The sequence below is a fragment of the Mus caroli genome, unplaced genomic scaffold, assembly GCF_978045245.1.
Source record: "Mus caroli unplaced genomic scaffold, Mus_caroli_1 scaffold_8, whole genome shotgun sequence".
NCBI classification, from domain to species: Eukaryota; Metazoa; Chordata; class Mammalia; order Rodentia; family Muridae; genus Mus; species Mus caroli.
In genome coordinates this window covers 43,344,669-43,416,163 of record NW_028227263.1, presented here as the reverse complement: position 1 = coordinate 43,416,163, position 71,495 = coordinate 43,344,669, and the positions used below count along the sequence as shown (strand labels likewise).

The window sequence follows — 71,495 nt, the reverse complement described above, 5'->3', positions numbered from 1 at the left end:
TGTGATTTTCTTAAAATAAACTCCGATTTTATTTAAAAAATAAATAAGTCTGATGCTACTTTGAGAAATTACATTCAGATCCAATACTCTCTGGTGTTCGAGTCTGTTTGTCACTCACCAACTCTTTGCTCACCTTACTACCGGGACCTTGATTTCTCCGGAGAGTTGAGGGACTTTGACTGAGCCAGCCCACAGCAATCTTTAATAATCTTAACCAGAATGAATGCAAAGAATGATTCATATTACAGACAAGCTTATTCTATCAGCTTTAAGTTTCCATGAAGCTTTTGTAAGAATGAAATAGGATACAATAAGGAGAAACTAGATAGAGTTCACCATCCCTGATGTACCAAGCTATAAGAAGAGAATCTTTTGAAGGCAAACTTGAATGTGGTCTATCTTATTAGATATATGTAGTATTGATTACAGTAATTGATATTATTGTTTAATTTCTAAATGGCTTATGTAATAATTGGAAAGGAAAAAAGCCCTTTCATGTTTGTAAAGGTTACCAAATAAAAATAATTTGAGAAAATTACAATTTATAAAAGATTGTTATTTGACTTTTATTAGTTGACTATATTAAAATTACAAGTATGTATTCTATTTAGTATTCAGGTTAATAACTTCCACTAAAAGACTGAAAAAATTGGAGTCATTCAACATAGGTCATGATGAAAATAAAAAATAGATTAATTAATTTGAGGAGTAAGAGTCTGCAGGTGCCATGCCAAGAGGTGCTTGCTGACAAGAGCTTAGTATTGCTGTTCCAGTACCTGACCAATACAGCTGCAGAGACTCATAGCCAACCATCAGACTGAACCTGGGGACCACATGGAAGAGATAGGGGAATAACTGAAGGAGCTGGTGGGGATTTCAAGCCCATACAAAGAACAATGTCAACTAAGTGGACCACCCAGAGCTCCCAGAGACTGAATCCTCAACCCAGAGTATACATGGAAGAATCCATGGCTCCAGATACATATATAGCAGCATATAGCCTTATCTGACATCAATGGGAGAGGAGGCCCTTGGATCTATGGAGGCTTGATGCATCAGCTAGGGGGATGCTTAGAGCAGTGAGGTAGGAGTGGGTAAGTGGGTGGAGGAACTCCCTCATTGAGGCAAAGGGGAGAGGGGAGAGGGGACAAGAGAATGGGGGCTTTGTGGAGTGGTAACCAGGAAGGGGAGTATCATTTGAAATGTAAACAAATAAAATGATTAATAATAGTAATAATAATAATAATAATAAATAAGTGTAGAAGGGTTAGATATAAAGACTGGTGCCAGAGGGCATGTATAGCATGCACATAGACCTGAGTTACATCTCCAGTATTATTAAAAAGGAGAAACAGAGAAATCAAAGTAAAGGTAGGAAACACATGTACATGAAGTCAGCTAATATGTACTGTCATGGAGAACACTGTGTAAGAACACAGGATGGGAGAATGAGGATGTTATTCTTACCAACATGCAGCCCAAATTACAGGGCCTTTACTGGAGCTGATAGTTGTTTCAGAGCTGGTTAAGTTCATGTGACATCAGTGTAGGCAGAGAGATGGTTGATTCCTTGCAAGAAAGGAATTACTTTAGATCAGGGAAGAACAACACAAGCTCCTGACTCAAAGCATTCCTATCTCTGGAATTCTGGCAACAATGAGCATGGTGCGTTTCTCAAGAGTTGTGAAGTGATCACTTGATGGTCTTAGGCTATTATGAGAATCAAAGAACCAGGCAACATAGATAAAGAAAAGCTGATTCATTGGTCATTTGCAGTAATATACCTGCTGATTCACCAGAACGCATTTTGGGTGGAGTCCATTAGGATGTGTGTTTATAGAAATCTATATATTTTAAGTGCTATATACCTTTGCTATATGTGCATATGTTTACCACCCAAGCATGATTACTTTCATGGTTTTCTCTCTTGTGGCATTCTTCATGTGGAGAGCCTATATCTAACAGGGGTCATGTTTTAAATGTTAAATGTTACATGTTAAATGTTAAATGTTACATTTAAACATTTAATGTCTCTTTTAAATGTTAAATGTTAACATTTAAACATTTAAGAGAGACAGAGAGAGAGAGACAGAGAGAGAGAGAGAGACAGAGAGAGAGAGAGACAGAGAGAGAGAGAGAGAGAGACAGAGAGAGAACAACAGTAGTGTGTGTGTGTGTGTGTGAGAGAGAGAGAGAGAGAGAGAGCGAGCGAGCGAGAGAGAGAGAGAGAGAGAGAGAGAGAGAGAGAGAGAGAGAGAAGATTTAGCTAAATGCAGAGGATAGAAATATCTTGCAAAGAACAAAAATATATTTGTCTTTCAACTTCTCATCTATGTTCTATACTATATCTACACTAGCTAAAGGAAGAGGTCAAGTCCCTTGAGTAACTACTCAGTTTGTAAGTAATAAGTTCCTGTTTCCAGGACCTCTTTTGAAGACTATTCATGAACAGATCTTATACTGGTTTAATGTGATATCTCTCCTCAAAATTCCAGAGCATTTGTTCTCTTGATTAGTTTGGTGTGTGTGTGTGTGTGTGTGTGTGTGTGTGTGTGTGCATGTGTGTATACCTGTGCCTGTTTATGTGCATGTATGTATAAGAAGTCTCCTCATGAAAAGTGATTACTCTGGGTATGGCTACAAATATCTACAAATGAACAAAAATTGTCATCATAGTAAGGCAATAAAATGCATCAAATGTAAGCTTGAAAAGAACCATCAATTAAACTTCATTGACTAGGGAGGATCAAAAGAATAAGCATATATTAATTTGGACTTTCTCAAATTATAAACATTGGTATGCATCAAGAATTACTGTCAGACACCGTGCTAGCTATTTGCATGAATTGTCCATTTGGTCTTTGCAACATTCCCATAGGACAGGAAGATATTATATATATATATTTACACATTCTTTCAGTTGTGAAAACTAAAGAGACAGAGAGGTAGCTAACTCTCTCAAGGTCACACAGACTGTCAATTGCACACCTATCATTTTTTATTGTGCTTAAAATAAGTGAGAGATCATGATATTTTCTACAACATAGTTGAAACAATTAAAAAAGATGGCATATATGGCTAAACTTTTTCTTCAAGTTAACCTAATTCTACTGAAAACACCTCTTTTACTTTATAAACTCAAACTTCTTGATGATACGCTGTCGTATTTGCTTGGTCTTGATGCTGTAGACAATGGGGTTCATGAGGGGTGGTACCAATAGATACACATATGACATCAGAAGATGTACAATGCGGGGAAGGTGCTCACCAAAGCGATGCACAAGGGATAAGCCAATCATGGGGATGTAGAAAAGCAGTACTGCACAGATATGAGAGATACAGGTGTTGAGAGCACGGAGGCGCTCCTGACGGGAGGCTTTGCCTAGTACAGCATGGAGGATGAGGGTGTATGAGAGGAATATGAGCAGGGAGTCTACACCCACAGTGCAGGCCACAACAAAGAGCCCATAGATATGATTGACAATGATGCTGGAGCAGGCTAGTTTCATGATCTCCAGATGCAGACAGTAGGCATGGGCTAACACGTGGGAGCGGCAATAATGGAAGCGTTTAAGGAGGAATGGTAATGGGAGAATGAGGAGTGCACTTCTGAGTACTGAGCTCAGCCCCATCTTCACAATCCTTCTGGGCGTCAGGATGGTAGAATAACGCAGTGGGTTGCAAATTGCTACATAGCGGTCGAAGGACATAGACAGTAGAACCGATGACTCCACTAAAGACAAGGTGTGGATGAAGAATAGCTGAGTAAAGCAGGCAGGAATACCGATCTCTCTGGCATCAAACCAGAAGATTCCCAGCACAGTGGGCAGTGTGGAGAGACAGAGTCCCAAGTCTGTGAGGGCCAGCATAGCCAAGAAATAGTACATAGGTTCATGGAGCGTGGCATCAGTCCGGATGACATGGAGAATGGTGAGATTTCCTAAAATGACTATTAAGTAGATGGAGCAGAAGGGAATGGAGATCCAGCCATGGAATTCTTCCAGACCTTGAAAGCCTGTCAGGAAGAAAGTGGCTTTTTGGAGGCTGCTGTTGTAAAGGATGACCATGGCTTTATAATCTTATAAACACCAACCTAAGGCAGAAAATATTTTCCATGTAAGTGAGTGATAGAACTGGATCCTCTGTCATCTAAAAATTCAGGACTAAGGAGTCAAGAAGAGTGACAGGGTGAATTATCATGACGGGTTGCTATACCTTTCTATTCTATAAAATTTAGCCTTATGGCACCATGTCCTCTAGAGTTGGCCTCTCTAAGACTCAATGGGGCAATCTTATAATCACTTTGTGGTCTGTTTATCTTTTAGAATGTTTTCTATTTAATAACGGAAACTTTCACAAGAATCTCATAAGCAGGAAGAACTCAAACTATAAGACACTGAAGAAATATCTACTAGGGTTAGCTGTACACTGTGTACCTTCAAACATATTAACTTGTCTGAGTGTTTTGTTTTATTACAAGTTTTCTATACTATAGAGGAGATCTAAAATAGTGTTTAATAGATATTTGTTGGCACCAATCCCTGAACTTGAAGCTTATAAACAGAGTGAAACTTTTCCTGAACCTATATAGCAACTTTTAGGGAGTATTGTATTAGTTTCCTGGGAAGATAGTGAACAACTATTTAGTAACCCCAGATAGGGCACCAAGGACCAAAGAGTTTCAACCAAGTTTAGCTTGGTTAACATTCAGATGTGTTGGTGAAGGGTTATTTCTGGAAGTGTAAATTGTTTTCAAATATACATACATTGAAAATTTCCCACACAACATAGATAACAACTCCCTAAACTCCATAGCTCTTCAGCTGATATTCAATTTACACCTTCTATGATTACATGCAATTGTACAGAATTACAGGCATCTAAGGTCAAATCATTAGGAAGGTTGAGAACCACAACTTTAGAGGCTGAGGCCCAAGAAAATTATTGTAGGAGAGAGAGAGGGAGAGGGAGAGAGGGAGAGAGGGAGAGAGAGAGAGAGAGAGAGAGAGAGAGAGAGAGAGAGAGAGAGAGAGAGAGAGAGAGAGAGAGAGAGAGAGAAGTCTGAGATGTACCAGGAGAGATTAACTCCAGAATTAGACTGGATAAACCAGGCCTTGATGTAGAAATAGTAGAGAAGAGATGAGGATCAATTTGGATGCAAAAAGAAAGGAAAGATAGCTGAAATGACCAAAGGGAGCCTCTAATCTATTGCCTGCAATAAAAAAAAAAACTCAGCTTAGAGTGAGCTTTGCCTCCTGGGCTTGGATTAATATGATATCTTGGCATAGTTGCCTATAATATCTGATCAGGACTATTTTTGCTCTTTCTTCAGAACAAATTACATTGCAAAACACTCAGTTGTCCCCCATGCAGACAAGTGTAGATTGACTAGTTATTATCCATCACAGGAATACAATATTTAATGAAGTGTTTGCCATATGTTATTTTACTAGATGCATGTCAGTCAACTATGACATTAATTCTGTAACAGAGGTTCTATTCTTAGGACCCAAATGTACATGGAGGAACACTGACAAAGACATAAAAATCTGGGTTAAGTTTATCAAGCAGGAAAGAGTTGAACATGAAATCCAAACCATGGTTAAATCCAGAGTGAGTGTTGTTTTTTCATGTTGATACTGCTGTTGCAAGAAAAGTAGTTGTTAAAAGAATGGAGCAATTCAAAATTAAATTTAGTGACTAGTAAATTCTTTACCTTGAATAAGTCTGTATATGTAAATATCCAATTTACATCATACAAATAACAGTAAATGAACCAAGGTGGAAAATAATAGTGAGGAAACACATATGTGAGGTGTGTGTGTGTGTGTTCAGTCTAAGTAAGAGTGTGCTACAAGGCAGCTGTCATTTCTATGAAAAAATTGCTAGGAGATAGACTGTGGAAAGCAGACTGTGGGGATTAGATCATAGCTCTAGTAATGTTGAAATGAAGATAAGCATAATGTTAGATGAATAATGATCAGAGAAGAGAGTCATAAGGGAAATGGTACAATATAAACAAGATCTAGCTACAACTTAATTGCATAAACGATAATGAAGGATCATTCAAAAATACTGTAGTGTGAAGTCCTACTGATTCATAGAAGGCTTTCATAAACTGATAATCACATAACTTATTCTTGTTGGGCAACAGAGAATAAGTGAGAACATTCTATATGATTTTTTCTTAAAAGAAAATTTGTAGGTCAGTGTGGCTATCAGAAACATTTAAAGAAAAGAAAAATATAGAGAGATAAGGATAGCCTTACACTCTCATAATATAAGAGGACATAAGAAAATAATTAAAAGCATACAATTCTCCCTCCAGTTTTGCCACACATATTGTAAATTAATATAAACATTAATGAAAAGTTAATTTGATATTAACCTTATTACTTCATGACTCCTAAAGGAAAACAAGAGACCACTATAAAGAAAGATAGTATAAATGGGATGAATGCAAGAGATAAGTGGAAGCTTGCAGAGGGAGGAGGAGAGGAACAGAGGCATGGATAGGGGATTTGGAGAGCATAGTGCCAGTGGCTGGGCAGTGGTGCAAGATCATCTCTGATCAAGGGAGAAAATGTCAAAAAGAAAATCACTTTGAGGGAGAATCATCAGCTTGAGGAAGATGCACTAAAAAGAGAAGTATTTGTGTGGCCAACAGAAATTCCTGGTGAAGCCTGTTTTTATCCATCCTACTCAGATTCATTTAAGAGTTTGAGAAAAAAAGAGACATTACTGGGTCATCTTTATCCTCCCTCTATCTTCAGATACAGAAGGATCATCCTGCCTTATGAACAAAATTCACTGTAGTAATTAACTTTCACAACAGAAGTTTAAGTGGGAAAGGTAGCAATTACAATTCCAAGAAAAGAAATGAGAGAGTAAGTAAAAGGTGAACATTACTTTTTATAAAAAGCATACACAGTAACTCAGAGAGGACTAAATTTCCTGTCCCATGTCTGCACATGTTCCATTCAGAACCTTCTTCACTAACATGATGTGGAGCTAGGAGAGAGAGCGAGAGCTCAGTATATGCTCTAGGTGTGCAGTCTTCTCTGCTCCTAGCTGCTCTCTCTGTGACTCTGTCTGTAACATACCTGAACAATGACAGCCGTAGAGAAAATGACTTGGATGGCATACTTCAACTAAAAACTCAAGTTCTGTGGCAGATTGGCTACAAGACAAATAAGCAGTTCCTGTTTGAAATGCCTGATCTTTTTAAAGTGTCTAAAGCTGCTCCTTGGGGATCTTAGCTGTGGCTGATAACTCCCCATACAGTTTGTAGGCTGTTAGTGGTGCACTGGGGAGGGGCTGAAATAAGTATCAAGGAAAAGAGGCCAGTGTTGAAGGGATACCTCTGTCTTGTCTCTGGGCAAAGATTAGGCTCACCATGTTAGTGTGATTTTAAGTTTTTAATACTGACTATGAAAGTCAGACCTACTGAGAGCAAGAGGGCCTATCTAGCCTGTTTTTGTTAGTGTATTTTGATCTTATAAAACATTTTTATTTGTTTCAGTGTCAAGTGGCACAATAGAGTGATTCTTGGCTGACGCCCACACTACAGAGGCCATACTCTTAAGAGACATATTTGCACCCCTCCTTTCTGATATGACACAATCAGATTATTGTTGCTTTCATTTATTTTTATTTTTTTTTGGGGGGGGGTTGAGTCAGGGTTTCTCTGTGTAGCCCTGACTGTCCTGAACTCACTCTGTAGACCAAGCTGGCCTCGAACTCAGAAATCCGCCTGCCTCTGCCTCCCGAGTGCTGGGATTAAAGGCGTGTGCCACCATGCCTGGCTTGCTTTCATTTTTAAAATTGAGTATTTAATAGGAAAACAGGAGTCTGGAGCTGAAGCTGATACATGAACAGAACCAAAACGATATACACTCTCTAGCTATCAAACAGAGTAACTATTAAAGAACTCTGTACAGCCTGGAATGTGTGGGAATTCTACATCCCACAAATTTATATTTTCTATTTTTAAGGTGTTAGTTCATTAAGACCCCACAATTTCTTCAAATCATACTCAGCAATATCCTCATCAGTAGCGAGCAGGAATAGTCTTTTTTAAAATGTCAATCATAAGAATTATATATTGGGTGATTAAATTGCTAGGCCCAAAATTAGATGTTTTAAAATAAACTAATTTAGCTCTCACAATAGCCCTGGTTATTGTTTATGATTATCTGCATCTTAAGAAACAGACCAAGCAAACTTAGTTAGGGTTGCAATTCTTTAAAGAGGTACAACTGCCATTGGAGAGTTGACCGACATGACTCAAACACATATGCTCATGTTCACAGTGATAGTTTACCTTTCTTTGTGATAGAGTCCCCTCTGGAAAATCATATAGTTGATTCAGCTCCATTCATGGAAACAGACTTTTTAAAAATTTGGTCATAGCACATGACATCTGTGGACAGTTTGAGTATTAATAATACAATATTAATGATAAAGGAACACTGCAATAAAAATGGGAATAAATTACTATCTAGTGGTCACTTGTATCCTTTTAATACATTCATTCATTTTCTGAGCCTGATGGACACAGGATGATAATAACCAGGTTATTATCTAGGAACTGATATATGCAAAGAATAGGGTAGTAAGCCGTTCCCTTAGTGTGTAAAACTTCTCTTCCCCTGTTCGAACAACACGGACAGAGCTGATTGATATTAACGAGGCCCTGAGTATAGACAGAAAGGGTGGGTACATGTGATGGGAAGATTTATGGAGATTAATGATGATGAAGATAAAAGCTGTTCTCTATGTGGCTTGTCCCTACTGAGTATATCACAGAGATTAAGTGTACCTGTCAATTGAAGTGTGTAAGAGGTGGGCACTAGCTAGGTGAGGAATGGAGCCAAGTGTATCACAAAGAGACCAAGTGAGATCTCCCTGGGAAGCTGGATGTATTGTTTCTCCAGTCTTGCTTTTGAACCCTAAGCACATCTTTGCAGAATGCTGGCTAATTTTTGAGTAATCTGTATTAACAGCTCTATTGAAATCTGAGTAACATCATATTCTTCTGACTAAGCTTCTTCTAAGCTAACGGGAAATTATCAAAAGATAGCTTGAATTACTGAATTTATCTTAAGGACAGTTAACTTCTTTCTTATTATACTTTTATTACTTAAACAATTTTTAAATTTAAATATATATTTATCATATTCTTCCCTTCTCCCAAATCCTTCCATACCTTCTATCCCTACTCATACAACTTTAGGTCTTTTTGAAAAAAAAAAAAAAAAACCCGAAAACCCAATAGAACAATAAAACCAAGGAAACAAAATAAAACTCCTCCCCCAAAGAGAAACAGAACACCAAACAAAACACATGTAGCATGTAATAATTAAAACAACTGCCAGCCGTGGTAGTCTCCCTGCTCCTGTGTCCCCATGCAGTGGTGTATTCAACTTCTAGTTATTCGCCTGCTGCTGAACAGATGTTTTTCCAGTCATTCACCCCCTATGGCTAGCTGTCACAAATCTGCATAACCAAGTATAATCAAAACTCTAGAGGCTTGTAATTTATCTGTCAGATTTATATCAGTATATTCTCAACCCACAAAAAGCTAATTCAAAGAACTCAAAGCTCAATTGATATCGATACAAGCTGCCCACCTAGATTGGACAAATTGCCCTATATTATTCTATGATCTTTTATGATATTTATAACTACCTGTGGCTATATTGGGTTCTTCATGCTCATCCTCCATCTTCTCTTGTCCTCCTCTGTCCTCTCCATCTAAAACTCTTAGCCCTGTCTTCCTTTTCCATTGCCCAATCACAGTCTTTAGCCTTATATTTCACCTGCCCTCACCTACATAGAGACAGACATCCACAAACATGCACACAAAATATAGTCCAGTATATGTTGGTCAACTACTTCCTTACATTAGGTCTGCCATAGAGTAGTTGACATACCCAGTATCACTCCATTGGAGAAAACTGATTTTTTTTTCTCTCTCTCAGCAGGTATAATTGTTAACCTTTATTCTAGTGGCTAGGTTTTCATTCATTCATTCATTCATTCATTCAAAAAAACTATAACAAAATAACATATAATGGGATAAAATACAACTATCACATTGAAACCAGACAAGATGAACAGAAGGAAAAGAGCCTAAGAATCAGAAATCCACTTGTTATAAACTATGTAAGTTCAGTGCACTCTGCTTTAGACTTTGTGGATTCATATGGACTTTGCTTATGTTAATTTAGAGGACCTTCTTTCTTTTCTTCTTCTTCTTTTTAAAGATTTATTTATTTATTTATTTATTTATTTATTTATTTATTTATTTATTTATTTAATGTGAGTTCACTCTTGCTGCCTTCAGATATACCAGAAGAGGGTATCTGATCCCATTACAGATGGTTGTGAGACACCATGTGGTAGCTAGGAATTGAACTCAGGACCTGGAAGAGCAGTCAGTTCTCTTAACTGCTGAGCCATCTCTCCAGCCCTTTTTTTGAAAAATTTTGTTTAATCTTTTTTCACAGTCCAGAATTAACCCCCTTCCCTGTCTACCCTCTGACTGTTCCACATCCCATACCACTCCCCCCATCTCTACAAGGATGTCCCCTAATCCCAACCCCTCAACCCACCAAACTTCCCCACTTCCTGGGGCCTCCAGCTCTTGAGGGTTAGGTGCATGTTCTCTGACTGAGTCCAGACCCAGCAGTCCGCTGTATATGTGTTGGTGGCCTCATATCAGCTGGTGTATGATGCCTGGTTGGTGGTCCAGTGTCTGAAAGATCTTGGGGGTCCAGGTTAGTTGAGACTGCTGGTCTTCCTACAGAGTCCTCCTCCTCCTCAACTTCTTCTAGCTTTTCCCTAATTCAACCATAGGAGTCAGCAGCTTCTGTCCAATGGTTGGCTGTAAATATCTGCATCTAACTCTTTCAGCTGCTTGTTGGGCCTTTTGGAGGGCAGTCATGATAGGCCCCTTTTAGTTAGCACACCATAGCCTCAGTAATAGGGTCAGGCCATGGGGCCTCTCCTTGAACTGGATCCCAATTTGGGCTTGTCACTGGACCTCCTTTCCCTCAGGCTCTTCTCCATTTTTGTCCCTGAAGTTCTCAGACAGGAGCAATTATGGGTCAGTTTTTGACCTTGGGTAGGCAACCTCATCCCTCATTTGATGCCCTGTCTTTCTGCTGGAGGTGGGCTCTACAAGTTCCCTCTCCCCACTATAGGGAATTTCATCTAAGGTCCCTCCCTTTGAGTCCTGAGAGTTTTCACATCCCAGGTCTCTGGTACATTCTGGAGGGTCCTGTCACCCCCTATCTTCCGAGGTTGCCTGTTTCCTCTCTTTTTGCTAGCCCTGAGGGCTTCAGTCTGGTTCCCCTTCCCAATACCTGATCATGTTCCCCTCTTTTGCTCCCTGTCCCCCTTTCCACCAGTTTCCTCCCTCTCTCCCCTCCCCCATCCTATGATTGCTTTCTCCCTCCACCCCCAAGTGGGATTGAGGCATCCTTGTTAATCTTTTTGAGTTCTGTGGATTGTATCCTGGGTATTCTTTACTTTTTTGACTAATATCTACTTATTAGTGAGTACATACCATCCATGTCCTTTTGGATCTGAGTTACCTCACTCAGGATATTTTCTAGTTCCATGCATTTGCCTACAAAACTCAGGATATCCTCGCCCTTAATAGCCAAGTAGTACTCCATTGAGTAAATGAACCACATTTTTTGTATCAATTCTTCTGTTGTGGGACATCTAGGTTGTTTCCAGCTTCTGGCTACCACAAACAAGCCCACTATGAAAATAGTGGAACATGTGCTTCTGTGGCATGGTGGGGCATCTTTTGGGTATATGCCCAAGAGTGGTATACCTGGATCTTCAGGTAGATCTATTTCCAATTTTCTGAGGAATCTCCAGATTGATTTCCAGAGTGGTTGTACCAGTTTGCAATTCCACCAGCAATGGAGGAGTGTTCCTCTTTCTCCACATCCTCACCAACATGTACTGTCACCTAAGTTTTTGACCTTAGCCATTCTGATTGGTGTAATGTGAAATTTCAGGGTCCTTTTGAGTTGCATTTCCCTGATCACTAAGGACGTTGAATATTTCTTTACGTGCTGCTTCTTAGCCATTCGAGATTACTCTGTCGTGAATTCTCTGGTTAGTTGTATACCACATTTTTGATTGGGTTGTTTGGTGTTTTGGTTGTTAGCATCTTGAATTCTTTATGTACTTTGGATATTAGCCCTCTATCAAATGTGGGGTTAGTGAACATTTTCCCCCAATCTGTAGGTTGCCAATTTGTCCTACTGACTATATCCTTTGCCTTACAGAAGCTTCCAGTTTCATGAGGTCCCATTTATCAATTATTGATCTTAGAGCATGAGCTATTAGAGTTGTTTTTAGGAAATCTCCCCTTTGCCAACGAGTTCAAGGCTCTTTCCCACATTCTCTTCCATTAGATTCAGTGTATCTGGTTTTATGTTGAGGTCCTTGATCCACTTGGAATTGAGCTCTGTGCAGGGTGACAATTATGGATATATTTTCATTTTTCTACCTGCAGATGGCCAGTTAGACCAGCACCATTTATTGAAGATGCTTTTTTTTTTCAGAGAATATGTTTGGTTTCTTTGTCAAAGATCAAGTGTTCATAAGTGTGTGGTTTTATTTCTGGGTCTCCAATTCTATTCCATTGTTCAACCTGTCTGTCTCTGTACCAATACCATGCAGTTTTTCCTACTACTTCTTTGTAGGAGAGCTTGAGGTCAGGAATGCTGATTCCTCCCAAAGTTCTTTTATTGTTAAGAATTATTTTCACTATTCTGGGTGTTTTGCTTTTCCCAGATGAATTTGAGAATTACTCTTTCCTTGTCTTTGAAGAATTGTTTTGGGATCTTGATAAGGATCACATTGAATTTGTGGATTGCTTTTCATAGGATGGCCATTTTTACTAAGTTAATTCTGTCAATCCATGAGCATGGGAAATTTCTCAATTTTCTGAGATCTTAGATTTCTTTCCTGAGAGACTTGAAGTTCTAGTCACACAGATCATTCACTTGTTTGGTTAGTGTTACTTCAAGATATTTTATATTATTTGTGGCTATTGTGAAGTGAGTTGTTTCCCTAATTTCTTTCTCAGCCCGTTTATCATTTGTATAAAGGAAGGCTACAGATTTATTTGAGTTAATTTTATATTCTGACATTTTGCTGAAGTTGTTTAGCAGCTATAGAAGTTCTCTGGTAGAATTTTTGGAGTTGCTTGTGTATACTATCATGTCATCTGCAAATAGTGATACCTTTACTTCTTGTTTGCCAATTTGTATCCCCTTGATCTCCTTTTGTTGTCTTATTGTTCTAGGTAGAACTTCAAGTACTATTTTGAATATATGTGGGGAGAGTGAGCATCCTTGTCTTGTCCCTGACTTTAGTGGAATTGCTTCAAGTATCTCTCCATTTAATTTGATATTGTATGTTGGTTTGCAGTAAATTTCTTTTATTATGTTTTTGTATGGGCTTTGAATTCCTGATCTCTCAAATACTTTCAACATGACGGGTCATTGTATTTTCTTTCTACCTCTTCTTATGGAATGTCAGTTTGATAGAGAGAAATCTGTAGTATTGGTAAGAGCATGTGTTATTTGGGGATTCCTGTTCAACCCCCTTGGCCAGGTGTTCTGGGCATCAACAGTTTTGGTCAGAGAGAAAAAGCAAAAGAAATGTCAGAGACACAGAAATAGGAGCAGTGGTGTGGACTACTGACTTTTGGGCCTGATAGTAGTATTGACCTGTGGTAGCATAAAGGCAGCTCCATAGGATTTATCACTGTTCTTAGAAATGGAAATCACTTCTCCAGTTTTGAAGAGCTTCATTATTACCACATGACAAATGAATGAAGAAGTGAGTGTATACATGTGAATACAGTACAGTCTCTTACAGAACTGGAAGTTTCCATACTGTTTCTTGGAATACAATACCTTGTGTTATTGTTCTGGAATCCAGCTACATTAGTATACTTAGAATCTCAGGGTATGTGGATAAATTGTATTTAGAGGTTAAATTATGGAAATAGACTTGATTACATTTAGCTATGGCACCAGTACTAAGCAGCAGCTACAGAAGTGAACTGCTTTGGATGTGTATCTTCTAGCCCCAGAGAATATGCCCAGTTATTTTCATGTAGACTATAGATGAGTATACCTGCTAAGCTGCACACAAATTACAAAACTTTGAGCAACTGGATGATTCTTCTTGTATGTTGCTAAGTTTTGAGTGTAGTGTTATGCAGCCTGGAACATGGATCTGTGTTTAAGTTAAATGTTATTTTCCTTGTCCTTGACTTATTCTTGGTCTGTTGAACAGAATTCATAGCTACTTTCTCAGCTTTTTGATGGCTTTGATTTATCTAGTATACACTTTCATGAAAATAAATATAAAAATGCAGCATGGCCATTTGTTATTCTTAAGATAACCATGAAGGTATTGATAATGGTGCACACTGTAAACTCTAGCATCAGGAGGGAAAGGCAAGAGATTCTGAGTCCTGATTGGCCTACATAGGGAAACAGTGAATAATAAAATAACTTTTGTTAATAGTAATAAACAATAGTTCTATTAGTTTAAAATTTATATCTAAATATGCTGACAATCTATAGTTGTTAAAATTGTGTACATGTTTTCATTTGATTTTGGATAACCAGTTGGTGTGCTCTTCCCTGGGGGAAGCCTTCTTTCCTGCTGTCTGTATAGATATTTACATATATTTGTAACAGCTATTAAAAAAAAAAGAGGTCAAGAATTTGAAAGAGAGTAAGGAGAGATACAACGGAGGATTGGGAAGAAGGAAAGAGAATTCAGTAGAAGCTAGGCTCAGAGCCCAGCATGACTACCCTATAAAAGGCCCAATAGGCAGCTGAAAGAGTCAAATGCAGATATTTATACCCAACCAATGGACAGAAGCTCCTTCTCCCTGTGGTTGAATTAGGGAAAAGGTGGAAGAAGCTGAGGAGGAGGTGACCCTATAGGAAGACCAGCAGTCTCAACTAACCTGGACCCCCAAGATTGCTCTGATGCTGAGTCACCAATCAGGCAGCATACATCAGCTGGTAGGTCCCCAACACATATACAGCAGTGGACTACCAGGTCTTGACTCAGTGAGAGAAGATGCATCTAACCCTCAAGTTAGGAGTGGGGAGGTCTAGTGGGGTGGGAGTGTATGGGTGAGGACATCTTCTTGGAGATGGGGGGCATGGGAAGGAATTATGGGATGTGGAACAGTCAGAGGGCAGACAGGAAGGGGGATAAAGACTGGGCTGTAAAAAAGGTTAAATAATAAAAAAGGATGAACTTATAATCTCAAAACATAAAAGAATAAAAGCATGTGTATATATACAGGCAGAGTATCCTGGAACAAACCAGAGTCACCCAGCAACACAAGCAACATTAAAAAATATAAATAAGAACCCCTAGCCCTTCTCTTGGATAGTGGCCTTTATTTTCTCCCAAAGAATGTAGAAGAATGATTTTAGAATGGGAACATATATAGATATTTTCACATTATTTATTGGTAAATATTTTTAAAAGGAGGGACCACAGTCTTCCAATATTCCTTTATGGTTCAGTTATCCATTGTACAATCTAGGAGTCTCGAGAGCAGTCTGGTGCTAAGGAAACTCAATGTATTGAACATCATGAGACATCTGCTCTGTGTAATATCTAACAGACACTAAGAATACCCACCATGCTGAACACCATGACTCATCTATCCTCTGGTCTCTGAATGAGGTAAAAATGATCCCAGGATCCTAAGCATCATCTGACTGAGATACTAGGGGAATTCATCTCATTCCTACTCAACATGGTTCTGTGTATCATGCTTCACCCCAGCTAAACATTCATTCTATTTGATTACTACATGTTTATTTGCTTTCTTCTTCCTTGAATCAGCTTCTTTTTGAACAAAGTTTCCTCAAAATCTTTTCTCCGATTTGACGGGTTTTTACACAATATACAATGGGATTCATCAGGGGTGGTACCAGGAGGAAAACATCAGCCATGAGGATGTGGGTTAGAGGAGACACATTTTTGGCAAAATGGTGGAGCATGGCTGCACTCAGCATGGGCACATAGAAGATGAGCACAGCACAAATGTGAGAAAAGCAGGTGTTGAGAGCCTTGAACTGCTCTCTAGGGGTTCCAATCCCCAAAACTGTCTTTAAGATCATTATGTAGGAGAAGATAATAAATACCAAATCCAACATAGTAGAAAGTGCATCACACAATCCATAGATAACATTGATTCTATTGTCAGAACAGGCAAGCTTCATGACATCTTGATGGAGACAGTAGGAGTGTGAGAGCAGGTTTCGGTGACAGTAATTCAGTCTTTGCAAGAGAAAGGGCAGTGGAAGGATCAAAAGAACGTTCTTGGAAGTCAGAGAGACCCCGATTCTGATAACTCTGGAGCTGGTTAGGATTGTGCTGTATTTCAAAGGGCTGTGAATGGCCACGTATCGATCAAATGCCATTACAGACAGCACAGAAGCTTCAGTGACTGTGAACAAGTGGATGAAAACCTCCTGGGCAAAGCATGCAGCTGCATGAATTTCATGAATTCCAAGCAAGAATAACCCCAAGGTGGTGGGTAAGGAAGAGAGGGACAGCCCCAGGTCTGAGATGGAGAGCATGGAAAGGAAGAAATACATGGGCTTGTGGAGGTTTTGTTCTGTCTTGATAAAAAAAGAGGACTATAACGATACCTAGGAAAGAGAGAAGGTACACAAAGGAGAAAGGAACGGACACTCAGATGTGACTCTTCTGTAGTCCAGGGATCCCGATAAGGAGGAATTTAAGAGTCTGTGTGTCATTGAGGGGTAACATGCTTCTGGAAGGATACTACCTAGGTTGATAACCTTGAAGCAGATAAGGAATTCTTAAATGATGTTAGGTAGAAGATATTCTGTCTCTGTTGCAATTCACACTTCTAAGACCAAGCATCTATTTCACATTGACAATTTATACTGTGAAAGCAAGACAAAAACAAACAGGTGGTGTCTTCATCTATTAGCTTGTTTTATTCTGCTACTGTCAACTACCTTGGACCTGGTTTCTATCAATTCTAGACAACCCATTGACCTCATGGAAAACTCCCTGGCAAGGCATACAACTGTATGGGTTTCACTGATCAAAAGGAAAATTGTCACTATTCTCATGCCTCATTTCTCACGAACGATTTTAAATCTCACAATTATATTTTACTTTAATAAAAATAGTAATGAAACTAAAATTTTGGTAGAAAACAAAAAAAAATGGTAGGTTAGATTACATATTCAAAAATAATTTTATATGTTCATATTCATGCTTGTGTATCTATCAGAATAACAGCTTAAATAGTGGTAGAAATGGAGCTGCAGAATAGCATACAGCCTTACAGACAACAAGGACTTTTAGGAATTGGAAACCTTTATCCTATGTATACACAGAATACTCTAAATTAGATAACATTTCATTTTTCTCAGTAATATCATATAGAATACTAATTAAAACAAATATTATTTTCTCCTTTGAAATGATTTAATATACATTTCCAAAAACTGCATCTTATTTCCTCTGCACATGTAAATTGGTTTCAGAAAATAACTTCTGTGTAGACTGTCTTCCTTTTTAGCTGATTAATATCTGTTCTTTCTCAGTACTAGGATATCAGCAGAGCAACATGACTGTACTGTTAATGGCCAGAAGAGTGGGTAAAGCCTACTTGTTGTTCCATATTTAATTATTTAATTAAATATAATGTTAATATAAAATGAAATTCATAATTAAATATGTTGCTATTTATGTCAAATTTCATCCATGGTGTAAAAAAAACCAAAAAACCCAAAACCAAACAAACTCAGATATGAGATCTGTGTTTCCTTCTAGATTGTTCTGCAGTCATCAAGCAGCAATAATATTAACTCCCTTTGACAAACTAGACTACAACTCTTACTGCTTCTTCAGAATGTGACAATATTTTTCAAAGTCACTCCTTCGTAGGCTTTTTGTTGTATTTTCATGGCGATCTATACCCCTTTATAAATTTATCTTTCTTCTGGTACTTCTTTTCTGAGCAATGTGACTTTCTTCTTAACACTCTATTAGTTATAAATAAAATAATCTTATATGGAAAGACTTTGGAACCTGATGTTCATCCTTGTCTTCAAAACTGCTTCGTTTTTCTATAAGGTAGTTTCCACTAAGGTTTGATTTGAGTGTACAAGACAAACATTGCGAACTATTAGTAGTATTTTAAGTCAAATTATAACATCCTGATAAGTGACTTTCAAATTTCTCATTTATGTTCTTATGCAATTGCTTTCTCTTATCTATATATAAGAAAGTTAAGTCTAAAAACAAGGTATGATTCATTTTCCAAGGGCTTGCGTCTTCCAACAGAAAGGACCACAGACAAATTACCATGTGACAGCTGAAGTACATTCTTCTCACACACGTTATTTAGATCTGGCATTTCTAGGTCGTTCAGACTCCTGTTGTCACATGCTCTTTCATTCTCTTTGTTAGTTCTTCAGCATTCTCGGTTTCTGTGGGAATCTTCTGATTTATATTTACTAAGGTCGCATTTAGTGTAACCTCTCAGAATCTAGATGGAAATGGGATGCAAATTATATCAGATAGCCTGAGAAAATTTCCTTACCTTTAAAGAAAGTCAATGTGACATTCTACCATGAAGATAATGGTATTGTGAAATTGGAAGCAGGAATTCTTTAAGCTTCCACTTTCCACTGGTGTATACAGTCTAATGAAGCTAAGAAATTTCCCTGGGAATGCCTACATGGAAAAAAAAACCTGAAGAGTTGCATCAGGCTCCATGCAAATCTACTATGTGACCCCAGGGACTTTAATGAAGAGCTAAATTAGCCATAGGCGTAGACAAAAGAAAATGCTGCTTTTAAGTGCCTGTTAGACATCTGTTTCAAACTTTGCTCATTAGCTCTTTGTCTTAGCTGTTTGTTTTTTTTCCTAGATATGATTTCTCTGGGCACAAGGACACAGGGCAGATAGCTATTATCCTGGTTGTTCATTTGTTTGTGTCAATTTGATACAAGCTAGAGTTATCTGGGAAGAGCAACATCAGCTGAGAAAATGCCTCTATCAGATTGCTTATAGGCAGTTCCTTAGTATAGTATCATGATCCCTTGATGTGGGTGGATCCAGATAATGGGTGTATGATGGAATTGCAGTGATACCCCTGGGCTGGTGGTCCTTACTTTTATAAGAAAGTAGTCTGAGCAAGTCATAAGGAGCAATCCAGGATCCCTGCTTCAGTTTCTGTTTCCAGGTTTCTGCCACAACTTCCCTCAGTGATGGAGTGTGACCTGACATTTGTAAGCAGAAATAAATCTTTTATATTCAAGTTGCTTTTGGTCATGTGTTTTATCTCAGCAATAAAAAACTGAAGTAAGACCATTGCTTTTTGAGGAACACATTCTTAAAGAGATCAGACCATCAATATTACACGATAAATTTCTTCCAACTCAAATTATACTCCTTCATTTAAGTGCTTATTAAACATTTAGATTTTTTTTGTGATGTACCTATAAAATATTTGTACTAGTCAGGGTTCTCTAGAGGAACAGAACTTGTAGAATTAATATGTATAATACTCATTATTTACTTCATTATTTGTATATATAATTCTAGTAAATTTCCCATGCATACACATTTGTATATATGATATATATGATATATATGATATATGATATATATGATATATATGTATATATGTATATATATGTTAGAATGGCTTACCACTGTGATCCAGCTAGTTCAATAGTGGTTGTTTACCAGTGGAAGGTTCAAGAATCCAGAAGTTGTGCAGCCCACAAAACCAGATGTCTCAGCTGGTCTTTAGTGCATATCAGAATCCTGAAGAAGTGGATTCTAATGCCAATGAAGGAACGGACTTGCTAGGGAGAGCAAGAGCAAGCAAGCAAAGAGAACAAGCTTCCTTCTTCAATCTCTCTCTCTCTCTCTCTCTCTCTCTCTCTCTCTTTCTCTCTCTCTCTCTCTCTCTCTCTCCCTCCCTCTCTCTCTCTCTCTCTCTCTCTCTCTCTCTCTCTCTCTCTCTGTACTCATATACATAAGATAAATAATTTAAAAAGAAAAACTTCCTCACAGGTGTACCCAGCCATTTGGGTTTAGTTAATTCTATCTGTAGTCAAGCTGACAATAAGGAATAGCTATCACAGCATTTTATCTATTTTCATGTTGAAATGGATGTATTTTCCCATTTATTTGTAACAATATGTAAGTACATATATGATACATTACTTGTCTGTTGGCTGCATATAGTATCTATTCTCCCACCCTACTATTGCCCCTTCAGTTTCTTACTTAGTCTTATTTCCTATTTCAGTGGAATAATTAATGATGGATGTGCACATTTATGTTAAAATGACAACCTGAATCAAATATAAGTAAAACAAGGATCAGAAACTACAGGAAGCCAGTCTGGCTTTTCATTGTAAACCATATATTACTTATTAGTCATATTTACTTCATAATTTGACTTAAGATAGGGAAAGTAGAATGGATACCATTTTACAATGTTTTTCCATGTTTTGCCTGTAACCTTTTATGCCTTCCTGTCTTCACTAGCACACAAACATCTTCAAGTTCTGACTCCCTCATCAATAATGACATGCTTTTGCTTTAATGAATGCACTTTAGTTCAGTGCACAAAGGAGTCCTCTTAAAGATAATTAAGATAAATATTTCAGTCAGTTATTTTTAAAGGGGTCATAAGATGTTTTAGCAAGATTAAAAGTAATGTTTTTGTGGATAAAACAGATAACCACGCTATAAGACTTATTGCTTAAGTAATGGTTCTAATAGTAGAAGGAATCTATCAGAGTATTTTATTTGTTTGGAAATGATTTATTTTGTTAGAGAAGAAAAACAACATCAAAATGTGTATTTACTTCAACTATGTTTAAAATAAAATCCTAGAAAGACTGCCATTAATAATGGGAGTATTACTGGTGAAACTAGAAAATTGTCCCAAACGAATTTACACATTCTCTATATCTAAGCTCACTTTTTGTCACTTTACATTGTATACCATTTCACCCTCTGCAGTGTCTTCCCTTCAATCTTCACATGATCAATGTCCTGTAGAATTTCAAAATGAAAGATATGGAAAATAACAATAAATCTTACCATTCTCTAAAATGAAACAAATGCACTGTTACCTCCTGGTAATATGTATTAACATCTTTTCATTTCTTAAATGGAATCTTTTCCTGTCTTAGAATTGTTTATTAGTTGCCTTTCAAGGAAATCTGAGGCAGGTTGCCCTTTGGTTCTTTGTAGCCTAGATCAAGGTCATCTGGGTAATTATTTGCTATTTGATCATTATATTTAAACTCAAGTTTGTTAGCCTCAACGCTATTGATTGGATAGCCTTGTAGGTGGATGTGCAATCTTAAATCTGACAACTATAACATAGTCAACATAGATTTATTCCAGCATATCAGAAATAATGTTTGCATCCTAGCTCTTGACTTCCTGTCTGCAGGAAGTTAATTAAATAGGTCCTTATAACTTTAATCTCTTTCACTGAATAAACAGAGAGGTATGATATATGAAAAGCTGACACACTGTGAGAATTAAAGGAGACTATGCACTAAAACTCCTAAAATATATCTTTCATGTATTAGAACTTCACAAAGCCAGTGCATATATGTACTAAAAATCTGTTTCCTTAGTTACAGGTTGCTAGCTAGCTCTGGACTGACTATCCTTTAATCAATTGGTGTTTTTGGAAAGTGTTTCTTGATTTACTTGAGGGGAAAAAATGTAGGTGATGCTGCTGCTATAATTGGTAGTAAAGACCAGCACCAGAAATACATGTATTCTAACATTTGCATGATATGCAAGATTCTGAGGCCATATAAGCAAGAAAATGAGAATATTAGCATATTGGCTTTAGATTTTAAAGGACAGTAGAATTCTTATAATGATTGTTTTCCTAATTTTCAAACTTTTGAGTACCTGTGATATCTTAACAATAGGAATAACATGTAACAAAGCATATCTCATTGTAATTGAAAATTGCAATAGTCTTCAAACATTTTTTTCCTTAAAAAGTGCCCTTATTTTCACATTAATTAATTGGCAATTATTTACTGGCATATATACGCTGCATCAGAAATATACTGGTCATTAATTTTGTTAAAGTCCTTTAACTGTTTTTGTTTGTTTGTTTTGTTTTAAGTTTTTTTATTAATTGATTATTTTATTTATTTACATTTTAAATGATGTCCCCCTTCCTAGTCTCCCCTTCGCAAATCCCCCATCCCATCTCTCCTTCCCTTTGCATCTAAGAGGGTGCTCTCTCACCCACCCTCCACTCTTGCCTCACCCTTCTAACATCCCCCTACGCTGTGGTATCAAGCTTCCACTGGACCAAGAGATTACCCTCCCATTGATACCAGATAAGGCAATCATTTGCTACATATGTAGTGGAGCCCTGGACCCATCCATGTATACTCTTTGGCTGGTGGTTTAGTCACTGGTAGTTCTGAGGAGACTGGTTAGTTGACATTGTTGATCTTCCTGTGGGGTTGCAATCCCCTTGAGCTCCTTCATTCCTTCCCCTAATTCTTCCATTGGGGTTCCAGGGTTCAGTCCGACAGTTGGCTGTGAGTATCTGAATCTGTATTAGTCAGGTGCTGGCAGAACTTCTTAGAGAACAGCTATACACGGCTTCTGTCAGCAAGCACTTCTTGGCATCAGCAAGTGTATCAGGGTTTAGTGTCCGCAGATGGGTTAGATCCTAAGGTGGGGTGGTCTCTGGAATGCCTTTCCTTCAGTCTCTGCTCTATGTTTTTTTTCCCTGCATTTTCTTTAGACAGGAACAATTCTGGGTTAAAAAGTTTCAGATGGGTGGGTGGCCCCGTTTCTCAACTGATAAGCATGCCTGTCTATTGGATGTGGTCTCTACAGGTTCTGTGTGTTGGGTATTTTGGCTAATATTATTCCTGTTGGATGCTGGGAACCTTTCATTGTCTCCCTGGCATCTGGGACTTGCTAGTAGTCCCCCTAATCCTTTTCCCATTGCTACATATTTCTATTCATTCTCATATCTTCTGGATTTCTCTCCTGTCCAAATAGTTCTACCCGAAGACCCAGCTATACTACTACTGGGAATATACCCAAAAGCTACTCCAACATATAACAAGGACGTGTGATCCACTATGCTTATAGCAGCCATATTTATAATAACCAAAATCTGGAAACAACCCAGATTTCCCTCAAAGGAAGAATGGATATGTTCTAATGTGGTACATTTATACAATGGAATTCTATTCAGTATTAAAAAGACGACTTCATGAATTTTATAGGCAAATGAATAGAACTAGAAAATATCATCCTGAGTGAGGTAACACAGACACACCAGGACACACATGGTATGTACTCACTGATAAGTGGATATTAGCCCCCAAATCACATGGTACCCATGAAACAACTCACAGACCATATGAAGCTTATCAAGAAGGAAAACCAGAGTGTGGATGCTTCAGTACTACTTAGAAGAGGGAACAAAAATCACAGGAGGTAGAAGAAGGGAGGACGCTGGGAGGGAGAGAGGAAAGGGAGGAAAAAAAGGGAGACAGGATCAGGTATGGGAAGAGACAGGAGAGAAGTTATTTAATGTATTTGTTCTACACATATGGGCCTTACTCTTTAATACTTTATCTGATGGCTGATATCCCCACAATAGTTGATAAAAATGGTGGTGACTATGAGTAAGTGTGTATAATACCTTTCTGCAGCACAAATCAGTCACTGCTGAGTTAGAGTCATAATGGCCTTTACTTTTATTTGCAAATATATTTTAAATTTTTAGTTGCATAATTCATTGAAAAATGTCTTTATTGTATTTGCCACTTGATAAAATTTTATCATTGCTTGCACAAAAAGATAAGAGTGAGAAAGAAGGAGAGAAATTTACCTAGTTCTAACCTGATTATAACCTCTATACTGATCCCAAAGACATTTGACATAGAGTGTTTGTCCCTTTTAATAAAATAACCAGGTTGGTTTACTGGATATATGCAGTACATCTTTGTGATAGTGTAGTATTTTTTTCATTGTGACTTTTCAATGTCTACATGTATTCAGATACAGTGATGTAACCCAGGCTTTCATGGAAGCTGGAATTTCCCACCAGTGATATTTTTCACAAAATTTGGTTTGGATCAGATTTCTAATATGCTGACTCTTCACAGAATATACAATAGGATTCATTAGAGGTGGAACCAGAAGGAAGATATCAGCTATTATGACTCCAATGACTGGCGAAATGTTTTTAGCAAAACGGTGAAGCGCTGCCAAGGTGATGATGGGCACATAGAAGATGAGCACAGCACAGATATGAGAGATGCAAGTGTTAAAGAACTTGAGGCGACCTTTATGGGAAGTAATGCCCATGACAATTTTAAGGATCAGCATGTAAGACACAGAAATGAACACCAAGTATAACAGAGATAAAGTAGCCACAAAAAATCCATAGATTACATTGATTCTGTTGTTGGAACAAGCTACCTTCATAACATCCTGGTGAAGGCAGTAAGAATGAGATAAGAGACTTTTCTTACAGAACTTTAACCTCTTTAGTATAAAGGGAAATGGCAGAACAACTGCAATGCAGAATGTAGCAAATATTAGGCCAGTTTTAAAGACCCTTCTGACTGTAAGGATGGAGGTATATCTCAAAGGGTTGTAGACAGCTATGAAGCGGTCGATAGCCATAATGAAAAGCACTGAAGACTCCATAGCTGAGAATCCATGAATGAAAAACTCTTGAGCAAAACAGGCATCTGAAGAAATCTCTGTGGAGTTGAATAAGAATATTCTCAGCATGGTTGGAAGGGAAGAAACGGACAGTCCTAAATCAGAAAATGCCAGCATTGAGAGGAAATAATACATAGGCTCGTGCAGAGAGGTCTCTGTCTTTATGAGGAAGAGAATGGTGCAGTTTCCCATGATGGCCACAAGGTATATGAGGCAAATTGGGATGGAGAGCCAAATATGCACATGCTCCAACCCTGGGATCCCAATCAGAACGAAGGTGGGGATTTCTATATCAGAGGCATTGAAGACTGACATTACAGGAATACCAGGCCTTCGACCTGGCTTTCTGAGCAATGCTCCTGTACTAGCATAAATGAATTGTCTCAAATGAGTACACTTTAGTTTGAGCTAGGACAGAAGATATTGACTTGGTAAATATGTATCTGCAAAATAGACCTTTAAAATAAACAGCAGATAAGATTAGCATCTGGAATTAAATCATCAGAATTCAACAATGTAAATGACAACATATCTACATAAATAATCAGCAATAGAGGAATAAAATTTCAAGTGCTTATCCTGGTCTCAAAGCCCAGGCAGCAAAAAGTTTCCCAGACTGAATTACTTCTGACATATTTATTAAAATAGTAGTAATACAAAGAGATCATGTGAATAACTTTAGGGTTAGATAAAGATAATAATTTACTATAATTTCACTTGCAATAATTCAAGAATATTAATACATACCACTGCTTCAGTAAATGATCTAAGTGAACTCTACCAGGCTCAATTACTTTCCAAGGACTGATTTTCTTCCTTCCTTCCTTCCTTCCTTCCTTCCTTCCTTCCTTCCTTCCTTCCTTCCTTCCTTCCTTCCTTCCTTCCTTCCTTCCTTCCTTTTTTCTTTCTTTCTTTCTTTCTTTCTTTCTTTCTTTCTTTCTTTCTTTCTTTCTTTCTTTCTTTCTTTCTTTCTTTTTTTCTTTCTCTCTCTCTCTCTCTCTCTCTCTCTCTCTCTCTCTCTCTCTCTCTCTCTCTCTCTCTCCCTCTCTCTCATTCTCTCGTTCTTTCTTTTTTGAGACAGGGTTTCTCTGTGAAGCCCTGGCTGTCCTGGAACTCACTCTGTAGACCAGGTTGGCCTTGAACTCAGAGATCTGCCAGCCTCTGCCTCCCAAATGCTGGGATTAAAGGCATGCACCACCACCGTCCAGCAGGACTTATATTTCTAAGTAATGTAGATTTTTTTCCTTTACCTAGGGGAAACCTAGGACATAGTTTGCAGAGTTGAGATACAACCTTATTTTTCTTGGAGTACTGTGCTTATTTCTCTTTTCATTCTACCTACATGTAAACAACCCTGGCTGATTCTCAAATCAACCCATGATTAAACTCACTGAAGAGAGTAGCAGCACTTCAATGTTCAATCATCACCAACTATGCTTTTGTTTCCCTGCTCCAGATTGACAGCATCCCATAAAAAACACATGTTATATGTACTGACAGTGAGTGAATGAAGTCATATTCTCAGTTTGGAAGCCTCTTTGTTTAAATCAAATGACTGAGTAGAATTTGCACAAAGCCTATTGTCACAAGGCTGTTCAAATGCCATGAGTTCCTAGTCATATTTTGTTGTCATCATAGAGTTGTTTTCTCATTTATCAAGAGATAGACATTGGGATGCAAAGACCTAAAGTTAATGAGAAGCATGCTAAGTGAACACAAGCTACTGAACCCAGCATCTCTTACTCATTCTTGTTATTTTCTCCCCAAAGCAACCTCAGTGTTTTCATTATCCAAATTCTAAATAATTTATTAACATGTAAGTCAGTGCTACCCCTTTATCCCTTAGCAGTTTTGTCTCGAGACTGGTCCACATACCTGGATTTGGATTTCTTTCTGTGCTTCTCAATGTTTTGGGAGTTGTTCTTAGTTGATTTCTGTGAGTTTGTAGAACTCTGGGCTTCTAGCAGGCATTTAAAAAGGCTGTTAGATTTTTTGAAAAGACTGAGGTTTTGGCCTTTAGGGCAATATCTTTCAAACTTGGATCAGACAAAACGAAAGGGTATTTGCTTGAGGAAACAAAGGAAAATTGAAACTGTGTCTGTGAGGAAGCTAACTAGTAAGTTGGTAGATAGTGGGACACAGAGAGAAGGGGCTGACTACTAGAGCTTCAGTGCAGAGCAAGGACAGCAGTTTATCTTCTCTTCAATGTCTAGTCCTGCCTCCCCAAGGATTCCCAATTAGTCCACAGAGCTTTGGGGATTCTAACTCAGCAGACCACACTTAGAAGAAATGAAAACTACCATTAGTTAAACCCTAAGATGACCCTGGAACCATGTCATTGGAAATAGTTAAGCATCAATAGACAGAACCTATCACCTCTGACTCACTATCCCCTTCTCTTCCAGGATCCAGTGTGCCATGATATTTCACCCAAACAGCCTCTAGATGTACAACTATGCCTCTTTTATTCTAATTTATTTCTTTTATTTACATCCAAAATGACCCCCTCCAGATCCCCTCTCCAAGGGTTCCTCCCCCAATTCTCCCTTCATTTCTGGTGCCTTCCTGGAATCCCCTCATCCTGGTACAGCAAGTCTCTGCAAGGTTAAGCACATTCTCTCCCACTGAGGCTAGACCATGCAGCCCTCAGGGGCACATAGCCAGGGAGTCTCCAACCAGACCATGAATCCTCTTTAGTTGGTATTTAAGTCTTCTAGAGCTTCCAGGGGTCCAGATTAGTTGACACCTCTGGTCTTCCTGTGGACTTGCCATCACCTCTAGGACTTTAATCCTTCCCCTAATTCTTCCATAGGGATCCCCGACCTCTGTACAAAGTTTGGTTATAGGTATGTGCCTCTCTCTCAGTCAACTTCTGGGTAAAGTCTCTCAAAGTGCATATTCTTCTTATCATAAACTTATAATGAGGCATAAACATACACCATGTTTTTACCTATTTAGTTTTGTCTACCATATACAAAAGTAATTAGCTAGAAGTACATAAAATTAAAGTAACACTGTGGGGAATGTGTTCTTATCTAGATTATTATTAAAACTCTGTTTATTTGGCAGCACAATTCGGAGGTTTTAAGACAACTAAAGTCATTTGGAAACCATTTTACTCATGTAAATAATAACACTAAACCTAGGTGTAATTTCTGGTAATTGTCTATTTTCTGCTTTTATTGTGCATACATGTTTGGAAAGCATAACCAACCAAAACCAGTTACATTCATTGTGATTTTGCTTTGGTATCAAGTGTGATGTGCATGTTTAGTATTAGGCAAAATTAATATTAAGAAATCATTTTACTACTCTTATAATCATACATTTCCTTTAGGTTGAGTTACGAGTGTTATGTATCTTATTGCTTTATTCAATTTGTACAGGTCCTCTATTTATTTCTAAGTCAACATAATGGTATTAATTTACCGTATTTGAATTCATTTTGTAATGCTGGTTAGAGGTAGAAAATATTACTCATGTATAACATACATAAATACATATATAAATTTATATAGATACAGAAGAAAACTTTACAAAATTTTACTCTGAGTAAAAAAATGGTAATGAAAACTTGGTAGTTTGTATAAAAGTTATATCTTATATTTACTCTCTTTTATACTCTAATTCAAATTGTGTTTCTGACAAAATGGAACAAACTAAGTTTTCTTAGTTTATAAAACATATATACAATACATACGTATGTATGTATGTATGTATGTATGTATGTATGTATGTATATAGTGTTTGTTTGAGACAGTGTTTCATGTAGCCTAGGCTGGCTTTAACAACACTATGTAGTAAGGATTAGCTTGAACTCTTGATCATCCTGACTCCTCCTAAGGGTTGAGATTATAAATATGAACTATCATGCTTAGCTGTACTAATATTGCTTATTTGAGCTTGTAGAGAGAGTTTTATAATTTTTGTCCCCAGTGCATAGTAAAACAGACATGTTGGAGCACCTTTTAGGTGATGTTTGAGGAAATATCTACTAGCTGTCTGATTGCTTCCAAGGCCAATGAGCTTAAGTATTTAGTTTTAATTAATCTGAGTCTTTATTGATCAGATAGCACTCTTTTTTGGTTGTAGGGAGGCATGAGTCTCTTGAAGGTTCCAGTGATTTTAGAATTCTAATATTCTAGCAGCAACAGGGAACTGAGGAACCAAGGTGGGGAAAGGGTGTCAGAGTTAGACAAAGGGAAGGATGATATCAGAATATCAGAGCAGCATGTGGAAGGGCAAAAAGGAATTGAAGGGAAAGTTGATAGCTAAAGAGGAAGGAGGCTTAGACACAATGGGAAGGATTGTTTAAAAGGTGAGAAGTTTGGGAGTGCTGAGGTTTCCTAAGGAAACTGTTGAAGTTTCAAATTATATTCCACAAATGTATGATTATTAAAATAGAGCCAGCAGAGTTGGTTGATACATTTTCAACAAAAGATCAGGAAGATAGATAGACAGAGCCTGTCTAGACTTTCCTTGGAAAGATCAGAGTCAATTGTAAATAAAGGAAGATTCTTATAATATCCACATATTACTCAAAACAATTATTAAGAAAGAACATCTCAACTCAGAGATAGACATTCTTGCTCAAATCATAATCAAGATGAAAGAAATCTAGCTCTTTGTGGATTTTCTGACAAATTACCCTAGGTTTTTAGCCAACCTGTGTTTGCTTGGAATGTTAGCACATCTTATTCACTACATCCAAATCTAAAGAATAGGGGATTGCCATTACTGTGATTTAACTGATTTTTTTTGCGGGGGGGGGGCTCAATGGTTCAGAAGTATGCCTTAGCAATGGATCTATAGTGAGAAGTGAACACAAAGGGTTAAAAAGTGTGACCACAGAATCATTGGTAGAAAGTTAGCTGTCTAATTATGTAGGTGCTAATTCATGCGATCATGAGACTTGTAAAAGAACTACAAAGAAGACATTATCTAGGGTAACTCTCATGGTGGTATAAGGCACTCATGGAACTTTGTAGTAAGGAGACCAAGTATGTTCAAATCATAATAACTGATTAAAGCCAAAGTTGATATGCTTAGACAAGGTATTGACACCATTATTTGAACATAGGAGATGTCTACTATTAAAGTTGGGGTTGATGTGGATTTTGGTTCGATTAATCTGAAATGCTGTTTCCTAGAGGTAGGTCACAATGATCAGTTATCATCCAACCAACTGTAGCACATAAGGAATCCATTTATGTATTTTTTGTGGATGAAAAAAATATGCAATACCATAATCTTAAAACTGATATGGCCAACTTGGTAAATGTAGAAATACATTTTATGCTTATGTCAATATCTCAGTATTAAATGTTAAATCAAGAAAAGTGGCAAGGCTGATTCTTTAATCTTTGTAAATATGTAGCAGGATGATCTGAAGAGTTAATATACAATATGAGTCCTTACTGATTCATTCTGCTTGATTTTCTTTCATCGCTGATTGGATTTTCATGAACTTGGACACCCTTTACAGGTTTGTTTCTGACACAGTTTTTCTAGAGTCATATTTCTTATCTGTTGGCTCTTCACACAGTATATTATTCACGACAGGAAGCAAGAGCAGGAAAATGTCAGCCATGAGGATCTTAGTTATAGGGTAGTGCATTTGGCAAAGTGGTACACATCAGAGAGGGAGATGACAGGGACATAGAAAATAGCACAGCACAGATGTGGGATATACAAGATGTGGGAGTCACAAGACCTTGAGCCTTTCCCTTTGGGATGCAATGCCCAGCACTGCTCTCAGGATGAGTGCATATGACATGAAAATGAGTGTTATGTCAAGGATGCCTGTGAGAGCCATTAATAAACCATAGATGACATTGAACTTGTTGTCTGAGCAGGCCAACTTCATGACATCCTGGTGGCGGCAATAGGAATGAGATAAGAGATTCTTCCTGTAGTATCTTAAATGCTTTAGAGTTACAAGGAAAGGCAGGATCAAAGAGCAAGCCAGTATACAACAATCCCTTCATGGCCTCTGCCTTAGCTTCTGCTTCCAAGTTCCTGCTCTGCCTTTCCTTTTCAATGGTGGACTATGATGTAGAAGTGTAAGCCAAAAAAAAAAAAAACAAAAACAAAACCCTTTCCTCCCCCAAAAAGAATACATTTTGGTCATTCTCACTGACAAACAGTGATGTAAACATTTCATACAAAATATCATCAAATCACTAGCTGAATGACAGAATCAGCATGATCAAAAATCATGAATCTCGACACTCACAAAGTAAGTTTATGAACTTTGGCATCTGACCTTGACAGATAACTTTATTATGAATGAAGGTGACATTAGTCTTTGATAGATGCAGTTGTGAAAAGCATACTTTATTGTAAAATATTGAAAACTTTCTCTAGTATATACAGAGAGAAACCAATATTTTATATAGTTCTACCTTATATTGCACTGGCAATCTTAGCTAATTCAATAAAGCAATATATACTATAAAATATATAACAAGACTGGAAATGGGACAGAAGAAAGCAGATTTTACTTTGGGAATTTAATCAGTTTAGGGGAATTTTACTGCAGCAACATGGCTGCTCTGATCATACCAAAGACCTTCTAGGTCTGAGCAATCTTGATAGAATGCAGGCATGATCTTAGTACACCCATTCTAATCCCCAAAAGAAGAGGAGAGATTTGACAGAATAAGTCAGAGATAGGATGCACCCAACTTTTAGGAGAAAAGATTTAAGAGCAGTGGAGGGAGTTGGAGTGGGTCAGTTCAGTTGAGTGGAGTTTCCTTCACTTTAGTCAGTTGATTTCAGTGCAGTGGACTTGAATGAGTTCAGTCACTTGGAAGGCAGTACTGCAGTGAGTTCAGTGCAGTGGAGTTGAGTTCATTTATGAATTCATAAAGTTCAGTGAAGGTCAGCCATATGAGGCAGTTGAAGCCAGAAAATAAGATGTAGACAGGATATTAGAAGTCAGAGTTATTTTGAGGCCATTTCAGTGAGAAGTCAGATTGAATCAGGCAGCTTGGAGAGGAGTTTGAGCCAGAAGAGCTGAGTTGAAACAGCCAGCTAAAGTTTATAAAGAACTAGAAAAGGTGAGCTTACTTAAGAGTAAACCTCCAATGTGAAAATAATATGAAGCAAATAAAATATATTTTTATAATTAAGAAACCAACTAAAGCCCAAAGAGTCTATTCATCACTTAGTCAGAAGAACACACCAATTGGTTGTCCAATGCCAGGTGATTAATCTGGGAAACATACATATAAGTTACATTATAATATCTATGTATCTATGTATCTATGTATCTATGTATCTATGTATCTATGTATCTATGTATCTATGTATCTATGTATCTATGTATCTATCTATCTATCTATCTATCTATCTATCTATCTATCTATCTATAGACATTAATACGTATGCATGTAATAACAGTGGAATAAAAGGCCATGAATCTGGAGAAAAGAGAGATTGAAGGGGTATATGGGATAATTGAAATGATAAAAGGGAAGGGATAAATATAATTATAATTTCAAAAATAAAACAGTGATGTAATGGGCACTGAGGAAATTCAAAGAACCATTATATCATTCTTTAAATACCTGTACTCCATAGAATTGGAGAATCTAAAAAAATGTATAATTTTTTGATAGATACGACCTACATAAATCAGGATCAGATAAACAATTTAAATAGACTTATAACACACAAGGAAATAGAAGTATTTGTTAAAAGCCTCCAAACTCAAAAGAGCCTAGAGGCAGACATTTTTAACTTACTATTCTACCAGACTTTCAGAGAAGAGATCCTCAAATTATTCTATAAAATTAAAACATAAAATTTTTTTTCAAAATATTTTAAACAGTCACCGTCATACTGAAACTCAAACCACAGAAACATTCAACAAAGAAAACTACAAACCAACTCCCACTATAAGCATAAATACACAAATACTCAATAAAATACTCTAAAACTCAATCAAAGAACACTTCAAAAACATCATTCTCCATAATCAAGATGCAGGGATAGTTCAATATACAAAATTCAATAAAGTAATCCACCATATAATCAAAACAAAAGAAACAAACAAGTTTCATGCATTAGATGCTGAGAAAGCCTTTGACAAAGTCCAACAGCCCTTCATGATAAAAGTGTTGAGGAGAGTAGGGATATAAAGAATACCTAAACATAATAAAATCAACATAGCAAGCTGACAACCAACATTAAGTTATTTAATGGAGAGAAACTCAAAGCAACTCTACTAAAATCAGGAACGAGACAAGGCTATCCTCTCTCTCTCCATATCTATTTAATATAGTACTTGAAGTTCTAGCTAGAGCAATAAAACAACTAAAGGAGATTAAAAGGATAGAGACTGGAAAGGAAGAAGTCAAAGTATTGCTAATCTCAGATGATATAAGACTATCTGTAATTCTACCAGGGGATGCTAAGGACCCTGAGAAAGGATCCTGAGGAAGGGGGTGAATGAGATGCTTGAAATAATGACTCAGGCTCTTCTGGTCTGTGCCTTCTGCTTGGGCCAATCACCAGCTTGTCTGCTCCTCTAAAGACACCATAGTCTGAAGGCCTCCTAGGAGATTTTCTGCATGCAGGGCAACTGACCTGACAGTCTGATGGCCTCCCAGGAGAACAGCTACACACAGAGCAACAGCTTGACTGCTCCTCTGAAGACTCTACAGGCTGAGGCCTCCCAGGAGAGTCACTGCAACCAGGGCAACAGGCATCTCAGGAGACTACAGCAAGCCAGAGACACAGGAGGCAGGCACCAGTAAACATATAAAAGTCCAAATAAATCCCTTAGAGTAACAGAGGAAAACACAATTAAACAGGTGAAGGAATTGAATAAAGTGATCCAAGACCTAAAAGTAGAAATAGAAACAATAAAGAAAACACAAATGGAGGGAACTCTTGAAATGGAAAATCTAGAAAAGAGGTCAAGAGTTACAGATGTAAGCATCACGAACAGAATAAAAGAGATAGAAGAGAGAATGTCAGGTGTAGAATATACTTTAAAAGATAGTGACACAATGGTCAAAGAAAATTCAAAACATAAAATCTCCCAACCTTAAACATCTAGGAAATCCAGGACTCAATAAAAAAGCAAAATCTAAGAATAATAGGAATAGAAGAGAGCAAAGATTCCCAGCTCCAAGGACCTGAAAACGTCTTCAACAAAATCATAGAAAAAACTTCCCCAACCTAAAAAAAGAGACAGCCATAAATGTACAAGAAGCCTAAAGGACACCAAATAGATTGGAGAAGAAAAGAAAATCCACTCATCACATAATAATCACAACACTAAATGCACAGAACAAAGAAAGAATATTAAAAGCCATAAGGGAAAAATGCTAAGTAACATAAGGCAGACCTTTCCAAATTATACCACACTTTCAACAGAGATTCTAAAAGCCAGAGGATCCTGGATAGAGGTCATGCAGATTCTATGAGAACACAAATGCCAGCCCAGGGTATTATACCCAGCAAAACTCTCAATCAGAATAGATGGAGAAATCAAAATATTACAGGAGAAAACCAAATTTAAACAGTATCTATCTACAAATCCAGATCTACAGAGGATTGTAGAAGGAAAAAAAAATCACATGATCAACACATTAGATGCAGAAAAAACATTTGAGAAAATATATCACTGCTTCATGTTACAAGTATTGGTGAAATCAGGAATTTAAGGCCCATACTATACATAAAGATAATAAAAGCAATATACAGTAAACTAACAGTCAATATCAAATTAAATGGAGTGATACTTGAAGCAATTCCACTAAAATCAGGGACAAGGCAAGGATGCCCACCCTCCCCTTATCTATTCAATATAGTACTTGAAGTTCTAGCTAGAGCAATACAATAACAGAAGATAATCAAGGGGATACAAGTTGGCAAAGAAAAAGTCAAGGTATCACTACTTGCAGATGATATGGTAGAACACATAAGCAGCCACAAAAAATCCTACCAGAGAACTTCTCCAGCTGATACACAATGTTAGTAATGTGGCTGAATATAAAATTAACTCAAATAAATCAGTAGCCTTACTTTATACAAATGATAAACAGGCTGATAGAGAAATTAGGGAAAGGACACCCTTCACAATGGTCATAAGTAATATAAAATGCACTGGTGCGACTCTAATCAAACAAGTGAAAGATCTGTATGACAAGAACTTCAAGTCTCTCAAGAAAAGAAATTGTCTTTCCACACTGCTGCTGATGCTGTTGTGTGCTTGCAGAAGGGAGTCTGGCATGGCTGCCCTCCAAGAGGCCCAACAGGAAACTCAAAGAGTCAGATGTAGATACTTGCACGCAACCATTTAAAGGAGGCCGGGGACCCCTGTGGTTGAATTGGGGTTCGGGGAGAATGGAGGAAGATGGCCAGGAGGGCGACCCCTTAAGAAGACCAGCAGTCTCAACTGACCTAGACTCCTGAGATTTCCTGGATACTGGGCCACCAACCAGCAGCATACACTGGCTGGTGAGAGGCCCCAGACACATATATCGCGGAGGACTGCATGGTCTGGCTACAAGGGGAGAGGACGTGCTTAGCTCTCCTGAGACTTGAGGCCCCAGGGAGTAGGGAAGTGTGGTGGGGTAAGGAATAGTGCAACATCTTCTTTGAGACAGGGAGGAGGAGTGGAATGAGCAGCAGTTGGAGGATGGACCTAAAGGGGCATGATGACTGGACTGGAAAAAGAGACTAATAATAATGATAATAAAGTAATAATGATGATAATAATAATAATAATTTATGCCAAGTAGGACTACCTTGTCCCTATAGCATTGCAATTACCTAATTACTCATTTTCATGGGAATCATGAGTGACAAACGCTGTTCCAGGCATCTGTGTTAGTTGGAACCTAAGGAGGGGAACCATGTTCTGGGACTTTCCACCCTTTCAAACTGTCTCTATTCAGACATTAGTTCCTACCCCATTCCTCTCTAATAACTGCTTATAGCTAGCTGGATTCACTCACATGAAAATGTCTCTATAGAAAGTCCTGGTTTGAAAATACAGCTGTTATGTTACATATTTATGTATCTACTTTAAAATTTAGGTGTGTCTTCAGCTGTATTTTCTCATAGAATTTATAATCCCATTTTACCTTATAAAAATTACTAAAAGAAACATATATGTAATAAAATTGGAGAAGATAGTAAAAAAAGAAAATAAAAGAATGACTCAGAATCGGTGATGGATGCCAACTGAGAGCTCTGTAATCTGCTCAAGACAGCTGTCTCTTGCAGACTAAAGCCCAGACTTTTATTTACAGCAATTGTCCAAGCTACTTCCTTTGAAATTTACACATTTACCCCAGGTTCCCTTTTGATCATTCCATGAATCAGCATTTTATAAGGCCTTAGCCCCTTGACTCTTAGAAATAGAAACTGAAATACAGAGCATATTGAGGAAAATTAACTAAGACAGCAAGTATGTTTTTAAAATTGTAATTATTTTACATTAACTCTGCTGTTTTCTGGGCACAGCATTTGTGATTGCCATGTCTAGACATAGAGGCTATACTAATGTGAGAAAGTTAGCTTTTTGTATAATACTTTTTAAAATAAATATTGTTTTTATTTCGTATTTTCCTCAATTACATATCCAATGCTATCCCAAAAGTCCCCCATACCATTCCCCCGACTCTCCTACCCACCCATTCCCACTTTTTGGCCCTGGCGTTCCCCTGTTCTGGGGCATATAAAATTTGCATGTCCAATGGGCCTCTCTTTCCAGTGTTTTTGATACATATGCAGCTAGAGTCAAGAGCTCCTGGGTACTGGTTAGTTCATAATGTTGTTGCACCTACAGGGTTGCAGATCTCTTTAGCTCCTTGGATACTTTCTCTAGCTCCTCCATTGGGGGCCCTGTGATCCATCCAATAGCTGACTGTGAGCATCCACTTATGTGTTTGCTAGGCCCCGGTCTAGTCTCACAAGAGAAAGCTATATCAGGGTCCTTTCAGCAAACGCTTACTAGTGTATGCAATGGTGTCATCGTTTGGAGGCTAATTATGGGATGGATCCCTGGATATGGCAGTCTCTAGATGGTCCATCCTTTTGTCTCACCTCCTAACTTTGTCTCTGTAACTCCTTCCATGGGTGATTGTTTCCAATTCTAAGAAGGGGCAAAGTGTCCACACTTTGGTCTTTGTTCTTCTTCAGTTTCATGTGTTTTGCAAATTGTATCTTATATCGCGGGTATACTAAGTTTCTGGGCTAATATCCACTAATCAGTGAGTACATATCATTTGAGTTCTTTTGTGATTGTGTTACCTCACTCAGGATGATGCCCTCCAGGTCCAACCATTTGCCTAGGAATTTCATAAATTCATTCCTTTTAATAGCTGAGTAGTACTCCATTGTGTAAATGTACCACATTTTTTGTATCCCTTCCTCTGTTGACGGGCATCTGGGTTCTTTCCAGGTTCTGGGTATTATAAATAAGGCTGCTATGAACATAGTGGAGCATGTGTCCTTCCTACCAGTTGAGACATCTTCTGGATATATGCCCAGAAGAGGTATTGCGGGATTCTCCAGTAGTACTATGTCCAATTTTCTGAGGAACCACAAGACTGATTTCCAGAGTGGTTGTACAAGCTTGCAATCCCACCACAATGGAGGAGTGTTCCTCTTTCTCCACATCCTCACCAGCATCTGCTGTCACCTGAATTTTTGATCTTAGCCATTCTGACTGGTGTGAGGTGGAATCTCAGGGTTGTTTTGATTTGCATTTCCCTGATGATTAAGGATGTTGAACATTTTTTCAGGTGCTTCTCAGCCATTCGGTATTCCTCAGGTGAGAATTCTTTGTTTAGCTCTGAGCCCCATTTTTTAATGGGGTTATTTGATTTTCTGGAGTCTACCTTCTTGACTTCTTTATATATATATTAGACCCCTATCTGATTTATATAGGTAAAGATCCTTTCCCAATCTGTTGGTGTCCTTTTTGCCTTATTGACGGTGTTTTGCCTTGCAGAAGCTTTGCAATTTTATTAGGTCCCATTTGTAGATTCTCGATCTTACAGCACAAGCCATTGCTGTTCTATTCAGGAATTTTTCTCCTGTACCCATATCTTCGAGGGTTTTCCCTACTTTCTCCTCAATAAGTTTCAGTGTCTCTGGTTTTATTTGGAGTTCCTTAATCCACTTAGATTTGACCTTAGTACAAGGAGATAGGAATGGGTCAATTCTCATTCTTCTACATGATAACCACCAGTTGTGACAGCACCATTTGTTGAAAATGCTGTCTTTTTTCCACTGGATGGTTTTAGCTCCCTTGTCAAAGATCAAGTGACCATAGGTGTGTGGGGTCATTTCTGGGTCTTCAATTCTATTTCATTGGTCTACTTGTCTGTCACTATACCAGTACCATGCAATTTTTATCACAATTGCTCTGTAGTACAGCTTTAGGTCAGGCATGGTGATTCCACCAGAGGTTCTTTTATCCTTTAGAAGAGTTTTTGCTATCGTAGTTTTTTTGTTATTCCAGATGAATTTGCAGATTGCTCTTTCTAACTCTTTGAATAATTGAGTTGGAATTTTGATGGGGATTGCATTGAATCTGTAGATTGCTTTTGGCAAGATAGCCATTTTTACAATGTTGATCCTGCCAATCCATGAGCATGGGAGATCTTTCCATCTTCTGAGATCTTCTATAATTTCTTTCTTCAGAGATTTGAAGTTCTTATCATACATATCTTTCACTTCCTTAGTTAGTCACGGCAAGATATTTTATATTATTTGTGACTATTGAGAAGGGTGTTGTTTCCCTAATTTCTTTCTCAGCCTGTTTATCCTTTGTGTACAGAAAGGTCACTGACCTGTTTGAGTTAATTTTATATCGAGCTACTTCACCGAAGCTGTTTATCAGGCTTAGGCGATCTCTGGTGGAATTTTTAGGGTCACTTATATATACTATCATATCATCTGCAAAAGTGATATTTTCACTTCATTTTTTCCAATTTGTATCCCCTTGATCTCCTTTTGTTGTCTAATTGCTCTGGCTAGTACTTCAAGTACTATGTTGAATAGGTAAGGAGAAAGAGGGCAGCCTTGTCTAGTCCCTGATTTTAGTGGGATTGCTTCAAGCTTCTCACCATTTACTTTGATGTTGGCTACTGGTTTGCTGTAGATTGCTTTTATCATGTTTAGGAATGGGCCTTGAATTCCTGATCTTTCCAAGACTTTTATCATGAAAGGGTGTTGGATCTTGTCTAATGCTTTTTCTGCAACTAACGAGATGATCATGTGGTTTTTGTCTTTGAGTTTGTTTATATAATGGATTACGTTGATGGATTTCCGTATATTAAACCATCCCTGCATCCCTGGAATAAAACCTACTTGGTCAGGATGGATGATTGCTTTAATGTGTTCTTGGAATCGGTTAGTGAGAATTTTATTGAGTAATTTTGCATCGATATTCATAAGGGAAATTGGTCTGAAGTTCTCTATCTTTGTTGGATCTTTCTGTGGTTTAGGTATCAGAGTAATTGTGGCTTCATAGAATGAGTTGGGTAGAGTACCTTCTACTTCTATTTCGTGGAATATTTTGTGCAGAACTGCAATTAGATCTTCTTTGAAGGTATGATAGAACTCTGCACTAAACCCATCTGGTCCTGGGCTATTTTTGGCCAGGAGACTATTAATGACTGCTTCTATTTCTTTAGGGGATATGGGACTGTTTAGATCATTAACTTGATCCTGATTTAACTTTGGTACCTGGTATCTGTTTAGAAATTTGTCCATTTCATCCATGTTTTACAGTTTTGTTGAGTATAGCCTTTTGTAGAAGGATCTGATGGTGTTTCGGATATCTTCAGGATCTGTTGTTATGTCTCCCTTTTCGTTTCTGATTTTGTTAATTAGGATGCTGCCCCTGTGCCCTCTAGTGAGTGTAGCTAAGGGTTTATCTATCTTGTTGATTTTCTCAAAGAACCAACTCCTCTTTTGGTTAATTCTTTGAATAGTTCTTCTTGTTTCAACTTGGTTGATTTCGCCCCTGAGTTTGATTATTTCCTGCGGTCTACTCCTCTTGGGTGAATTTTCTTCCTTTTTTTCTAGAGCTATTATATGTGTTGTCAAGCTGCTAGTGTGTGCTCTCTCTAGTTTCTTTTTGGAGGCACTCAGAGCTATGAGTTTCCCTCTTAGAAATGCTTTCATTGTGTCCCATAGGTTTGGGTATGTTGTGGCTTCATTTTCATTAAACTCTAAAAAGTCTTTAATTTCTTTCTTTATTCCTTCCTTGACCAAGGTATCATTGAGAAGAGTGTTGTTCAGTTTCCATGTGAATATTGGCTTTCTATTATTTATGTTGTTATTGAAGATCAGCCTTAGTCCATGGTGGTCTGATAGGATGCATGGACAATTTCAATATTTTTGTATCTGTTGAGTCCTGTTTTGTGAAAAATTATATGGTTAATTTTGGAGAAGTTCCCCTGAGGTGCTGAGAAGAAGGTATATCCTTTTGTTTTAAGATGTAGATATCTGTTCAATCCATTTGTTTCATAACTTTTGTTAGTTTCACTGTGTCCCTGTTCAGTTTCTGTTTCCAGGATCTGTCCGTTGATGAAAGTGGTGTGTTGAAGTCTCCCACTATTATTGTGTGAGGTGCAATGTGTGCTTTGAGCTTTACTAAAGTGTCTTTAATGAATGTGGCTACCCTTGCATTTTGAGCATAGATATTCAGAATTGAGAGATTCTCTTGGAGGATTTTACCTTTGATGAGTATCGTGTCCCTCCTTGTCTTTTTTGATAACTTTGGGTTGGAAGTCAATTTTATTCACTATTAGAATGGCTACTCCAGCTTGTTTCTTCATACCATTTGCTTGAAAAATTGTTTTCCAGCCTTTCACTTTGAGGTAGGGTCTGTCTTTTCCCTGAGATGGGTTTCCTGTAAGCAGCAGAATGTTGGGTCCTGTTTTTGTAGCCAGTCTGTTAGCCTATGTCTTTATTGGGGAATTGAGACCATTGATATTAAGAGATATTAAGGAAAAGTACTTGTTGCTTCCTTTTATTTTTGTTGTTAGAGTTGGCATTCTGTTCTTGTGGCTTTCTTCTTTCTGGTTTGTTGAGGGATTACTTTCTTGCTTTTTCTAGGGCGTGATTTCACTCCTTGGATTGGTTTTTTTCTGTTATTATCCTTTGAAGGGCTGGATTGGTGGAAAGATAATGTGTGAATTTGGTTTTGTTGTGGAATACTTTGGTTTCTCCATCTATGGTAATTGAGAGTTTGGCTGGGTATAGTAGCCTGGGCTGGCATTTGTGTTCTCTTAGTGTCTGTATAACATCTGTCCAGGCTCTTCTGGCTTTCATAGTCTCTGCTGAAAAGTCTGGTGTAATTCTGATAGGCCTGCCTTTATATGTTACTTGACTTTTCTCCCTACTGCTTTTAATATTCTCTCTTTATTTGGTGCATTTGTTGTTCTGATTATTATGTATAGGGAGGAATTTCTTTTCTGGTCCAGTCTATTTGGAGTTCTGTAGGCTTCTTGTATGTTCATGGGCATGTCATTCTTTAGGTTTGGAAAGTTTTCTTTTATAATTTTGTTGAAGATATTTGCGGGCCCTTTAAGTTGAAAATCTTCATTCTCATCAACTCCTATTATCAGTAGGTTTGGTCTTCTCATTGTGTCCTGGATTTCCTGGATGTTTTGAGTTAGGATCTTTTTGCGTTTTGTATTTTCTTTGATTGTTGTGCCGAAGTTCTCTATGGAATCTTCTGCACCTGAGATTCTCTCTTATATCTCTTGTATTATGTTTGCTGATGCTCGCATCTATGGTTCCAGATTTCTTTCCTAGGGTTTCTATCTCCAGCGTTGCCTCACTTTGGGTTTTCTGTATTGTGTCTAGTTCTCTTTTTAGGTCTTGGATAGTTTTATTCAATTCCATCACCTGTTTGGTCTTTTTTTCCTGTAATTCTTTAAGGGATTTTTGTGTTTCCTCTTTAAGGTCTTCTACCTGTTTAGTTGTGTTCTCCTGTATTTCTTTAAGTGAGTTATTAAAGTCCTTCTTGATGTACTCTACCATCATCATGAGATATGCTTTTAAATCCAGGTCTAGTTTTTCAGGTGTGTTGGGGTGCCCAGGACTAGGTGGGGTGGGAGTGCTATGTTCTGATGATGGTGAGTGGTCTTGATTTCTGTTAGTAGGATTTTTACATTTGCCTTTTGCCATCTGGTAATCTCTGGAGCTAGTTGTTATAGTTGTCTCTGGTTAGAGCTTGTTCCTTAGGTGATTATATTAGCCTCTATCAGCAGACCTGGGAGACTAGCTCTCTCCTTAGTTTCAGTGGTCAGAGTACTCTCTGCAGGCAAGCTCTCCTCTTGCAGGGAAGTTGCCCAGATATCTGGTGTTCAAACCTGCCTCCTGGCAGAAGTTGTGTTCCACTCACCAGAGGTCTTAGGATCCTGTGGGTGATGCTGTATGGGTCCTTGTGGGTGTCCCTAGACTCCGCAGGCAAGGAACCCGGTGCTGGATTGGACCAGAAGGTACTTGTACCCCTGATCAGGCCAGTTTATCTGCTTCCTTAATTAATGCAGTCTGAGGTTCCGAGTGATTGGATTGGAACAGACGCTGTGTTCCACTCACCAGAGGTCTTAGGATCCTGTGGGGGATGCTGTGTGGGTCCTTGTGGTTGTCCGGAGACTCAGCGGGCAAGGAACTGCGGGTGCTGGAGTGTCTCATACTTTTTAATAATCATTTTTGCAATTTAATGAGCTCTTGTTTATGCCTATTCAAGCAGCATTGAAGTTCATTTTTATAATTCTTAGTTACCTCAATCCATTCTCTTATTCTTTGGATTTTTCTTTTATCTCAGCAACTCCAGGGCTTATTATTGGCAAGTGATCCTTATTAAGTTTTTAAGTTTAATCACAACTAAAGATTATTAAGTGATCCTACAAAGCAGGAGCATCATTATGCCGTTATCTTTTTTTTTTTTTTTTTTTTTTTTTGATGTCTGTCCACAACCTCCCTTTGGATTACCAACTTAGTGGCTTAACAACAGAAGTACCTTTGTCATAGATCCAGGAGCTTCAAGTCTGTTATCAGTGAGTTAATACACGTCGTTCATTCCCTTGGTTTTGTGGGAGCAGAATCTCATCTGTCCTTCTGTTTTATCTTCTGATGGAAACCAGCATTTATAGGGACAATACCTCAATCTCTCTGCCTTCCTGTTAACAGTGTGTGTGTGTGTGTGTGTGTGTGTGTGTGTGTGTATGTGTGTGTGTTGGTGCTCACATATACATGATATATGGTTTCATGTTTAGATAAGAACTTCAGTCATATTGGACTAATAATTCATCATACTCTAGGAGAGCTTTATCTCATCATCATTTCAAAACAGTCCTATTTCAAAATAATGCCATATACTTATGTAAATCTTGATTTGCCATTTTAGACTATCAAGAATATAAGTAGGCATGTACTTAACCAAAGGCTGTGCATTGTACAATATGAATTCATAGAATAAGATGTTTACATTAATTATACATACTTAAAACAAGTAATTTTCAACACTTCCACATATATACACATATGCTCACATACATCTGAGTGCCTTTCATGTTTATGGTCATACCTCTCATAGTTATACTTAAACCTATGTGAAGTCTCAGTGAGCTTTCATGTTGCAAATAATATACCTTACATGAGGTCATAGATATTTTAATTAAATGTTTTAACAAAAGCATCAGCTCATTTATGTAATTCCAATAACCCACCTTTTTCTGCATTCATGTAAACCGGTTTTTGTGTTCCTATATACACTTAAGAGAATAAAGTTAGGGGTTAATTCTCCCAGCTACAGCTGCTAGTCTCAGAGGGAATAATTGCAGTTATTGTAAATATGAGGTAGTAAAAATAGAAAAAGGAAAAGATTAAGTGCTTGGGGGAAACGGACAGAAAATACAGTTCCTTAAATAGACCCTGAACCAAAATCTCTAAATAAGGCTGAATACCGGGGTAATCATAAAACATATTTAGCCATATTTAGCTTGCTAAAGATACAGAATTAGTCTGGGTAAATTATTCCTTTTGCCAAAGGCAATTTTTTTCTTTCTCAGAAATCAGTAGAACACACATACTCTTCAAGAATCCAGAAGGAGAGTGATGTACTATATTGACAGCACTGGCTTGATGAGAGCAACTTGTGTAGAAATTCAAGCCAACTGAGCTACACTTTCAGATGGGGAGAAGAATCATGACTTCCTCTGTGTCAGACCTAGAAAGGTAGGAAGATACCTTCCAGGCAGAGGCTCTCCAGCAACAGGATGAATGTGAATCTCACAGGCTCTGCACGTAGATTCAGATAGTCCACAGTGAGACTCAAATGTTCAGCATGCTTTCATTAATGTTTTACAAGTATATAACTTAATTTAATCTCATGTTGAGCAATGTTATATAGTATTTTAATAGTAGTTATATCATGTAAAACTAAGAACAGTATATGTTATAGAATAATATAGGAACAAGGAGTACTGGGCAAAAGTTAAACTATATTTCTTTTTCCTCTTGTCTAAGGACTGTACAACACCATTTTTCAAACCAAAGCAAAATGACAACCTGTTCTTTGCCTAAGGAAATTCTTCTTTATGTAACACAAATGACAAAGGATCAGCAACCACCTGTCCATTATGCATAGATTGTATTCTATTCTATTGAGACAGAGGGGGTGGGGAGCGAAAGAGAGAGAGAGAGAGAGAGAGAGAGAGAGAGAGAGAGAGAGAGAGAGAGAGAGAACCCCAGAAAAAGCAATAAATTGCTTGATCATGGCTCTGGTCAAGGGAAGTAGAAGAATCCTGAGTCCAAATTCTCTAATTCAGTTTAATTTCTAAGTACTCTGTAAATTGGCATTTGTTACAATGGGTTAGCAATTTGCCAGATCCATGTTAAGCAGGATTCTTAACTATTTGTTTCCAATAGAGACAGGCATTGTGTTCCTCTAGGAGCCCTGGTCTAGGAGATATGTATTCAGACAGTAATTTTACATGTGATTATTGACAGATCTTTAAAAGTTCTGAGCTCTTATTGTTTTTCATGATAAATAATGACACAGAAACTCTAGATAAGTTAGAACAATAGATTTTAAGGAACTTTAGTGAAAGGTCTCATAAACCAGTAATCTGTCCCCAACAATCAGAAATAACTACCCACATTGACAAGGTAGGCCTGTAGCACCCAGTCTAGCAACTGTGGGCCAGAGTGAAGATGATCTAAGTATGTTTGTCTATCACCTTTAGTCCTCAGAAAGTGAGAGTTACATACTGGGCAGGAAAGGATGAAGCCCCTGGTTTAATCAGAAAATGTGGTACTGTTTGTGTAGATTGAATCTGGTAAATGTAAGAGCAGAGGCCCTGAGCACCAGTTGATGTGCCTATCTGAACTGTCACTGAAAATTTCACAGGAGTACTTGGGCAATCTCATGGTGAGCTAGGATGGTTGGTAAGCTTTGTGGTATAGAGAGGACTTCTAAAATCTGAGCCTCAGTGCCCTCAGCCATTATAGATAAAGGTTTATAAGACAGATATGAGGACTGTTTGATCTTGAAAAGAACTTTTACTATACTAGACACCTATGAAATAAAACCTTTTTTAGTTTGCAAACATTTGTTAAGGGAGACAGTGAGGATACTGTTTTCACCTGAGGGTTGCTGTAATGAAAGAGGTGAAAAGTGAGGCTCTCAAACACAAGCACAGGACAGCAACGACTAAGAGAAAAGATGTTTGGTAAGAAGCAATTAATCTGTCACCTATGTCTTAACTCTCTCTCTCTCTCTCTCTCTCTCTCTCTCTCTCTCTCTCTCTCTGTGTGTGTGTGTGTGTGTGTGACAAGGTTCATTCCTTTGGAGCTCAGACATGAAAAAACAAGTGCATTAAGAAAGAACATACAAAAGCTGGCACTGGATAAATTCCTCCACAATTTCTAGCATGAGAAATGGCCTTAACTCTGATGAGCATAGCTCAAGTGGGGATCAGGAGATTTTATGAGCAAAGTTTCCAGTCAATGATATGGAAAATCATTTAATGGGTGTGTTGCATCTGAATATTGGACTTTACTTGATATCTCACTCACTATACATTGACCCAACTTCTTTTTTTCTTAGTTTCTTTTTTTTTAAGAAAAAAATTATTTGATTTTATTTTGTTGTATTTTAATGTAATTTTTAATAAATGTTTTCTTTATTTACATTTCAAATGTTAAAGAAAACACATGGTGGGACTCATGGCTCTAGCTGCATATGTAGCCTAGTCAGTCATTAATGGTAGGAGAGGCCCTTGGTCCTGTGAAGGTTCTATGCCCCAGAATAGGGGAATGCCAGGGTCAGGAAGCAGAAGTGGGTGGATTGGGGAGCAGGGGGCAGGGGTGGGGAAGAGGGGATATGAGATTTTCAGAGGAGAAACTCGGAAAGGGAATAACATTTGACAGAACTTCTACTTATCAAAAAAAAAAAGTGTGCTAAACAGAGTATCAGGTTCAAAGCCATCTTCTTGTAATATGAAAATAAATTACTGTGGTCCCGTATTACATTCTTCCTTCCTATCATGAGCTAGAGTTGCTCAAATGACACAACACAGAGATGAATGGAACTGTGTTAAAGACCAAGTAATTTATCATCTCTGACATCCCTGAGTAAATTGCAGTCTGCAAATCAAAGCCCAGTTGACTTTGTATAAGCAAGTCTGTTTCAGAATATAGCTGCAGACAGGTACCAACATGTTGTCTGTGCCTACTGTTACAATATAAAAGAGAAAGGTACTGATTTAAAAGGAGTGGGTCCCCCAGAAAGCATAAATTGGTTATGGTCTAGGATTTTCATTAAAAAAACCATGTCATTTTCTGTAGGCTAGAACCAAGATGGTAACTGTGCTAAATATGAAAATAAATTACTGTGGTCCCGTATTACATTCTTCCTTCCTATCATGAGCTAGAGTTGCTCAAATGACACAACACAGAGATGAATGGAACTGTGTTAAAGACCAAGTAATTTGTCAAAGAGAAAATGACAAAGTTGATTGTAACTAACTTGTCATGCTTGTTTTCACTCAGTAGACTCCACTTCCAGGAACATATTTTTCTTTAGGAAATGATTGCCCCTGATCCTGATATGTTCTAATATTTTAAATGTTACAAATTCTAATAAGTAGCATAGTATCATTTGTTTTATAAAATATTTATTACAAAGGATGATTTTACTACAATTTAATATTGAATAAAATTGTAAAATTACAGAAGTGCAAATAACCATCCATGCCTTGGCTGTTATGATTTTCAGAGAGCAGAGTAACTTCACCACACAGGAAATATGACACATTCTCTCATGTTGGCTTCAAGGAACAGCTCTTCCCACTCTACATTTTTCATCTTGCTTGGAATCCCAGGACTGGAGAATTACCAATTCTGAGTTGTCTTTCTATTCTGTGTCATGTATATTGTGGCAGTGACTGGAAACATCACCATCCTTCACATAATCCGAATTGACCACACCCTACATGAGCCCATGAATCTCTTTCTGGCCATGCTGGCTTCCACTGACCTTGTCCTGTCCTCCTCCACACAACCCAAAATGCTGGCCATACTATGGTTTCATGATCATAAGATTGAATATCATGCCTGCCTCATCCAGGTGTTCTTCATACATGCCTTTTCTTCTGTGGAATCTGGGGTGCTCATGGACATGGCATTGGACCGCTATGTGGCTATCTGCTTCCCACTCCGACATTCCAGCATCCTGACCACATCTGTAGTCATCAAACTAGGGGTAGCTGTGATGGTGAGAGGGCTGCTGTGGGTGAGCCCCTTCTGTTTCATGGTCTCCAGGATGCCCTTCTGCCCCAACAAGGTCATTCCCCAGTCCTACTGTGAGCACATGGCTGTGCTCAAGTTGGTATGTGCTGATACTAGAGTCAATCGTGGATATGGACTCTTTGTGGCTTTCTCTGTGGCTGTCTTTGACTTAGCTGTCATAAGTGTATCTTATGCAATGATTCTGAGAGCTGTGCCGAGGTTGCCCTCAGGTGAAGCTCGCCTCAAAGCTTTTGGTACATGTGCTTCTCATATCGGTGTCATCTTAACCTTATATATCCCATCCCTTTTCACCTTCCTCACCCACCGCTTTGGTCACCATGTGCCCCGAATTGTTCACATCATGTTTGCCAATGTCTATCTTCTAGTTCCTCCCATGCTCAATCCCATCATATATGGAGTTAGAACCAAGCAGATCAGAGACAGAGTTACCCAAGCATTTTGTGGAAAAGGCTCATGAACCAGGAACCATAGTATATTGTGTCTTCATTTACCCACACTGACATTAACACATATGAGAAACACTTCACAGGTTTATTACATAACATCACAAGGTCATACCTGTTAGGACAGGTATCCTACAAGTTGAAAACCTTCTAAAACAATAAGTAATGAATTTCATGTTACCCACAGCCAGAGATCTGAGAGATCTGGTATATAATACAGATTTAACTGATGAAAGAAAAAAGCTTATTAACAAAATTCATTTATTAAATTTTCAGTTTTTTGTTCAAATTGAGATTAGGTCAATTTGAATTTGACCTATTTGATAAAACAAATATTTGGAAAAGACAAATCCACTGTGATTTTTCTGGCAGAATTTAACTTTAGTTATTGTTATAATTGTTTCTTTTTTTCTGTCTCTTTATTCATATGACAACTTTACCCCTTAATCTATGTTGTTGAATTCAAAATCTGGAGACTTTTCATGGATTAAGTCAGTAAATATTTTACCTAATTTTCATTGTTCAAATGGAAGGTTGCAAAATTTTCAATGAATCTAGACATTTCATCAAGCTGTTAAAATATACATATTTCTTCAATCTGGAATTTCTATCAGAAAATATTATTTTATAAATGGATATTTGTTTAATGTTAGTTTTAAATCAAGATCTAATAATCAACAGAATTTATACTGGTCATTCTATAGGAAGTGAGTGTCATGGCACATGACAAGAATCACAGCAACAGGGAATCTGAGGCAGGAGCACTGTGAATTTGAGACCAGCCTAGTATACATAGAAAATTTTTATCCCAATAAAATAAAATGAAAGAAGAGACAAAACTAAGAGGGAGGGAGAGAAAAAAAAGGAGGGGCAATGGAATAAAGGAAGAATGAGAAGGAGAGAAGAAAATACAAGTGGAAAGGAGGGGTAGGAGAAAATAAATGAAACCTATGACGAAATGTGATTGGACACGAGGTGCTGTTTTATTTGTAGTAAAGACTTGATGAATTATTTATATGCTTTAAGTTTTAAAGAAACTAAATTTAGTCACCATCATTCTCCATACGATCTATAAAATGAATGCACATATATGGAAGCTTTGGAAGACACCTAAATACTAAAAATACCCACTCTAGTTAATCAAGATAAGGGTCTTCTAGTTTTCTTTTTCATAATAGCATTTTTCAAAACTTATCTTTAGTTGCTGAAGTTTAATTTTGTAATTAAAAATGATTGTGATAAAGTTCATAGATATAGAAAATAGCAATACCATTTTACTAATAGTAATAGGTAAAATATTTTACTAATAATAAATTACAAAAAGGCTTTTAAAACAATTCTTTGACCAGACCTTCAGCAGACCTACCATGATGAGTTGGCTCAAAGCAACAGAGCCAGGTGAGCAGGTCCTGACCACTGTATCTCTTCCTCTGTAGTTGTACCTCGGGTAACTTGTTATGATGATGAAAATATGACTAGAATAAAACAATCACACACAAAACATGGAATTTTAAGTGTGTATTATTTCTCTCATTACCTGGAAGACTAGGAGACAAGGGTTTGTTCAGAAGTGGCCTGAAACATTAGGGTAACTACTAAAAAGGAAGAGTATCATACTGGGTGTAAGAATGTATTGATTACCCATAAATATGGGGACTAGAATCATTCAATAATGCAAAGGTAATGTAGGTGGTCCCACTCACACAGGGACTATGGGCATAGGGTAAAAATGAGTGAAACATTATAGTTGAAACCAACTCTTTATTAAAAAAGAAATTGTAACTCTTTTGGGTCTTATGAAAAGTAGTTTTAATTCATCAGATGTATATATGTGGAAAAGAGGTGTGAAATAGAGTACTTGGAATTTGCATAGTCATGAACCATGAGAGTTCTAGATGAGTAGAAAATGATTCCAGTCAAAGTTCCAGCAGAGCCCAATACAGTGGCTCTGTTCTGAGGAGCTTGGGTTTAGCTTATAGGATATGGAGAGATCCTTCACTGTTTCCACCAGGAAGTCCCATACATGGTGTGAAGAGACATTCTGAATGAATTCTTCTGAAACCTTGGGTTCCAGGAGAGGAAAGAAAGAAGCTGAGAATCCAGATCAAGGATTCTAACATATAGTTTTCTCTCTCTCTCTCTCTCTCTCTCTCTCTCTCTCTCTCTCTCTCTCACACACACACACACACACACACTCAAGTGAACATATCATACTCTCCTCCTATTTTAATGTTTTGATTTTATTAATTTGAGTTTATTGATTTTTTTCTAGTACCTTTCTATTTTAACTGTGTGTATAAATGGAAGGTATATTCAGACCTGCCCAAAGACAGAGTGAAAACATGATTTCTTACTCTGGTTGTAATTGATGTTTATGATGCAAAATTTTACAATGGTTAATGCAACATTTACTGTGACAAACTTTCACCTGTGCCACATGTGAAATGCCTATTCTTTATATATAAATCTGGATTCATGGTTTATAAGTATTTCTACTAGATATAAACAAACTTCATAATGTTCAATTTAGAAAATTGAGTGTGTTTATAGTCATATGATTAGTGGTTTCCTATTCTTATAACTTCATATTCACTAGTTACTCACAATTCCAGCTTCTCTCAGTAGTAATGTGTTTATTATGATTCAGGAAGTCTGCAAGGCGTAGTCTTCTCCTCAGATGCTAGTCTCATGGTTATCTGTTATCTGATATCATCACTGTGAATAACCACCTTCACCACCCACCACATACATTTGCCTCTAGGTCTTTCTAGGATAGGAAGTATCCCAACTATGGGTCTCCTGTCAATTTTATTGGTTTACACAAAGTAAGTTTCCTTATCGCATATTCTTCATAGTTACTTGTGATGACTTTCCATGCATATTTCTTGTGGGGAGCAGGTGTGGCAGCAGTCCCAAGAAGGCACCAGGGACTGCAGCTAAGTCTTATGACTTGCACCTGACTTCCTCATACATCTGAATATAAGCCACAAACATCGTGAGAGCTGCGCAGGTGTACCAGGTTACTGGCGAAGCCATTTTGGTGGAGATATGCCCTTGCTGCCCTGATTAGCTGAAACTGCATACCTGGTGAGGTGATGTGGCCTGCTGTGAGTGGATGGGAACTGATAGTATATAAGAGTGAGAGGCCCAGGGCTCGGGGTCTTTTGCCTACACAGTCAATGCGCAGCCCAATAAACGTGTTGCAGAAGGATCCTGCTGTGGCGTCTTACTTGCTGGCGAGTCAGGCGTCCCACAAATGGTGCCGAAACCCGGGAAGTAACATCTTCAGGTATGAGCGAAGACCCCCTGTTACAGGGAGGATTCAGAACTGCATCACGGGGAAGGAGCAGTTAATGAAGTGTTCCCGCAACACAGACTGTTGAGAAGGATTCAACTGCGTGGATTCAGAACTCTTCAGCTGGGGAACAGTGGTACCGGTAAGTAAAAAGAAATTAATGTGAGTCTCTGAGAGGTATGCTTTCTTACGCAGTAGGTCTGGTAATTGTCACTTGCCTTGATAAGGGTAGCAACTTTTGCAGGAGCACCAGGGAAGCATATCAGAAACAGGGAAATGAAAAAGAAGGCATGCGCAGAAATATAAGTAAAATAAGAAATATAAGAAGAGAAAAATGAAAATAAGCTATTTCAGAGCTCTCCTAGGGAGAGAAGGAAAACGGGAGACATCCTGTTTCCTCTCTGGCAGTAACGATAAGGTTCCCAGTTTGGGGACAAATTAAGATTCACGGTTTTGGGACAAGTTAAGGAACTATGATAACCTCAGTGTAGTGATCAATAGATCCTTGCTGTGTAGTTATGCTTTTTTCTCCCATTGACCCTTTGTGGGTAGGTCTGATAATATTGGTCTTGTTTGTTCTGCTATATGGACTCTGTTACTGTTTGAATTGTCAGGCAGTCAAGACAGGTCAGAAAATCCTTACAGAGCAACAAGAAAGTATATCGGAAGAGGAGAAGGGCTTAAAAAGTAAAAAGAAAAAGAAAGGAGACACAGTGTTATCAGGTGGACAGAAAGGACAAAATAAAAGAGCCTAGATGGAGGAGGAAGGCGAATTAGCTTCCGCGCCCCCCTCCCTATGCCTCCTTGGCAGCCGCCTATAGGCAGACCTTCTGTCCAGAGGTTTAGAGAGAGGTTAGATTCTCCTTGCTGGGATATCCTATTTTCACTGACCAAGCAGGGCAGAGATATCATGAGCCTCTAGATTTCTTTCTTTTTTTTTTTTTTTTTCTAGATTTCAAAGTAATCAGGAATTTGACTGAGTCCGTACAGATGCACGACTTAACTGCCTTCTATATTGTGGCTCAAGTAGAGGCATTGAATAGACACTGCATGACACCGTCTGATTGGGCAGTCTTGGTGAAGGCATGCCTTTCACCTGGGCAGTATTTAGATTGGAAAGCCTTCCTTATTGAATTTACAAATGAACAGGCAGTGGCTAACGTTGCTGCAGGAAATCCAGCATGGGACAGGGATATGCTGCTTAGTCAAGGTCGCTTTGCACAACAACAGACAGGATATCCAGTGCAGGTGCTTGAGCAGGTGAATCAGATTGCCATAAGGGTGTGGAAATCATTGCCCACCGGTGTTGAAGGTTTTATAGAACTCCAGAGAGGTAATGAGGTGCTGAATCAGGTAAGAGAGGAGCACTCTCAATTGGTTTGGGAGAGAGGGTCTGTTTGTGTTTCCCCAGGATCACCGATAACAGCTGTGGGTCCCAGAACGGCTGACCAGAGCAATTCAAGGCAAGCAGAGCTATGAGGACGTGGATGTTCCTGTGGCTGGGAATGCTCCCGCTAGTAAGAACTGAAGAGCTACGTTGGGGGTGTATTCCTGAAACCCATGTCATTGACGCATTCAAGTGTTTGCTCAATTCTTTACATCTAATGCTTCACTACAATTGCCTTTTTTCTATGCTGCTTCAGCTAAAGGGATTGTTGTGTTTTCAGATGATTCAAAATATTTCACAGATGAGTGATTGTGTTCAGTTGTATCTACTAAAGTTAATGTTACCTGGATTCGAAGGGTGTGGCCTGCCAGTATATCCAAGGGCATTGGCACTATACCCTCCCAACCTAGATTGGCCCCCCTTTCCTTTTTGTAGGAGTGTTCCTGATTCCCTTCCACCTTGGGCAGTGCTCCTTATATGTATGGTTGTTATGTGGGGTGAATGATAGTTGCACTGATCTTTACCCCTTAATCCAGGTGGTGGGAGGGGCCTGGGATAATGCAAATTTTATTGGAATGGTTCTAATGTGTGTATTTCAATTTGCTGGAGGAAGGAATGTTTCTTTTCTGGCTATGCCTGTTTGTATGTGATCTCCTTTTGTGTTTATTGTTTAGAAGAATAATGTTAATTGTAGTAGTGATATTCGTTATATCATTTGGCTGTTGTAACTAGGATGCCTTGCTTTGTACCTTTGCCTTTTCAAGTTACTTTGTTTACAAACTGTCTATCCCTTGCTTCAGAGCTGATGAGCGGGGATGGGAGCCCTGGGATGTATGCTTGTAATAGTGTGTGTGTTGTGCGTTTTGCACATGTGTTAGGTGCAGTGTATGCAGGCCTGCACTTTCACCATGGTTGAGTAAGCTTTTGCTACAGTGGAGGCGGGACAATCTCCTCAGATTCAGTTTGCCACTCTAAAAGAAATTATGCTGCATTATGCCATGGGTTGCGAGGCTAAGCACTGCACAGAGGATAGCTTGCTGTTGGCATCCTGTGGAAGGCATGTCTGATTGCATGAAGGTTCAGTGTCCTAGTTCCCTTCCCCCAGGAAAAACGACACGGGAGCTGGCCAAGACCTCTCTGGGCGATGAGCCCAAGGGATGGTTTTGTGTAAGGCCCCATGCTTGCACACTGGGGATCAGACCTCTACCTTCACCCATGAGGCTTGCTTGCAGCAATCAAGATCTGGCCATAGATTAATCAACATCCTGGCCGTTTGATGCACTTGCCAAAAGCAAAACACAATATCCCCAAGTGTGGCTTGGCATGATAGAGAAGTAGTCAGTGATAAGACTCCCTGGGCATGTCACCAACCTAAGACAGGGATCAAACCAATGCTGTTTGTCTCCCAAGGACGGGTAAGGGACATTGCTGCAGGGGGCAATCTAAGTCATTCTCTCTGCCAAAAAAGAAAAAGGGGGAGATGTGGGGAGCAGGTGTGGCAGCAGTCCCAAGAAGGCGCCAGGGACTGCAGCTAAGTCTTATGACTTGCACCTGACTTCCTCATACATCTGAATATAAGCCACAAACATCGTGAGAGCTGCGCAGGTATACCAGGTTACTGGCGAAGCCATTTTGGTGGAGATATGCCCCTGCTGCCCTGATTAGCTGAAGCTACGTACCTGGTGAGGTGATGTGGCCTGCTGTGAGTGGATGGGAACTGATAGTATATAAGAGTGAGAGGCCCAGGGCTCGGGGTCTTTCACCTACACAGTCAATGCGCAGCCCAATAAACGTGTTGCAGAAGGATCCTATTGTGGTGTCTTTCTTGCTGGCGAGACGGGCTCTCACAATTTCTCCCTCTCTCCATGTCCCTATCACCTAACTCTACTTATTTCCTCTCACCCCAAGTTTTCTACTTTGTTATTCATTGATGTGACATTTGCTAAGTACCTCTATGAATGCTTAAATTCATTCTGGACTTTCTAGATTCATGAGGGAGGGGCTTTTTAATGTACCCTATGGTTGGCCATTTAGTCGATTCTCAGTCTGTAAAATAAAATTCTACATCTGACTCACTCATTCTAGGCCTCTTTCATCTTCTCTGTCTCTCTGGTAGCTACAGATGCTCAGTAGGCACAACCTTATTTTCCTCCTTAATGTAATGTTTTGATTCAGTCATGCCAGCCTGGCTCAGAACAGCAGCAATAACACAAATTTTACTGTTTATCTTCATGGTCTCCTGGATTTCCATCTGCCTAAACCAGATTTTCAGATACTTACTGTGAACAAGTGACCATGCTCACACTCATAGTTGCCTCACAGACCATAACCAGGTTCTTATGTTTTTTTTTCTCTGTGGTTGCATTTCATCTTGTCAGCACAACAGTAGGTGATACACAGGTAGTGCTGTAGCTGGAGAAATTCTACCTAATATTTAGCATAGATTCTTGCTTCTATTCCAACTTGCTATGCTCAAATCTTTCTCCTCCCATTGCTTTAGCTTCTGTACTCAGAATTGTTTCCATTACTCTGCACAGTCTCAACCTTCTGGTTCTCTCCACCATTGAACCACTGTTGGGGGCCAGATAGGACCAAAGGTCCTTTGGGATCCTGTGGATGGGAATAAGGAATACTAAACTTTTCTTCCATGAATGCAGTTATGCTTGTGAAGGCAAGCAAGGGACTGGCACCAATGTTCCCAATAATACTATACTAATAACTCAAATAAGGATGATAATAAACTATGTAGCTTGGATTGTAAGCTCTTGTAGCCCTCCTGATGCCAGCTATTGACTGTTTAATTTTCTCTGGTCCTCCTTCTTTAGATTACTGGAATTGACCCAGCAAGAACCACTCGTCCAGTTCAAACTATGTCTTTCTTGTTTCAATCAAAAGAATGGTACAGAGTTTTATGAAAAGTTTCCCTATGATAAAACCATCAACTTTAACTTTTTCATTCTTATTAGTCAGCAACCAACAAATAATAACAAAATACACCTCAACTTGTTAAGATGTATTCAAAGACACTTCTGCAATATAGCCTAGTGAGTAAGTTTCACCTGGGTCTTAGAGACAAAAGCTCAGGAATCTGTGGCATGAAAGAGGGTATTCATTTTGAGTACTGTGCTTTAATGAATTTACTTTACCATAATCTCACCATACACAAGAATTCACAGTCTAGATTTTGTGATGGCTATATTAAGAGATTTATTTTGATTGAAAAGGACAAAATCTAAAATTGCTCCGATGTGCACTACTTCAAACCAATATATAAAATCTAGAAATATTAGTAGATATGAGAAAGAAAAAAGAAACATTGGAAAATGTCTTTTGCTTGTATATTTTACAACAATGTCTGCATCTGTGTGTCAGATAGTAAGCACACCACATAATTTCGGTTGATATTACAGGTCAAGTAAGAAGATACTAACTCAATACCCATATTTAGAAAGCATGACATCCATAGCTATGTTAAAGTGTGATTACAAAATTTAAAAAGATGATGTATATAAGAGTAGGAATACAAACATCCATTCCCTTCATAGTATCCCTACATACACCAGTCAGTTGAAATGTGTTCACCACTAGGGAGATTGATAATTATAATCCAGTTCTGTTTCATTTTGGATAATTACTCTATTTTAAAAATTCTATTACATCAGTTCAGTAGAAATTTTAAGATGTTAAGAAATGATGGTACATAACACCATATATGAATTTTATAGTACTATAGTGAAACGGAATATGAGTCAATTGGCTCATAGCAATCAGCAAAGTTCTATACAATAAACAACAAGGAAAATCTCCATACTAATGGTTTTCTGTGGATGTCAAACTAAAAATCTACAGTCCCAGCTCAGTTAGTTAGAGATCACCCCTTGCAGATAAAGTTGGAATATAAAATGTCTCCCTCAAGACCTATGTCCAAGATCTGTTCTCCATTTATTGGTAATACTTTAAAGGCAGAACGGGGCTGGATGAAATCAGTCACTGGGATGCTGTTCTTGCAGTGACCTTCTATGGTCCCTTCCCATCTTTCATCTCTGCTTTCTGTTCACCATTTAGTAAGATGCTATTCTCCACCAGATGCTCATGCTATATTTCAGCTTCACTCAAGGTCCTCAGCAGTAAAACTTGCTAAGTATGAACCAAATAAATCCTCCTCCTCTAAAGCTATTTTATCTTCATATATTAATCACTGTGGTGGAACACTAATGAGCACAGAGCTTATTTACAGGAGGGTTAACCTCCATTTTATTTTCTTATATTTTCTCATGCCCTGTGTTCTATTGATAGCTAGTTTACTCTACTAAACATTATTTTCTTTGTGACCACAAAGAGTTTGATTGTCCATTTCTCTCTCATTCTTCCCTTAGGATAACTGATAAAATGAACAAGCCAATCAGGTCCTATCTCCATCCTGAGATCAATTGGATTAGCTAACAATGCATTGTAGCAAACAATTTGCCCAGAAAACAGATTGATAAAATGTTTATAAAATAGTTTTTCTTGATTATATGATTAACAGTAAGTGAAGGCCTAGAGGCAGGAGAGTAAAGCACTGTTGTTTTGAGCCTATTATAACGCCTCTCTAAATGAAAAACTGTTGCTCAGGATATAATTTCACAGTTGTTTTGATTTTTTTGATCTGTATTTGCTTTGTACAGTATATATCTTTGAGAACTAGGTGCAGTTGTATTTATGTATACAGTTTCAAAGACTAGGCATATAAATGATTTCTTTTTTTTTAGGTTTATAAAATATTTTTTAATTAGGTATTTATTTCATTTACATTTCCAATGTTATCCCAAAAGTCTCCCAACTGCTCCCCCACCCCCCCTCCCATTTCTTGGCCCTGGCATTCCCCTGTACTGAGGCATATAAAGTTTGCATGACCAATGGGCCTCTCTTTCCACTGATGGCCAACTAGGCCATCTTCTGCTACATATGCAGCTAGAGACACGAGCTCCGGGGGGTACTGGTTAGTTCATATTATTGTCCACCTATAGGGTTGCAGATCCCTTTAGCTCCTTGGATACTTTCTCTAGCTCCTCCATTGGGGGCCTTGTGATCCATCCAATAGCTGACTGTGAGCATCCACTTCTGTGTTTGCTAGGCCCCAGCATAGTCTCACAAGACTGCCATATCTGGGGATCCATCCCACAATCAGCTTCCAAACGCTGACACCATTGCATACACTAGCAAGATTTTGCTGAAAGGATGAATGATTTCATAGTCATGATTTATTCTCAGAGTCAAGTTATTCTTATATTTTATTCTTATTATTTAATCACAAAACACCAAACATCAAAATGCATAGGAGAAAAGATTTTACATCGAGAATATCTGTGGTAATGTATATACTAATTGCCTTGATCTCACACCATGTATACATGTGTTAAAATATCATATTGTGCACTACAATTTTGTACACTTATAATCTATCATGCTCTGTTGCTGAAGATACCACATATCTGAGTCATGAAACATAGAGAAATCAATGAGTGCTGATCTTAAAGCCTCATTCCTCCTGGCACTTCTGTGCACTTTATGAGCAACAACACTGACTACCTTGACAAGCCATGCTCACTGATACAATAGTGGTTCAAAATTAAGGGAGTAACTGACTGCTTTCTGATCATATGTAAGGTCTTCTCCACTAGGTAGAACTCATGCCTTGAGGCATTGTTGGGGCCAAAAACCTGTGGCCAGCTATTTTATAAATACTAGGGGCAAACCCAAAATTAATCTGCTAAGTGAATATATAGTTAAAATGATGCATATTGTTTATTGCATTACCCATAGATGAATGTATTTATTATCTTTCATAACAGAAGTTTCAGATTGTGGAAGATAGTAATTATAACAGAGACCCCTTTGTGAGCATTTAGAGAATAAGAGATAATGGAAGTCTAAATGCAACATCTAGATAGCATCCTTCTGCACAAGAGTGAGATTATCACAGAAGACATTGTGGAAATACCATTAAGCCAGAGCTGATGATGGATAAAGAGAAGAAAAAAGTGTTTTTCAGACAAAGTAGTGTGCATATGAACTCACAGTGAGTGTGACAGAATGCACAAGAAACAGTACATCAATATGGAGAGCCAACTGTTTATGAATGCTCTGGTTTCCTTTGTTTATCATTCAGGACTCCTAGGTACTACTGTTCACTGAAGTTGGTAGTTCACTGCCTTGGGATTCAGTGGTAATACCTTACATTTTTATATGTGTTGTTTGTTCTTTGTCAGTTTCCCCAGAGAGATCCACATCGTGCATATAATCCCACAGTTCAGTTCAAACTTACTAAAAGACCCAAAGTTCCCAGCATAATAGCCTGTTTTGTCTCTGCTAGTAAAGACATAGAAAGTTCCTGTTTCCACAAGGCCCTGGTAAGATAGATAATGATGCTCACTGTGTTGTCTTTGTGTATGTTTATTACCTACACATAAATATTCAAACAAGCTTACAGAATTTTCAAGTAATTCTATATTCTACCATATCTTTAGATTCCCATATAATATTATCAAACAGTGTGTAGCTGAATATTGTAATGATTACTCTCAGAGATGAAATTCATGATTTAACAACAATAGACGAAAGCAAGAAAACATGGTAAATTCAAAGTAGATTACATGATATTTATTAGTATAAAGCAAATTTGACTGAAAACCTTAACAGGATAGGCAATATTGTCACTGTTTGATTTTTAGTAATCCTAGACATTAATCATGTAATTTATAATTTTAATTGAATAAATCCTAAACATGCCTGTAAAATCATCTTCCTATCTAACTGTATCTTCTACCTTGTCCTCAAGCCAAAATATATCTATTTGGACACTAGTGGATAAAAAACAAAATCTACTTTTCATAATTCCCTGAGAGAATCATAAGTATTGAGTGAAATTTCCCTGTAGTGACTTTCCATCAACCTACTTCTTGACAAACCTTAGTGTCAATGAAAATGCTAAACCTCGTCTTTCTGAGATCTAATTACTCTCCTGTGCTGAGCTCAATCACCTGACTTTCAAACTTTTATTTGTCAACTGAATCCTGTCACTCATCATCTAAAATTCATGACTACTTACAGTATCTATAGTCACTATAAATTTGTATATCCCCCTTTTGCAAAACACCCCTCCTTTTGTCACATTCTATTTCTGTAATTGTCTTAACTGCTAAGTTTCTGAAAATGAACCAATCTATAGTACCAGCACAATTTCTCCATCTGCTCGCTAATCCACCCGTGCTGATTGTCAGTTTCAGTGCAGAGAGGGCACCTGCCTTTCCCAAGGTCACAACTACTCTGACCTGCATTGGAATATTTCCATGCTTACTAGAGTTGGCTGCTCAAGCATTTCAGCACTGCTGTCAAACATAGGGGAATACCATGCACTCAGTTTGTTTGTTTTATAGTTCTCATAAAGCATTCAGGCATCCCATAGCTTAGGAAATGTAATCTATCCTATTAACGTTCACAATATTCTGTCTTCATTATTTTCCTTTAAATACCAACTCTCTTCAGCTATTCACCCATAATATGGGATCAAAGTGATTGCTTCTATAGTTCTATGTCTGGAGAGTCACACCAGCAGGATCAATCCAGAGAAACAAAGTCTTTAAGAAGGTTTTTCCAGCTCACTTTAAGCCTGGCAAATTAAAAATTAAACGTGCTTGTTTTCTGTGTTTCTAAGAATGGAGTTTCTCACACTAAAAGATTCTCATTGTTTGCAATTCTAGAAATTACTATTTATGCACAAAATCCTATGAAACTTAAAAGTCTACAAATATGAAGATAAATATATAAGTGTATAAATTTATGTGATTATAGTTTCTTGGTTTAAGGATATAAAGTTTTGTATATTCTAAATGTCTCTACTTTTAAAAGGATATAAAGCTTTGTATATTCTAAATGTCTCTACTCTTAATTGCTAAATTAATAAATTTTAGTTTTCTGAACAACAGAATTAATTTCCTAGAGTAGTTTTTCTAATCAGAAAACAGCTTAAATATTTTAAAGTAAGTATAATTTGTTACTTGTTAGGATGTGAGCATTGTGAAGGCAAATGCTACAAATGCAGGACAACACAGAATTCCTAAGCAACTTCACATCGAAATTACCAACCTTCTTCTTGACTGGTATTCCTGGCCTAGAGTCTGCTTACAGCTGGATCTCCATCCCTTTCTGTTGTCTTTATGCCACCGCCCTCTCTGGCAACAGCATGATCCTCTTCATCATTGTGACCCAGCATAGCCTGCATGAACCTATGTACTATTTCCTCTCCGTGCTCTCTGCCACTGACCTGGGTTTGACTTTTTCTACAATGTCAACCACCTTGAGAATCCTGTGGTTTCAGGCAAATGAAATCAGTCTAGATTTTTGCATTGTTCAGATGTTTTTTCTCCATGGATTCGCATGTACCGAATCTGGGGTGTTAGTGGGTATGGCTTTTGATCGATATGTAGCGATCTGCAACCCTCTTAGATATACCATGATTCTTACTAATTCTAGAATCATTCAGATGGGTTTCCTAGTGATAATACGCACTCTACTATTAACAGTTCCACCACTTTTGCTCCTTAAACCTGTCTCTTTCTGTAAGAGGATTACCCTTTCCCACTCCTACTGCTATTATCCAGATGTGATTAAGTTAGCATGTTCAGACACTCGGGTGAATAGCATCTGTGGGCTAGTTGATCTCATTCTGACCATAGGGATAGATATTCCATGCATTGTCTTATCTTATATACTGATCATTCGCTCTGTCCTCAGTATTGCCTTCTCTGAAGAAAGGCACAAGGCCTTCAGCACCTGTGTGTCCCACATTGGAGCAGTTGCAGTTTTCTACATCCCGTTGTTTAGCCTGTCTCTGGTGCATCGCTATGGTCAGTCAGCGCCCAAAGTAGTCCTTGCAATGATGGCCAATGTTTACCTTCTTTTGCCCCCGGTGCTCAACCCCATCATCTACAGTGTGAAAACAAAACAAATCAGAAAGGCCATTCTTAGTTTTCTCTTTGCAAAATGAACACAGAGAACTCTTACCTTTTGAAAATTGAGGCCTGATTTTCATGCTCCAAAAGCAAATGTGGCTGGAGATCCCCCATTTGATGTTGGAGTTGTCAAGTTTTCAATTTATTTAGCAAGGTTTAATGAATATTTAGATGTTTTCTGTTAAAAGCTTGCTGTGATTTGCTTGAGTTTTACAGCCTAATCGGGGAAATGTAAAGAGTCATGATTAAGCAATAAAATTATTGCTCAAAGTTACTGACATCTCCTGATTGTTTTGTGCTAGGTTTTCTCAAATGGTTCACAAGAAATATTCTGCCTATCCTTCAAAATGGTGCAACAAAATGAGTAACTATTTACAATTAAAATGTACACTGTTGATTAAATGAAGGCCTAGAGACACTCAGGCCACACATCTAACGTGGATCAGAATTGCTATTTTGGCCTATGATTCCCACATCCTAGACACCATGCTCTGTGTTATACACCGCTGAAATTTCCTAGGGCAGATCCTCCATGGCAAGAAGTAAAGTGTGCATCACCTTGAATCCACATCTTTGTTTTCAGTTTCATAGCTTTTTCAAAACTACGTAGCTTGTTATACTCAGAGACAATACATGATATACATGATAAGAATAAATACACCATTGTGTTCCATAAACTTTTGAATATGTACATGAAGCATGGACATGGGCAGAAATTTAAAATAATGCAGTTAATATTATTATGGCTGATAACTCAAAAGTAGAACTGTACCCAGTTTTGTTTACATTCTGAAATTTAAGGATTTCCAAGGACACATCAAAAAATATTTTGGAAGGAATTTTTTAGAAGAATGTAAGGAGTTTTCAATATTGTGTGTACAATATTCATGAGGGAATATAAATTTCAAAATCATAGGTCATATCTGAAAAAGGCCTTGAGATAAAGAAAACACAGAATTTCTTCTGAACTCACTGGAGTCCAATTGGTTTTTAAATGCCCACTCTTACATTTTGCAGTGTTCTAAAGCCACAAAGTAGATATCTTTGCTCTTATGTAACCCACAGGAGAAGTAAGACAAGCTAAAGATGTAAGAGTAGAAGCTAGTAAATATAAAATTGCAGAAACTTGCTGTTATACTAGGGTATCCATATATAAAAATGAAAATAAATCCAGTTTCTGAAAAAAATTAGAAACTCAGATATTAAGAAAACAACATAAAATATGAAATGTTGAAACTGGTAGAGGAAAATAGAAAACACATCAAGATAGAGGCATAAACTGTTCCAAAATAGACTCCAGTGGTATAGGAAGTATTCCTAAATATTAACAAACATGATCATATGAAGTTAAGAAGTTTCTGCACAGCAAATTAAATGATTACTTGTGTTGAACTGTAAAATTATTATGAACTACACATCAGTTAGGAATTGATAAGCAGAATATATGAAGTGCAAATATTAAATGTTCTCCTCCATATCATAAGTGAGTTAATGAAGTAGACAGGTGTGAAAATTAGCACAGATGTCAAATAAATGTCTGCTAGTCTGCCATCATAGAAAGACAAATGAAAACTACCTGCAGATTCCATCTTTCATCAGTCAGATGTTAACCAAGTAAACAAGCAAACAAATGCTACTTAAAATATGGGGAAGAAGAATCCTTATGGAGCAAGTGTAACATGGTACAGCTATTATGGAAATTGGTAATGATGCTATTCAAAGAACTACAAATGTCAGTACTATGTGATCCAGCTATATCATCTCACTTATATCTTCTGAAAACTCTTATTACCATACTATAGATGTACTTACATGGTCATTTTTATTGCAGTACTATTCATAATAGTTAAAAATTTGTATCAGCTTAGATGTCAATCAACAAATTAATTGATAAAAAGAACACGGTATGGTATATATACACACAGTAGAACTGGCTCAGTGGTTAAGAGCACTGACTACTCTTCCAAAGGTCCTGAGTTCAAATCCCAGCAACTACATGGTGGCTCACAACCATCCGTAATGAGATCTGACGCTCTCTTCTGGTGCATCTGAAGACAGCTATAGTGTATTTAGATATAATAATAAATAATTTTTTTAAAGAGAGAAATGAGATTCTAACATTTGAAGGAAAATAAATGGAACTTGTGGGAAGCCAATAAACACCATTACAAGATGACGCTGGTTTCAATAAGCCTACGCCCATGAATATGGGTAAACAACCAATGTGCACATGTGTGGTAGAGTTTTTTGCCGAGTCACTGCCTAGCCCGAGGCATGTAAGTGAGGTACTGAAAGCATAACTAATTGGGTGTAGACGTGCCTATCCTAGGCCTATATAAGCAGCGCCAGTTCTGGGGCTCGGGGTCTTTCGCTTTTGCTATCAAGCTCTCCCAATAAACATATGCAGAAGAATCCTGTTGTAGTGTCCTTCTTGCTGGCGAGTTGGGCGTCTACAGAACTGAAGATCATTGTTTTAAATAAGTAAGGTTCAGAAATAGAAATAGCATGTTTTGTCTTAGAGGCAGAAACTATGCATATGTAGTGAATCTGAGGATGAAGAGAAGTGTGTGATCGGGAATTGAGAGGAGTGGAAATAGGGGAACCTGAAGTTGAGATGAGTTATATAAGAGAGTAAATTTTAAAAATACTAGAAAATAAACCTAAGTTTGGAGTTTCTTTAGGGAAAAAAGCGAATATAAATTGACTTTGTTTTAATATTTAGTTGTTAAAGGCATAAAAGATGTAATTTATAAGGGTACTTATATTATTACAATTTAATATTAAATACTTAATGATGAACCTAATGTGGACTTCAATTTCTATCTACAAATATATAAAAATTTTGGAGAAAGATTGAATAGTTTAATACAATGAAATCCGTTTTTTTGAATTTCTGATGTAAATATTACATTTCTCCATATTAACATGTATTCTCAGTAAAATAATAAAAGAGTTTTGATAGGAATCACAAGCAAAAGACATAAAGATTGTGGGAGTCAGAGGGGATTGAAGACGCCAGTATAATGTGGCCTACTGAATCAACTAAGCAGTGCTCACATGGGTTCAAAGACTGAAGCAGCAAGCATGCAGCCAGTATGCATTTGAACGAGGTTCTCTGTGTATATGTTATAGCTGTTAGCTTGGAGTTTGGAGGAACTCCTTACAGTGAGAGAGGATGTATTTCAGACTCATTGTCTGTTCTACAGACTCTTCCTCCTATTGGGTTGAATTTCCAGGCACGATATGAGGGGGTTGCCTTGTCTTAAAAGTTATTTTTACTTTCAGGACTCAAAGGGAGGGACCTTAGATGAAGTGTCCAAGAGTGGGGAGAGAGAACTTGTAGAGTCCACCTCCAGTAGAAACATAGGGCATCAAGTTGAGGGATGGGGTTGCAATGCCACAGTCAAAGATAATGACCCAGAATTGTTCCTGTCTAAAAGAACTGCAGGACAAAAAGGGAGAAGAGACTGAGGGAAAGGAGGTCCAGTGACTGACCAAACTTGGGATTCATCTCCAAGGACTGACTCTATTACTGATGGTATGGTGTGCTTACAGACAGGATCCTAGCATATCTGTCCTCTGAGAGACCTAATAAAGCAGCTGACTAAGATAGATACTTATACCCAACCAATGGAGTGGTGTCAGGGATCTCTGTGGTTAAATTAAGGAAAGGCTGGAAGAAGGTGAGGAGGAGGGAGACCCTCATTGGTAGACCAGCAGTCTCAACTAATCCATACCCCTGAGCTCTCTCAGACACTGAGTCACCAAACAAGAAGCATACACTAGCTAGTCCAAGGCCCCTGACATATATACAGTAGAGGATTGCCTGGTCTGGCCTCAGTAAGAGAAGATGGCCCTAACCTTAGAGAAAAAAGGCCTTGCAGGGGTAGGTTAGGGTGGGGTTTGGGTGGGGTTCGGGGGTGGGGACATCCTTTTGTAGACAGGGGAGAGGAAGAATGGAATGTAGAACTGTGGAAGGGCAGACCAGGAAGGGGGGTAATGACTAGACTTTAAAAAAATAAAAGTAATTTTAAAAAGAACTTAAAAAATTAAATACAAAAGAATTATTTTTTGGCATATCTTATAATGCAATAAGTTTCTATTGTATAAAACATAATGGCATGGACAAATTGCAAATGAATTGAATCCAAAAGAGATAGTCATTGTAGGTGATGCAAGCTAAAGTATTAGAAATTTTTCATGAAAACAATGGTACAGATTATAAAGACTAGTCAAATAAAAAGTAACTGAAATTAGGTAATTGTAAAATATATGCATTAGAGTGCTTCTGTATTTATGCATATTTTAATTAGATAAAGTGACAAGGTCATCATTTTACACACACATACAAGTGAATAGATGTTTTATTATGTTCAAAAATTAAAAACTGTTTTCTCTTAACAATGTGTATCTTATAAATTAGATATTTTTCCTTAGAAGTATATCTTCGATTTCTCTACCACCTAAATTTTATTTTATGTTGAATAAAACCATTTAAAAAAGTAATTTAGATATTAATTCAACTAATAAAGTAAGAAGAAGAAGAAGAAGAAGAAGAAGAAGAAGAAGAAGAAGAAGAAGAAGAATGTAATGAAAGTTCATGGTCTGAAATAAGCACCATGAAGCAGCTCTGTAGGTGAAGGCCTTCTCTGTGGCTCCCCATAGCAGATCTCGACAAAAAAGAAGCAGTCTGTGGCTCTGAATTATTTATTTTTATGGCAGAAGGTAGGTGCATATAACCATATCTCAAGGTGGGCCTGAGATTAAATACCTTTTGCAAGGCAGAGTGTTTGGTAAGAGAATCTTATTGGCAAAGCCCTCTGGGTCTCTAGGTACCTCATTAGTATGGAGATCTCTGTCTTGAGCACACTTGACCACAGGTCAAGTCTCTCTTTTCCTATTGTCTTGGTCAGAGAGGAAAGGGATGCCTCATCTACATGTAGAAGGGCTTGGTGCATTGCCCTTCGGTGACTGATGGCCACAAAACTATGGGGGCTGCAGCTACATGACAGGGGCCTGGTGCCCAGAAGCAGGCAAAGTTACCACTGTCTCTTCATAGTGTCTCAGGTTTCAAACCTTTATCTCGACCAAAGACCAGGCTCACAGTCACTGGCCCCATAATAGATTAGAGGGAAAATTAAAAATAAATATGAACTTTTGCCTCACTTTGGGTTTTCTTTATTGTGTCTACTTCCCTTTTTAGGTCTAGTATGGTTTTGTTCATTTCCATCACCTGTTTGGATGTGTTTTCCTGGTTTTCTTTAAGGACTTCTACCTGTTGGTTGTGTTTTCCTGTTTTTCTTTAAGGACTTGTAACTCTTTAGCAGTGTTCTCCTGTATTTCTTTAAGTGAGTTATTAAAGTCCTTCTTGATGTCCTCTACCATCATCATGAGATATGCTTTTAAATCCGGGTCTAGATTTTCGGTTGTGTTGGGGTGCCCAGGACTAGGTGGGGTGGGAGTGCTGTGTTCTGATGATGGTGAGTGGTCTTGATTTCTGTTAGTAGGATTCTTATGTTTGCCTTTCGCCATCTGGTGTTCTCTGGAGCTAGTTGTTATAGTTGTCTCTGGTTAGAGCTTGTTCCTCAGGTGATTATGTTAGCCTCTATCAGCAGACCTGGGAAACTAGCTCTCTCCTTAGTTTCAGTGGTCAGAGTACTCTCTGCAGGCAAGCTCTCCTCTTGCCGGGAAGGTGCCCAGATATCTGGTGTTCGACCCTGCCTCCTGGCAGAAGTTGTGTTCCACTCACCAGAGGTCTTAAGATCCTGTGGAGGGTCCTGTGAGGACCTTGGGGGTGTCCAGAAACTCTGCACACAAGGAACCCCGGTGCTGTAGTGGACAGGAAGGGACTTGTGCCCTGATCAGGCCGGGTTATCTGCTTCTTTAATTAATGCAGTCTTAGGTCCCACCCGATTGGCTTGGAGCAGGTGCTGTGTTCCACTCACCAGAGGTCTTAGGATCCCGTGGGGGATCCTGTGTGGGTCCTTGAGGGTGTCTGGAGACTTCCCGGGTCAGGAAAACCAGGTTCCACATTCTTAGTCATCAGGAATAAATGCAAATCAAAACAACCCTGAGATTCCTCCTCACATCAGTCAAAATGGCTAAGATCAAAAACTCAGGTGACAGCAAATGTTGGCAAGGATTTGGAGATAGAGGAATATTCCTCCATTTTTGATGGCATTGCAAGGTGATAAAACCACTGTGGAAATCAGTCTAATAGTTCCTCAGAAAATTGGACATAGTATTACCTGAGGACCCCGCTAAACAACTCCTGGGCATATACCTAAAAGATGCTCCAACATATAACAAGAATACATGCTTCACTATGGTCGTAGCAGCCTTATTTATAATAACCAGAAGCTGGAAAGAACACAGATGTCCTTCACCAGATGAATGGATATAAAAAGTGTTGTGCATTTACACAATGGAGTACTACTTAAGTATTAAAAACAATGACTTCATGAAATTCTTAGGCAAATTTTTAATTTTATTTTGTAGGTATATATACACAGTGTCACATTAAAATTTCTCAGGTAAATGAGACTTCAAGTAGAAAAATGGAAGGTGCACTGTTCTAAGTCAGGTCAAGAAAACACTGGAAACTTCTATCCATTATATTTTCTCTGCTGCAAATTAGATCCTTTGGTCAGAATTGATGCTGTAGGGAACCCTATGTGAGATTCAGTCTTGTTTTGTGGACAGATTTCTGAAAATTTGGGGTGAGTAACTGACAGTTGTACAGCATATGTGAAAGCCTGCATCTGTGTAGTTGTCCTATTTCTTCTGAGACTAGGAACAGATTGAAAATTCAGGATAATATCTTTATTGTCAAAGAGGCCAAATTGTAGTATTAGAGAAATGTCAAGATCAAGGTCTCAGGAAGGAGCATCTTATGCTCTGATACATGAGAGAAAATCCTCTCTCAAAGGATTTTATTTATTTATTTATTTATTTATTTATTTATTTATTTATTTTGCTTGTTAACTGTTACCATTTTCCACCCGTTCTGGGAAATGACGTAGGTTTCTCAATATAACAAGTAAATCTGTGTCCTCCTCAGAATTTCATATTAAGGATTTCATGTTACAATCACCACAATTAGAAATAAATGTAGTGGTTAATACAGAGACATACAACTAGTAAAGGTACTGTTGTGGGAAATATTAAAAAAAAACAAAAAACAGCAAGTTCATATGCTACCACTGGTAACTCTCCACTCCATCATGGCCCTGCCAGCTCCCATGGTCTGGACCACCAGAGTTCCCTTTGCTTCTTGCCAGCCCCACACAAGACTTTCCACCCTGTGGTCAGGTGCCACAGCACCCATTTACCTGGTAGAAACAAAACTCTAGAAGCTTATAATTAACAAGTTAGATTTATGTATCAATAAATTCTCAATTCACAAGATGCCAATATAATAATTTTAGAACCAATTGATAATGATAAAAGCTGCCCACCTAGATTAGAAAAGAAAAATAATAGGAATAGAAGAATGTGAAGAATCCCACTTCCAAGGACCTGAAAACATCTGCAACAAAATCATAGAAGAAAACTTCCCCAACCTAAAGAAAGAGATGGCCATAAATGCACAAGAAGTCTATAGGACAACAGATACACTGGAAAAGAAAAGAAAATCCACTCATCACATAATTAAAACACTAAATGCACATAACAAATATACTTTCAATCAAATGTTATGAAGAGAGACAGGGAAGGACACTTTATATTCATCAAAAGAAAACTCAACTGAGAGAAAGTCTCAATTCTGAACACCTATGTCCCAAATGCAAGGGTACCCACATTTATAAAAGAAACTTTACTAAAGCTCAAAATACACATGGAACCCCACACAATAATAACAGGAGACTTCAACACCCCACTCTCATTGAGGGGCAGATCATAGAAACAGAAACTAAATAGAGACACAGTGAAACTAATAGAGCTTATGAACAAAATGAAATATATATATATATATATATATATATATATATATATATATATATACACACATAAAGCATTTCACCCTAAAACAAAAGAATATACTTTCTTTGCTATACTTCATGTTACCTTATCCAAAAATGACCATATAGTCAAACACAAAGTAAGCCTCAATTGATACAAGAAGATTGAAATAATCCTATGTAACCTATCAGATCACCACAGACTAAGGCTAGACTTCAATAACAACAAATACAACAGAAAAAGCATATACCCATGGAGACTGAACAACTCTCTACTCAATGATAACTTGGTCAGGGAAGAAATAAATACATTAATTAAAGACTTTCTGCAATTCAATGAAAATGATGACAAAGCATACCCAAATTTATGGGACACAATGAAAGCAATGTTAATAGGAAATTTCATAGCACTAAGTGCTCTCATAAAGAAATTGGAGAGACTTACACTGGCAATTTAACAACATGCTTGCAAGCCCAACAACAAAAAGAAGCAAAGAACCCAAGAAGAGTAGACAGCAGGACATATTCAAACTCAGGGCTGAAATCAAACAAATAGAAACAAAGAGAATGATACAAAGAATTAACAAAACTAAAAGCTGGTTCTTTGAGACAATCAACAAGATAAATAAACTCCTAGCTAAACTGACTAGAGGGCCCAGAGACAGTATTCAAATCAACAGAATCAGAAATGAAAAGAGAGGCATAACAACAGAAACTGAGGAAATTTAAAAAAAAAAATCATCAGATCCTGCTACAGAAGCCTATACTTAACAAAACTGGAAAGTCTAGATAAAATGGATGATTTTCTAGTCAGATCCCACATACTAAAGTTAAATCAAGATCAGATAAACTATCTAAACAGGGTCACATCTCCTAAGAAATTAAAGAAGTCAATAAAAACCTCCCAACCAAATAAAGCCTAGGACCAGATGGCTTTAGTTTAGAATTCTACCTGACCTTCAAAGAAGAGCTAATACCAATGTTCCTCAAGCTATTCCACAAAATATAAACAGAAGGAGCTCTGCCCAATTCCTCCTACGAAGGAAGGCACAATTACTCTGATACCTAAAGCACACAAGGACCCAACCTAAAAGAGAACATCTGACCAATATCACTTATGAATATCGACGCTAAAATACTCAATAAACTTCTTGTAAAATGAATCCATCATTCACCACTATCAAGTAGGCTTTATCCCAAGAATGCAAGGTTGGTTGAATATATGAAAATCCACTAACATAATACACTATGTAAACAAACTCAAAAAAAATCACATGATCATCTCTTTAGATGCTAAAAATGCATTTGACAAAATACAACACCCCTTCATGTAAAAAGCATTAGTGAGATCAGAAATTCAAGGCCCATACATAAACACAATAAAAGCAATATACAGGAATCCCACAGCCAATAGCAAATTAAAGGGAGAGATACTTGAAGAAATCCCACTAAAATTAGGGAAAGACAAGGATGCCCACTCTCCTTTTATTTATTCATTATAGTACTGGAAGTTCTAACTATAGCAATATGATAACAAAAGATAATCAAGGGGATACAAATTGGCAAACAAAAATTCGAGGTATCACTACTGGCAGATGATATAATAGTAGACATAAGCAGCCCCAAAAATTCTACCAGAGAACTTCTAAATCTGATAAAGGTCAGCAAAGTCATTGGGTATAAAATTAATACGACCAAATCAGTAGCCTTCCTTTATACAAATGATAATCAGGCTGAAAAAAAATTAGGGAAAGAACACCCTTCACTATAGTCACAAGTAAT

The 71,495-nt window shown here is 37.9% G+C and overlaps 3 protein-coding genes and 2 pseudogenes across 3 annotated transcripts; 2 read left to right on the top strand and 3 right to left on the bottom strand.

Moving 5' to 3' along the window:
- Window positions 1-3,125: 3,125 nt before the first annotated feature.
- On the bottom strand, window positions 3,126-4,067 carry Or51g1 (olfactory receptor family 51 subfamily G member 1). Its single transcript, XM_021168303.1, has one exon. It carries the CDS (start codon window positions 4,065-4,067, stop codon window positions 3,126-3,128), a length of 942 nt encoding a protein of 313 aa, XP_021023962.1.
- An 11,850-nt stretch (window positions 4,068-15,917) lies between these two features.
- LOC110299196 (olfactory receptor 51A7-like) lies at window positions 15,918-16,854 on the bottom strand (annotated as a pseudogene).
- A 7,284-nt stretch (window positions 16,855-24,138) lies between these two features.
- LOC110299203 (olfactory receptor 51A4-like) lies at window positions 24,139-25,146 on the bottom strand. Its single transcript, XM_021168839.1, has one exon. The coding sequence runs from the start codon at window positions 25,144-25,146 to the stop codon at window positions 24,139-24,141; it is 1,008 nt and encodes a 335-aa protein (XP_021024498.1).
- Window positions 25,147-47,131: 21,985 nt separating this feature from the next.
- On the top strand, window positions 47,132-48,091 carry LOC110299345 (olfactory receptor 52R1-like; annotated as a pseudogene).
- Window positions 48,092-60,827: 12,736 nt separating this feature from the next.
- On the top strand, window positions 60,828-61,787 carry LOC110299305 (olfactory receptor 51F1-like). The gene has a single exon (XM_021168977.2). It carries the CDS (start codon window positions 60,828-60,830, stop codon window positions 61,785-61,787), a length of 960 nt encoding a protein of 319 aa, XP_021024636.2.
- Window positions 61,788-71,495: the final 9,708 nt, after the last annotated feature.

What these genes read in the sequence shown, in the direction of transcription:
- Or51g1 (XM_021168303.1), bottom strand. Translation starts at nt 4,067, where the DNA reads ATGGTCATCCTTTACAACAGCAGCCTCCAAAAAGCCACTTTCTTCCTG.
- LOC110299203 (XM_021168839.1), bottom strand. Translation starts at nt 25,146, where the DNA reads ATGTCAGTCTTCAATGCCTCTGATATAGAAATCCCCACCTTCGTTCTG.
- LOC110299305 (XM_021168977.2), top strand. Translation starts at nt 60,828, where the DNA reads ATGCTACAAATGCAGGACAACACAGAATTCCTAAGCAACTTCACATCG.